General features: G+C 36.6%; 1 protein-coding gene across 1 annotated transcript; it reads left to right on the plus strand.

The window, feature by feature from the left end:
- Positions 1-4,958: 4,958 nt before the first annotated feature.
- LOC145676997 (synaptic vesicle glycoprotein 2C-like) lies at positions 4,959-46,440 on the plus strand. The gene is made up of 11 exons (XM_081747715.1): positions 4,959-4,965; positions 17,676-17,717; positions 20,832-20,993; positions 23,904-24,066; positions 26,876-26,997; positions 28,519-28,757; positions 30,071-30,255; positions 32,146-32,408; positions 40,353-40,512; positions 42,579-42,706; positions 46,086-46,440. Exons 1-11 carry the CDS (start codon positions 4,959-4,961, stop codon positions 46,139-46,141), a joined length of 1,527 nt encoding a protein of 508 aa, XP_081603841.1. The 3' UTR covers positions 46,142-46,440.
- Positions 46,441-72,089: the final 25,649 nt, after the last annotated feature.

Raw genomic sequence — 72,089 nt, forward strand, 5'->3', positions numbered from 1 at the left:
TTCCTATTATCATTTTGTATTATTATTTCTTTTCGAACTATTATGACAAGATTGTAAAATATTTTGTTCAGGTCTGCGGTAATTGGAAAATATATTTCGCAAACTCTGGCTTATTCACAGCCTAGGGACCGTTGGAAAACATTTGTACAAGTTACAATTTCGTATGTTTGAAAGTTTCAGGGATCTGATATATGAAGTAAAAAAGATCAATGTGAGTGTGCAAACGAAAGGAAAGACTGTCAGATCCTATTATTAACATTAACGTTTGAGCATTCGCCCGAAGAAACTGGGAAAAGAAACTCTGGTTAAACCTCTGCCAGAAAATCTAGCCTTCTGATCCGAACTAATGCTAACTAATAGATTATGCTTAATCGATTTGCAAAATCAAATTTAAAATGTTATCAAAGTAATAGATCTGAAATCAATTGACAATATTATGTTCACTGAATGTATGATTTCAACATATTTATTTTTGAAAAAGAAAATAACTTAAAATGCCAGTTTGAGACATTAAACCGAATTTATTTTTATCCATTGAAATGAATCTGTCCCAGCCATAGAAAACAACATGGTACTGTATTTTATATATAAATATATTTGAGTTTTTTTCCTGTGGTAAAGAATAACAATGAAAAGGATTTTTTTTTTCAAGGACGACAGTATATGGATATGTAGTTGGCCCCACTAGTTTCTGCGAATCGAAAAATTTTTACGCCAGGAATTAGTGCGGAATTAGTGCTAATTAGTGACTAATTCTCAGAATTGTCGCTGATCTCGATGAGGAGTTAGGGCACAACAAAAGTGGCTGGGCCAACTTCGCACTAGCCCAACCACTTCGAGGGCTAAAAGAACACTACGGAAAAAAGAAGAAAAATATAATATTTGAGCACATCGCACTAACAAATAATGTTTACGGCAAACACACAAAAGCACAACTGAGCTCCTCAGTTTGCTGTACAGGTGTGTATATTTGTTCGTAGCTCGAAATATTGTTCGTGAGCCTAAGAAAAAAAAAAATCACAAAACTTACTTGTAAACCGATTTGTTCGCGAGAAGAGGGGCTGTGAACCGTGGATCAGTCCACTGTACTGCAAGTACTATATAGTAGGCTACGAACTGGCTAACTTACGACCGACCAGTTGTACCCGAAGTCGATTATAAGTTAGGTCTGCTATATACTATAGATAAATCCTAGGAAATCTCTTACGATTTTTCCTAGTCAAAATCTCAACGTGCATGTCATTTCCTATGATCTGAATGATCCTACGAGATTTCTCTTGTTTAGAGCATGCTCTATTTCGGAAAGAGAATTAGTCCCAGAAGCGACAGTCCTATTAGCGACAGGAACTGTTTCTGTCCTATGAGCGACCGATTCATTTACATTGAGATGATGGAAGATGATATGATTCCATCTCGTAAAATATGTTTGCCTATGGTGTTATTAACGCCCGAACAACCTTAGTATGAAATATGTACGCGCCAGTGATACTGTTCGTCAAATATATATTTCCTCTACTGTGAGTGCAAATAAAACTTATTTTAATTTTGAGTTAGATTTGACATAAAACATATCAAATAACTTAACGAGACAACAGGGATATTTCCATGAAAAGTATATTCCTATGTAATTATTGAAAATCCAGTTGTAATATCCTCTTTCTTCAAAAGCTCTGTTTTCTGTTCTTAAATTGATTCAAATCTAATTACTCACTAGTAATATATTTTATTTTGAAAATCTTAAACGTGTAACAGTTTCGCCAACTATCTATCCTACTTTTTAGACTTCCTAAGACTCTATGAATAAAATTTTTAAAAAATGTCAATGATAAAAGATAGCTTTTGAGATCCCTTACATCTGATTGGCTATTCTCAACCAATCCCACCAATTACAATGCAGTTCACTCTAAACAATCCAAAAGATAAACAAACTCTTTAAACTACCTTCCCCCCTATTGTAAGCTACTAAAACGTAAACTAATTGCTTAATTTGCCTTCCTCCCTTGTTTTGACTTATACGTAAAAGCTTGTCGTGTAGCAATCTGAAATAATCCCTTATAACTAGACGAACTGTTAAGTCCTGCGAGAGATTTGTAACTTGTGTAATAATTTCTTCGAATACACCGTGTTTTTTAATATTTTTTTGATATCCTCAAATGGTGAACACCTTTTTTTCTATGGGCGCCCGATGGGAAGGCAAGGGTTGCCCCTCTGGCTCACAAAAATGTATACGTAATATAGCAAACTACGTATATTAAATAACAGATATACCAGACGAGATACAGCAACCATGGAAAAATGAAATGAAATCTTTGAGTGTTACGTCCCACGGTTATGCCGGTTAGGCTAAAGGAGACGGTGATGATGAGTAATGAATGAAATGGTGGAATGAAGAAAGTGGGAGGAAACGGGAGAACCCCGAGAAAACCCACGCACACGGTGTTTGTCCACCACAAAGTTCACTTGGCAGGGGCTGGGATCGAACCCGGAACCCCAAGCACCAGAGGTGAACGCTCTACCATGGAGCCACCGCGGTCCCCAGCAACCATGGAGATGCCCTTCCCTAGAAAATTTTCTTCGGGTGCCCCTACCTCTTTCTGATTTGTTTCTTATGCCATAAACATATTCAATCTAAACTTATCATTTTAACATTAAATTTTTGATTATATTAGAATCATAGACAAAAGCGGAGCTATTCTAAATATTTAGTTAGTTTTTTTCCTTGATAGAGTCAATGTATTTATAGAAATTAATTCAAAAATAAAATATTAGGAAAAACGTATAAAAGATTGTTAATGTAATGAGAGCATTCTCACGTATTAAATTCAGGTAGAGCGAAATTTTTCATAGTGCATTTTGTTAGGTTCTAAATCACATTAGCATAAAACAAGTTAAAGAAGAGAGAACCTTCTCTTCTTCCATTATCTTAGTATGAACGAATCGGTGACTCATAGGGCAGTTAACAGATCGAATCGGTCGCTCATAGGACAGTTAACAGTTCCTGTCGCTAATAGGACTGTTGCAAGTGGGAAGGCACCCGGAAAGAAAATTCGTAAGACTTCGATTTAAGCGACATCTGGTGAAAGAAAATGAAAACAATTTGCCCACGACACGAAGTGATCTGTGCACGATATTTAACGAGGAATCATGAGCTGGAGCAAAGATGATATTTGCGCATTTATTAGTGCGTACGAGAAGCATACATTTTTATATATTACTTAGTCAATGTTCTATCGCAACAAACATGCAAGGCAGAAGGCACTGGAAAATATTGCTGGCCGGGTATGAGTTGTGAGACCTGGCACCTCTTCGGAGGATCTGAAACAGGAAAAATCTTCACGTGTATGGCACAAAAGGGTCCGATTTCCTACAAGATATGCAGTAACATTTTTCGTAAGAAAAATCCTTAGATATTTCCTAGGATTTATCTCATAGTGTATAGTGGACCTTAGCGACTAACTGTACAGTCAGCGACAAAAGTTTTTTTTTTCGTTTAGTAAAATTTATTTTGTGAATAACGGTGAAACGCACACCGTTTCCCAGGCTGCAACGTACAGAGAATTACATTCTTTTTATTTTTACCAAAAACTATACTGAAAATTGTCCTTCCATTCAGAAGTTACTTACAAAACTAATTTTATCAAACAGAAAGAACTTTTGTCACTGATTTTCTTGGAACGAACTGACAGTTTCCGAAACGAGACTTCAGTTTCACAACACCTGTTCGAGACAAGAGAGCTTCAACTCTCTTGTCTTGTAGGGAACCATAATACACTTGATTGTGTAGAGAGCTCCCCTAATAGAGACAGGTACATTTTCCGAGATGAAACATCACTTTCTCGACACCTTTTAAAGACTAGACAATCTTAACTCTTGAGCGTAGGCAAGCTTAGCGCATTTTTGAGGAAACTAGTAACTTTTGACCTTTTATTGCTCACAGCAAAGAGTCCTTTGTCCAGTGTACCCCCGAAACACTACGTAAGTGTTAGATACACTACAGCAGGTTCCCATTAATTCCTAGTGTCTATTCTTGAATAAGTCTAGAAAATAAATATATTTTTTTAACCTTTTGGAATAATTTTCTTGTTCTTTTTCTTTAAATTACTTTTTAGTTATTTCCTACTTTCATTGTCACATTGCATCAAAAGTTCTGAGGCACACAGACATTGAATCTCGCGGCATACTAGCGTGCCACGGTATACCAGTTGAGAACCAGTCCAGTAGATCAATTTTTTTAGGGAGTGTGTCATTGGACAGTGAGGAGGATGGACAATCTTATACAATAGTAGTAGTAGATATTTCTTCACTTTTCTAAACGTAAGAACATAAAAGATTCTTCCATTTCTTTTTTAAACAACAAAACTATAAAGGAAAAGTTATTTCAGATATTTTCTCCATATGTTATTCAGTCTGTTCAAAGTGTTCGTAGTACGAAAATTCTAAATAGTTTGTAAACGTATTTACTTACCTTTAGCTGCTATTTGAGATAACTGAAAGCTAAGTACCTGGTAACTCCTGACAAACTCCTTTTGTGTACAGAAAAATAATTTGCGTCTATGAATACAAATTATTGCAATTTTAACTTGAAATTTCGAAATGTAGTTTTAAGGTTTTAATTATGAATACGTCACCAACACTGAATTGTTTTCAAAGTCAAAATATAGGGAAGGTTAAGTGTCGTTATGTAATAAACAGGTCTCTTCCAGAATGCCTCAAAAGTAGCAAGTTGCAAGAAAACGAAGAGTCTATATTATATGTCTTAAGTAAGGTTATCTCTGCTAATAACAGTGTTTAGAAGGCTGTGTTCAGTGTCAACTCCTACTACGTAAGACAATTATTCTTAGTTGGACTTGGAAGGTTGGTGGCTTTCGGAAATATCATTCAATTAGTGTCGTATATCGTCTCTTGACTACGAGTTGAGGAAGAACTGTAAAAATTCCTTTAAGAAAAGTGTTAGCGCCATGCAAGGTGAGTTAGTTACAAACACTAAGTAAAGGTAGAAAGAAAGAAGAAAGACGTTCCTAAAGTGGTTACGAATCACTGAACAAGAACTTCTTCGTGGCTAAGCGGTTAGCGTACCCGCCTTTGGCCTGAGAGACCCGGGTTCAATTCCCGGTGGGAACTCATGTTGTTCGGTTTCCACGTTAATCAGTAGTCCCGTCTCATATAGCCTCGCTGTTGAAAGGGACGTTAAACTCAAAATCAACTCAACTCAATTACTGGACCATTTCAGAAGACAATATTTTCAGTAATACTGAAGCGAAATACACGATTTTATTGTCATTGGAAAAAGGGAAGTTTGAAGTTTTGTTCTGACTTCAAATACACCCAATGTGGGTTCTAGTAGTATTACGGCAGGCTTCCAAGTGATGAACCCATTCCTGCCAAACCTTATCAAACGTGTCTGGTGTGATGTTCTTGATGTTTTCGATAAGGCATCCTCTCAATTATACTCGTAACAGTGTAGCTGGAAGTGCAGGGGAGCTCCTCCGTAGCTAAGCGGTTAGTGTACAAGTTGGCGTGGGAAACCCGGGTTCGATTCCCGAGGGGAGTTCATATGGTTCAGATTCCACGTTAATCTCTAGATCCATGTCTCATATAGCCTCGCTGCTGAACGAGACGTTAAACTCAACTCAACTGGAGACGGTCCGTGGTACACCACTTCACTCATTTCTCTTCATCATTGTCTCCTTTAGTCTAGCTGGAATAATCATGGGACGTAAAACTAAAACATTTCATTTTTTCAACTCAACTGGAAGTGCAAGATGTAAACATTGTCCTTTACGAAAATACACAAGAAGAAGTAACATACTGTGACGTCCGGTAAACGTGGCAGCCATATGAAGAATGTGTTATCTGCGGCCTTCGCACGATCAATCCATTTTCCTAATAGGTCATTTTACGGTAAGTATCCCCAGACATTCGTATGTTAATGTGGAGGCGCCCCGTCTTGTTGGAAAATGAAGCCCTTGCTAAATACCGTTTCCCTTGGGTGCTGGCTTCCGAAGGACTCCCTAAGAAAACAGCTGATAACAATTCTGTTCCAGGCTCATACCTTGTTCAGGCGCAGATTGACAATGTTGAAATATAACAAGTGATTTGGCATGAGTAATGTTGGTGCTTTTGAGACTCCGGTTGTATTATACTTACTTTCACGTATGCATGCGTACACATATACGTAATTGGCAGACCGACTGCTCGCAGGGATTCACACACGCATGAATGAAGATGATAATATTTCCTCAGGTGAATTCTTATTTATTAAACATGCATATACGTGGATACGGAGTGGGATAAGAAATATATATTAACAACACACAAAATTTTCACTTTATAGAGCTAAATGCTCAAACAGAAGAAGTTGCATTGCAATCAAATAAACGAAATAATGAAAAATAAAGCACTTAATGCTGCATGATAGATATGCGTACACTATATAAGAGCACTAGAAACGTAGCCCTTGTATTGATATCACTTGCACTATAAATTTACTATCCGCACTGAGATGAGACTTTCACTGCGTAATTATGACAAAGGCAATGGGGAGATACGGGAAGCACTGGTTGATGAAGTTTTTTGACTCCAAAAAATGCTACATGTCCAGAAGATATTCGTTCACTTGTTAACTTCACACGAAAGTCAAAATCTTCTTACATATTTTTAAGTTTTCGTCGCATTCGGTTATATTAATATGGTGACAAAATGTTCTTCCTGATTCTTCGTTCTTCCTCCTTCGACGTCCTGGGCTCACTCCTCGCTTCTACTCACGCTTGGGAACAACCCGTTCGCTATACTTCGGGTTGGTAGTGCATTGTACAAAATAATAAAGAAACGTTAAAGTTTTCTGCATTCATACACAATACCAATATGACGACGTTATAATGGAGGACACTGGCAACATTTGTTTTGGTCCCGTGGGAGCGAAACTTGGAAGTGATTGTTAAAAAAAAGTGTTGCGGTCTGAACTAGTAGATTCTTTCCATGGCTATTAGATTCTTATACACTACTGTTATACGTAAAACAGTTCAGTGGAAAGGAGCGAACGTATGTAATTGTGTGAATGAGTCATTTCACCTACGACTCCTGCGAGCCATGAACACTGTTCTCACGGTAGGAAGGATGACGTAATATGAGTATATGGGAACATGACAATCGACAAATTTCGTTCACACACAATATCAACTTCGTGTCCAAAAATATTCCCAATCTTAATAAATGTTATGAAGAAAATATATATGGAACAGTCATGGCAATGAAAACTATAAGTTGGTAACTATTTTTAGGGAAAGAAAAAAATGAGTCTGCTGTTACAAAGCACTTAGTCCAGACGATAAGCGTAGTATTAAAAAAAACAAGTTCTTTGTTCCATCGTGAGAAACGATAAGAGCGACTGAAGAACACCTGCAGACAAAGAAAGAGTTGAAGTTATCACCAAAAGAAAAATAGCTTTTCTTTTCTATGAGTAAAATAATAATTTCGTTGCATGAATAAAAATTAAAGAAGGAATACACTGTTCGTCCAAAAACGTAGTTTTGTGGCCGGACTGACGGTCACACCCTGTTCCTCCTGTTCCGTGAGGTGTTTTAATAACTAGCCTTCCAATATGTCAAGGTACACCTGTCCCGCGATAGTGTCTTCAAAAAATAAATAAATAAATCAATAAATAAAAATAAAAATAAAAAAAATAAATAAATAAAATAAAAAGCAAAACACACGTCTCTTAGAAACGGAACAAAATACATTCACTTCAAAATTGCCAATTCTACGTTAATGATATCGAGGTGATTCTTTGGTTCCTATATCTGGATATTGTACCTGTTGACTTTACCGTATAAATGAAACGCTACTTCATTATTCATGATAATTAGTTCCAACAAACTCTTATCCTCTTCGATTTTGGAAATCAACTTTTCACAAAACGCAAGACACTTTGATGGATTATCAAGCTTAAGGCTTTTTTTAAAGTTTCTAAAAAAGTTTAAAGTATATCTTGCAAACGTAAAATCTGCTGTCATTTATACAACAGTTTCGGTGTGACAATTAGGGATGCGCACGAGACAAGATTTGTGGCTGTCTCGTCTCGAAAATGTGCTGTAAAAGAGATGTCTCGACTCGAAAAATGTATATTTTACTATTGGAAGAGCCCTGTCTCGACTCGAATTTTGTCAGGAAAATCCTGTCTCGTCTCGTCTCGTGCGCATCCCTACTGACAATTCAAATCAAAATTTACTCCTTTCGTAGGTATCAGTCACCAAAAACTGATAGTGTTAATAGAAAAATTCAATTTTATCATAACACACACGAATAGTCCCAGCATAACTATCATTTTACCGTCTTATGTCAACAGCAAGGGTCCGGTATTACGGTTAACTCAAGCCCGGTATTACGGTTAGTACAAGCCCGGTATTACTTGTATTACATTTTACTTACTATGATCAAAGCTTTGCACCGTATATTTGACATTTATATCAAATAACGAACAACGAAATCAATTTAGTTTTTACCTTAACGTTCCACAGTTATACCCTTTAGGCTAAAGGAAACTAATGACTAATGAAAGTGAATAATTGTGAAATTAATTTTATTCGTGCTTTCCCAAACGGGAATCGAATCCAGGACAACGTACGTAACGAAACGTATTATGTTTTTGTAATCTTTCACGTAAATACTTTTCTTGGCATATGGATTTTCTTACAAAATTTATTAATGTGAAAGTGCTGCAATATTTTTTTGATTTCTTTAACACTTGATCCCGATGTATTTCAACCCAAAAATATCACATAAGATAGTTGCTTTCACCATTACTATTTTAACAGCACTTAACTCCCAGATCCGGATGAAATTGGAGTACCACCATGCATGTGTCAAAATTTAACAGAACTAGAGTAACGCAGAGCCCTTGTGTTGGTCGGCAAATCTCGGTAATAAGTGTCGCTATTTACACTAACCTGCCTGACGCAAATAGATGTCGCTACCGTGCAACACATTCACTGATTTAACTGTTGAATTTAAATATTTCAAAATAGAATAAGGATAGCAACCGAGATTGCAAATAGATTTGAGCATATTTCTACAATAATATTTAATAATATTTTATGGTTTTATTGTAAACTTAAAAGTATATTGTTTTAATTGAATTATTTCATAATGGATAATGATTATGATAAACATGAATGTGCTTATTTTGCTTATTATTAGGACGTAATCACATATTTAGAATTGAAATTTAATATTGGTGTATTGTTCTTTTAGCTAGATTAGTTTTAGAGAAAAATAAATGAAACAATAACTAACTAACAAACAAACAAACAAACTAACTAAATCTAAGGCCTATGGAACCCGGAGGTTCAATGCCGCGTTCACAAAATCTCTCCACTGATTTCTACCTTTAACCAACTGGATACAGTTTCTATTCTGTATTCCTATTTCTGCAAGATCCAGGAATTGTATTGTCCTCTCATCTGTGCCTAGGTCTTCCTAATGGCCGTTTTCCAATTGGACTTCCAGTTAAAACTTTGAAAGCGTTCCTACTTCTTTCCATTCTGGCTACATGATCTTCCCACCTGAGACTTCTAGACTTGATCACCCTAGCAATGTTTAGTAAATGGTATAAATTACGCAGTTTCTCGTTATGAAATTTCTGCTATTACCCATTCTCATCCCTATTGGGTCCGAATATTCGTCCTAGAATCTTGTTCTCAAATATTTTCAGTCTACGTTCGTCCCTTAAAGTAAGCGACCATGTTTCGCAACCATACAGAACAACGGTATGATTACCGTTTTATGTATTTTAAGCTTCAAATTCCTCGACAGAATTCTGGACAGCAAAATATTTTGAACTAAATAATAACACGAATTCCTGCTTTTAGTCGACATTTAATTTACCCCCCCCCCAAATTTTTGTTTCTTGTTTTTTCGAGATATTTTTCATTTTCGGAAAAAAAGTTGTTCGATAATTTTTCGGTTTTCGAAAATATATTTTTCGAAAAAAAAAATTGTGGCCATCTCTAATTTTGAGCATGCATGGAAGTGAATCGGTTTGGGTACAAAACCTCGCGGCCAGAACCTCGCGGCGACAACCTCGCGGACCAAAACCTCGCCTGGCCAAAACCTTGCCTCCCAAAACCTCGCGGCCCAAAATCTCGCCGGGCCGAAACCTCGCCTGGCCAAAACCTCGCCGCCCAGAACCTCGCGGGACAAAATCTTGCCTGGCCAAAATCCCGCCTGGCCAAAACCTCGCCGCCCAAAACGTCGCGGGCCAAAATCTCGCCGGGCCAAAACCTCGCCTTGCCAAAACCTCGCGCCCCAAAATATCGCCATACCCTAAATCTCGCCTGACCAAAATGTAAATGTTCCAACAGATGATAAGGATGACGGTATAAAAGACGCTGTTTCAAAAGAGGTATCACGGGTGTTTGACCAAGTCCCGCGATTCCATATGAAAATTCTATTTCTGTATTAGAGGATTTCAATGTGAAGGTAGGGCGACAGGATGTTTTAAAACTGGTTGTAGGGAAAGAAAAGTCTGCATAAGAAAAGTAATGACAACTAACGGGGTTAGTTTCGTGAACTTTGGAACATCCAAAAACTTAAAATTTTAATAAAAATCTAATAATATTTATGAAAGTATGAAATAATATATGAGTTTTTACGACGTCCCTTGATTATGTCCTGTAGGTTAAAGGAGACGTAGATGACCAGGATGAAGGAAATGATCGAATAAAGAAAGTGGGAGGAAACGGGAATAACCCGAGAAAGCCCACGCACACGATGTTTTGTATCTTCTTCTTCTTCTTCTTCTTCTTCTTATTATTATTATTATTATTATTATTATTATTTTTATCACTATTATTATTATTATTATTTGTAATGTGGAATTGCATATTAAGAAACTCGTTGGGTAAATTTTAAAGAAAAGTTTCATTCGCGGCGAGGTTTTGGCCACGCGATGTTTTGGGTGGCGAGGTTTTGGGCGGCTAGGTTTTGGGCGGCGAGGTTTTGGCCACGCGAGGTTTTGGGCGGCGAGGTTTTCGCCACGCGAGGTTTTGGCCGGCGAGAGTTTGGGCGGCGATGTTTCGGCCGCGTGAAGTTTTGGCCCGGCGAGATTTTGTCCCGCGAGGTTTTGGGCGGCGAGGTTTTGGCCACGCGAGGTTTTGGGCGGCGAGGTTTTCGCCACGCGAGGTTTTGGCCGGCGAGAGTTTGGGCGGCGGTGTTTCGGCCGCGAGATTTTGTCCTTATCCCCTGTGAATCAAGAAGCCCTTATCAGGGTGGACCAATTGTCTTCAAACAACCTTGTAAGTTTAAATTGATAGACGAAAAACATGCAAATATTGACAGGGGAATATTGTTCGACATACTAAGGAATATCAATATTAATTGTGTTGCCAACATAACATGCAGGGAGTGCTCAGAAAGTAAGGTTACAAAGCTTACAGTGAAACGTGTAAATATTATTTCATACAACCAATACAGCCAAAAGATTGTACATACATTAGGTTATTTTTCGACATAGTCTGCATATTGGTTAAGGTACCTGTCGCATCGTGGGATGAGTTTGAAGATTCCCTCCTGGTAAAAAGCCTGTCCTTGCGTGTTCAGTCACGTTGTCATGAAGTGTTTGAGCTCCTAGTCTGAAGCGAAGCTACGTGCTTCTAGGTGTTCCTTCAAGTTCGGGAATAGGCTTGGAGCGAGGTCCGGGCTCTAGGGAGGGTGGTCGATGATGTCCCAACGAAACTGCTTTAACAGCAGCTTCTGGACTGCGCTTCTCGTTGATGATGTTTTCTCTACCAGCCACAAACTTCCGCGACATGTTGACGAGACATTACAGTCTCTCGGTAAACCTCTATCAGCTGCCGGTGAATTTCAGTCGCGGTTACATGTTTCACCCACAAAAATCGAATTACTGAACAGACCAGTTTTCCAGTCGACATTTGTGTTTACCTACAACTAACGCCGTAGGTGGCGGATAGCTGAAACTGCACAGTTGCCAACTCCATGTATTAAAATTACCTCTCACTCCTCATTCCTCTATAACAGGAAATATCGGCCTTTAATCTTATTTTCTGATCCTTCCTCGTATATATATATATATATATATATATATATATATATATATATATATATATATATATATATATATATATATATATATTCACACGGTGTTGTTGTGGTGACTCCCAGGGCCCTCCTTCAACGGGGCCAACTTTAAATTTTCAAATGGGAACATGTATTGAATCATACCTCATTCGGTAGTCCTTAAAAAACGAAACAACTTTTGTAGGAAACAATTTTCGATTTGGGCCACCGTTTTAAAAATGGCCGCAAAAAGTGGGCCCTGTATCAAGTGCTTAAATAAGTATCACATCCAATCACATAGTGACCCCGTGTTACGATAGTCGATAACGTTCTCATCTTCGATGCGAGCCTGGGTTCGATTCCAGGTAGGGACACTTGGTCGAAGAGGTGCAACAGCTTTTTCAGGTAAGCAATTCTGGGAGATTTTCATGAGTTTTCTCATTCAAACCAGGTAAATACCAGGATGGTATCTAACACACAACTCCAAGGCCTTCTTTCTCCCTTCCCGAGCTTGCCGAGCAGCAGAGCAGATTTTGAGTTTAACGTACCTTTTCAGCAGCGAAGCTATATGAGACGTGGACCTACTGATTAACGTGGAATCCCAACCACATAAGCTCCCGCCGGGAGTCGGACCCGGGTCTTCCGTGCCAAAGGCGCGTACGCTAACCGCTTAGCCACGGAGGAGCTCTGAGCTTGCCGAGGAATGTCATCCCTCATACATCTCGGGGCTAAGGCCATACATGCCAGTAATGCACAGAAAAATGTATGTAATAAAATTAAATCACGTAAATGACTTTCAGTAGTTGTAAGAAACCTAATACTGCTTACATCAATTTGATATCGCAAACTATTCCAGAGATATGAAATGTATGTGTAAAATTGGCACTGTTGATTGAAATTTTCCCTTTTGTACGAAAGTTTGAAAAGTTATCAGCATCATAACTTCAAACTAAACATAACAGAAACAAAATACCAGTAATTTCCCTTAACTTCATCGTAGTAGTGTCATAAGTGCTACAAAAAATAAATAAATAAATAAATAAATAAAAATAAATAAATAAATAAATAAAATAAAATAAAATAAAATAAAAAATAAAAGGAAATGTGCTTTGAAAAAAAATGTAATGGGTTATCCAGTGGTTCGCAAACTTTCTTGACTGACGACACTGAAAGGCCACGACATCACGACACATTTGCTTCATTTTTATTAATAATAATTTAAATTATAAGGGTGTGACCTGCGTAAACTGTAGGTACAGTTTGCTTTAGAAAGGTGAGAACGCTACCTGGTACCAGAAACAGTTTTGGAGAACTGATGAAAATTCTTAAAATGTTGACTTTTAGAATTTCATATTTACTTACATAGCACTAGCAGAATGTCCGTTCTTCGCACGGGAAGGAAAAGTTTCATTTTAGACATAAAGGGCATAATTATTTTTATGTCACATCCTCCCTTAGGGGTACTAATGAGAGCTGAATGTGGATTTAAACGGCATCGGAAGTGTCATTGTTCATCTCTGCGACCCCGAAAACTAAGGATTCGACACTAATATCGGTCATTTTCAATCTATTATATATATCTCCTCCTCCCCTTAGTCACACCGTTGAAGTGAAATGATAAAAACTATCCCAGCTCGAACCTCATTTACTTTTTAAAATTTGACCGAGATCAGTCGGATGGTTCAAGAGTCATTTTCATATTTTAAAAATATATCTTCCGCTCCACTTCCTCTACGTTGCACCGTCAAAGTAAAATGATGAAAATCATCTTAGGCTCGAACCTCATCTACATTGAAAGTTTGATCAAAATGAGTCGGGTGGTTCAAGAGTTAAGTTTTATTTATTTTTATATGTATTTCCTCCCGTCCTCCTCCCTAAGTTCTACCGTCAAAATGAAATGATAAATAACTTCCCAGTTCTAAACCTCATGCTGAAAAATTGATTGAGATTAGTCGGGTGGTTCAAGAAGTTACGAAGTCACATAGTCACTTTCAATTTTATATATTAGATTAGCTTTTGGTTAGCTGGGGCTCCGCCCCCAGTCCCCAGAGTCTGCTCCGCCCCCAGACCCCTGAGTCTGCTCCGCCTACGGCCTCGCATTTCTTATTTATCGGTCTTTGCATCAACAGTGAATTTCGTGAACTTGCTCTTCATATTTCCTGAATATACCCTTCGCCCCCACACACTGTCTTTGCTCGGCCTACGGCCTCGCATATCTTGAACTCACAATTCTATCGTTTCTTTTCTTATTTCAACTATCCAAAGACAAGATTTTGTATCCCAAGAAAACGCCCGTTTAAATAGCATGGGAATTTCTTCATCCACCTTTAGACCCCTAGAAAATTAAAAATATTCATTTTTGGCAATTTTCCTATCCGTTAGTCCTCGAAGGCTACAATCATTCCAAATTTCATTATTCTAATCCTGCCGGAAGTGCCTAAACATTTTGGGGTGTAGAAGACATCCCATATAAATAACATGGGAAAGATTTTTCAGTTCCCTATAAAACCACTCCACGGTTGGAAATTTTTAATTCTGATGATTCACTTAGGTACTGCTAACGAAAACGTACAAGCATGCCAAATTTCAAGTTTTTATTCCTATTCTAAGTACCTAAAACATGAGATTATAAGTAAAAAAAAAAAAAAAAAAAAAAAACTCATTTAAAGAACATAGGGGAGTTCATCCACTCTTTAGACTCCCTAAAAATTAAAAATATTCACTTTTGCCAATTTTCCTGTAGATTTGTCCCGAAAAGCTACAATTATGCCAAATTTAATCATTGTAGCCCTACAGGAAGTGCTCAATAATTTGGGAGTGTAAAAGGTGTTCCATTTAAATAACATGGGAAAGACTTTTCAGTTCCCTATAAAACCACTGTAAAGTTGGATTTTTTATTTTTACTTATTTACTTAGGTAGTGCTAAGGAAAACGTACAAGCATACCGAATTTCAAGTTTTTATTTCAATTCTAAGTACCTAAAACATGAGATTATAGGTCCAAAAAAGGCTAATTTAAATAACATGGGAAAATCTTCATCCCCTCTCTAGACCCCCTAAAAATTAAAAATAATCACTTTTGGAAATTTTCCTGTGGGTTAGTTCCGGAAAGCAACAATCGTGCTAAATTTAATCATTGTAACCCTACAGGAAGTGCTCAATTATTTGTCAGCTCATGTAGTTTTATATATAGAATAGGATTAGGATTAGATTACTTAAAGAAAGCGATATGATACCTGGTGTCAGTAATCGAAGCCACTGTCTTCTGCTAATTAAACTTGAGAACTGAAGTTTTGTAACATTCTTTATGAAAAAAGACAAAAAGTGGATAGAAACAGGTATAAGACCTGTTCGACCATAATCGAACTAAAATACCTCATCTGTGTTTATCACGCTGTGAACATTAAACAGTTTTAAAAAAATAAAGCCTAAACTATGCTACTTTATACTTTCCATGTTTCATGACATAAGTATTTAAAGAATGTTGTGCAATTCCTGTTACTTGAACATTTTTTTACGTAGATAATGTAAAGTTCAATGAGTACGTCATGTATTCTTATTTTTCTTGATAACTACATACAAGATGTCAGCAAGTTTACAAGTCAGGAACACTGTCAATGTCATTATTAATTGTTATTATTGAAGAAAAAAATGTATGAGTCAATTATTATTGTCAACAGAGCAGATAACTTGATAACGAACATATATAAAACTTTAGAACCGTATTGTAATGTATTTTAGCATTCGTTATGAAATTATAAACAACTAACCCGGAGGTGCTTGTTCTTTTCATGAGAACACGAGGAGAATAAGGTGTAATAAATACCGGTATAAAACCGGAGATTTGAATATTGTAGAAATTGCCAGTTTCCAATTTCAGAAACGGAATTTTCAAGAAAAGCTGTTAAGAGTCCCTATCACTGCGAAATTAAAATACTGCTAATTTTACAGTAATTATGAGTTATCTTCAAATAGACAAAAGATAATCGAAAAGTGGATCAAGACCTCCCTAGACGATGTTATTTTGCATGAGGTACCGTTATCACGAGTCACCTAGTAGCTTTTCGTTTGCAGTTATTTAGAAACGCGAAAATAAATGCCGATTTTCTAAATGGCTGGAAATCGAAAGCAGATAAATGAGTCATGATAATGGTATCTCATGCAAAATAATATTGTCTATGGAGGTCTTGTTCCACTTTTCGATTATCTTTTATCTATTTGAAGATATCACATAATTATTGTAAACTTAGCGGTATTTTAATTTCGCAGTGATGAGGCCTCTTAACACCGAAGTGGCCATTTTTAATTAAGAAATTGTGTACCAAATTTCACACTTCCAACTTAAGCATTTCCTCTGATTCGTCTGTCTCTGAATAAAAGGGACACGGTGGCCCAGTGGTAGAGTGCTTACTTTTGGTGCGTTGAGTGTGGTTCGATCTCCGGCTAAGTAATTTTATGGTGGACAACGACGTGTCGGTGGGTTTTCTTGGGGTATTTCCATTTGTCTACCCACTTAAGAGTATATTCAAAGCATAGCGAACATTCCCCTACAATGAACGGGGACCAAATTTTAATGTTAATGACCAGATTATGTATTTTGCCCCACTGGTAAAAATGGAACAATTTAAAAAGCTTTGTTTTACAGTTAACACACTGCCTTGTAATTCCAATTTTATATTTTAAACAAGAAATAAACAATTTCTTTATCATTGAGTAGCCCCGCGTGGCGTAATCGCTAACACTCTCGCCTTTGGTGCGAGCGATCCGGAGTTCGATTCCCGGTAGGAATACTTGGTCGAAAAAGTGTAACAGCTTTTTCAGGCCAGTCATCCTGAGTAAGATTTTCCTGGGGTTTTCTCATTCACATCAGGCAAATGTCGGGATGGTACCTGATATAATGACCCCAGCCCGCTTGATTTAAAATACTTATAACAGTTTAATTATTTCAAAAGAACAGAAAAGTTACGCAGTAAAAAAATAGCTGTTGTAAAAGGTGATAGTTCCAAGCTTTTCCCTTACAGGCGCCACATAAAGGTCTCTAACCAGCACCAGAGTAAATGGAAGTTGTAGGAGTAATGACAATCTATTCTTCACTCGAGAATGGAACGGTCAATGAAGAATGCTGAAACAAGACGATTAGCCAACCAAGATGTCCCGTAACAATTCTCAGACACCCCGAAAATGGCTACTACGTCTTTACTAGTATAACATCCATTTACTCTGATCAGCACTGAACCACACTGCCATCTACTGAAGTAATGCTTAATTATCTGTTGTCGCGTCGTATATACGCAGTCTAAATAAGTTTCAAAAAAAAGTTATGTAATTTTGTACTAAAATGATAAGGTAGAGCAAAAATGTGTAAAAAAAAAATATATATATTGTAATATTTTCTAGCAGATGCAATTAGTATCGAAATGCCTGCATTTCGAGATTTGACTCAAACAGAAAAATAAAGTAATAAAACTGTTGTGATAGTGAAGACTATTTATTGGGTTACTGAAATTCTATTAAGGATTCAGCATATAGGAGTAGTGACTTTTATTTATGTTCTTGTAAAAATATTCTTGTAGAACCTAAAACTCATATTTTTATCTTTTTCAGAAGGAATCGGTGCTGATTTTGAAACTGCTATCAGCTCCACAGGTAAAATTATACTTACTTTTAACAATTCTCTAAACTGTAACTTGTTTACATGTTTTTGTTAACTTTTGGTTTCTCATGTCCTACTCAGAGAGATACAGTGGGTAAGTGGTAAAGCGCTTATCTCTTGTACGTGGGGTCCTTGGTTCGATCCCCCGTCAAGTAAGTTTGTAGTGGATAACATGGTGTCCGTGGGTCTTCTCAGGGTACTCCCGTTTCCTTCCACATTCTCACTCCACCATTGATTTCATCATCATTCGCTTACACTAATCAACTCTCGCTTAGCCTAAAGGGCTAAACGTGTTCGCCCTTATACGCTTTGAAAAAAATTGTGCTAGTTTTCTAACCTTATAACGAAGCGTACCATCATGGACAACCCAGATGTACAGTCCGCAGCAAAAAACCTGCAACATGAGCATGTACAGTAAGTTTATTGTAAAACTACGGCCAACAGCGCAAGGAATCAATATAACGTCTAAGTGGCCCAAATCAGGCCAGGAGAAACCTCGATGTCCTCTGCACACTTATTTTGGAGCAAATGACTTCGTCGTTTCACAATAAACTTACATGCTCATGTTGCAGTTTTTTTTTCTGCGGATTGTACAATGGCTGTTCGACAAACGGCTCAGGAAGTAAGTAGCTCTTATTTTCTACATTATACAGTGTGAAACGGGATTTCACACTTAAAATTTATCAAGTAAATATCAAGCTTTAGTTCAGAGTTACAGGTTAAATTTAGCGCCATTGAATCTAGCATAAACCAACACGATATAGCAAGCTCTATCGAATCTGTGGCGGGATATCCAAACTAATGAATAAGAAACTCGTTCGTTGAATGTAAAATGATTAGTTTTAAGTTTCAGTATCTTTTAATTTCTTTCTAGTTTTAAAGTTGCTTATATATTATTATTTCAAACTAATAATTTAGCTTGTGGAGTCCCATGATATTTAAAACCGTTCGATGTAAGCTCTAAGCTAGAAAAGGTTGACAACCAGGACTTCATATATTTCTACCATTGTGTTTCATAGTAAACATGAAATAGAACGAAATATTTAGTTTTACGTTTCATGTTTGGAGACCGATAATCAATGAAAATAAATTATTATGGAAATGGGAAAAGAGTAATCCAAGATAACACACAGGCAGGATATAGTCCAGTACAGACGCATATAGCCTGGAATCGTACTAGAGATCTCTTTCACCCCGGTTCGATCTCAAGGCATGTGAGTTTAAAGCGACCTACCACTGAATCTCAATACATCTATATATTTCTAACTTGGAAATCATTTAGAACAAATTATAAATGGGAATGCTCATAGAAACTCACGGTTTCACATGAACTTGCTTGTGGGTGTATGATTAGCATACACGCCTATATGGTTCGTATATCAGATTCAGCTGTAGGTTCACGTCTCATATAGCATATGTGCTGAATGGGACAATAAATTTTAAAAATTAAAAAAAAATCAATTACTGTTTCATATATCCATACATAAGATTCCAAATATAGTCTCCTCTAAATTCTTTTCGAAATGCTTCTCACTCCCCCCCCCCCGAAAAGCAATATCACTTTTAAACTTGTGGCCCCGCGTAGCGTAGTCGCTAACGCTCTCGCCTTCGGTGCGAGCGGTTCCGGGTTTGATTCCCTGTGGGATCACTCGGTAGGAAAAGTGTAACACGCTTTTTCAGGCCAACCACCCTGAATGAGGTTTTCTTGGGTTTTCCTCATTCACACCAGGCAAATGCCGGGGTGGTACCTAACTTATAGGTCCCAGGCCGCTTCCTTCCTTCCCTCATCCTTCTTCCTTTCCTTTCCCCGGATTGTGTGCTCGCCGAGGGACATCATCCCTCAAATCGTGAAGGGCTAAATGGCCTTAGATGCCGAAAGCCCAGAAATCTAAATCCTAAATCTTAAATCACTTTTAAACTTACCCTATGGTTCTAGTCTCCTATATCATCCGTTCTGAAAGCCTGGGCGCGGTATGACTTAAAACGTATTCCTCTTGTAGTATAAACTATAATTTTTATACAGTTTATTACTTTTAATCGGTTTGTATGTTATAACTAGTTATTTCGACTTCTTTTATTTATTTTTACCTTATTTCATCATAATCTTCCAGTGTTTGGCACCCTTGCCTTGAAAGATAAAGGATATCTCCTATTTGGAATAAGGACTGAGTAAAGGTAAGGGATCATACTTTTCAAACCTTCAGGCAACAGGAGATGATATACGGGGGTACATGCAAAAGTTTCCAGCCTTGACATTGAAATACGCGCCACTGGTAGTAAGCTGTTAATGGCATACGGTGCCATCTATGGAAGAAATAATGAATTAATTTCAATTGTTCGGCTGCGTCAGTTCGTTGGAGGCAGTCTTTTGAATCATTCGCTGTGTTTTGAGCTCGCTTCCTCCATAACAATGCTCCAGTCTACACAGCTGTTGTTGCCAAAGCTATAGTGCTAAACCTGAGCTGTAATGTGGGTGATGAATCTCCTCGAATCTTTGTAGTCTTGACAACAATAATAGCTGTGTGAACTGGAGCATTGTCATGCGGGATACAAGTTCAATGCACAGCGAATAACTTAAATGACTGCTTCCAAGGAATTGACGCAGCTAAACAGTTGAAACTGACACATTATTTCTCCCACTGTATACTATGAACAGCTTATTATCTGTGGCATAATATTTCAATGTCAGACCAGAAACATTTGGAAACACCCTCGTATTCAGCAATTGAGCATTACCCTCTCATGGCCTTTACCCATCCGGCCTCAGGTACACATTTTATAGATTCTGACTAACCCTTGAACCATATTGGAACTATGGTAGAATGTGAAAATAAATTACTGCTTCCCGTACACTGGGTGCAGAACAAATAGCTGCCCAACTGCCAAGTAAGTGCCTTACAGTCCACGCCACCATGGCTCTGTCATTCTTGCCGTACTTAATTTAATTAATAATTCGCATTACAAGTTCTACAAATATTACTTCGTAAGGAAAGATAAAGGTTAAGAGGTTATTCTCAAATCTTTCAGTTTTACACTATATTACAAGTTTAAACAATTGACATTTCATGTTTTTCCTTGCTTTTAAAAAAAACATAATTTCATTTCAGAATATGGAAAATTTCACTACTTGTTACTTCTGCTATGCGGAGCTGTGTACTTCAACAGTGCAATAGGAATCACTATTCTATCATTTGTATTGCCATCAGCACAATGCGACTTCCGGATGGCGTCAGAAGATAAAGGATGGCTAAATGCAGCACCTCTTTTAGGTGAGTTATGTAGTCTTCCTCATCTATAAATGCAATTATCTTTGGTTCTTAGTGTGATTTTTCTCTAAATAATTTCTGAGATATATATATATGTTCTTAGTCATAAGCGCCGGCGAAAATAAAATATTAGGGGGGGACGGAGTACTCAAGGTTGTCAACGAGACGAGACAAAACAGTGTTTTTTGAATACAGAGATGTATTTTCCAAGATTAGTCGGGGTATACTTTCGGGGTAGTCTTTCCTGAACCACTGTCTGCCCTCCCTCCGAACTAAAATAAAGTGCTATTACAATACATGTTGCTTAACCCAACGTACACCAAGGTGGGTTAAAAACTGCACACTTTTATTAGGATAAGAATTTTTATGGGTGTTTCTTTAGTATCATATCATAACTTAGGTTCTGTGTCGAAAAGAATATAAATTTTAATTTCGGGCATTCAATATTTATTTCTAGAAAATAACCCAAAATTAATATATACAGTAAAACCTGCCTTCAACGGACCCTTTATTAAACAGAAAACTGTGTTAAAGGGAAATATTTCATGGTCCCATGGATTTTGGAGTAAAAGACATGTAAAAGTCCCTTCATTAAGCGGAAACGGTGTTATGCGGAAAACGGAAAGCAAAATAAACCTTTAACGGAAAATTCTGAGTTTCAGACTACATCGTTTAGAAAATTTTTAAACATCCTGTGAGAGGGTAAACATATACTGTCTGCGATAAATACTTCGTTCTTTTGTTAAATCTTTATGGGCAGTGTTGACCTTCGTCAATCACTACTCATATTCAGCTCCCACAATTTTTCGCTAGTCCTACGTAGCATGTCAGCTGTCGTCTTCTTTGTAGGCGTACTTCTGTTCCGCTTGTGTAGCAACTAGCGACAGCCAACAAAAATGAGAAGAAAACTGACAAAACAAAGTTCTGGAAAAAAGGAATTGAGGTAAAGCAGAAGTTATATATCTCTATCACGTGTCGTGAAAACAAGGAGGAAAGAGTTCAGAGGACTTTCAAAATTCCAGAGAAAGCTTTTCTGTGTCTTGAAGTATACCGCAGCCAAGTAGTAGCAATGTATGCAAAAAATCCTGCTTGAGTGTTGGGAAAAATAAAGGAAAGTGTGCACAGCATATTTTGTGTTTATTTTAAGTTTTTTGGGTATTAATCCGTAGAAGGAAAAAGTACTGTAATTGAACAAGTTGTGTACATCAATATATTTTCTCATTATGACCGTTATAAGCATATATATTTTTTAACGGAAAGGTCTATCTCCATTAAGCGGAAACCTGTCTTTAACGGAAATTTTTGCGAGTCCCGCTCGATTCCGCTGAAGACAGGTTTCACTGTATATATAATGGACATAAAATACCCTCCCTTGGTGTAACGTGTTACCATCATGTGCATGAAGTTATATCCAGTTAAAGTTGAAGATTCTGATACTAGGCGTCGCTACGGGTACAGCTGACGCAAAGCGTCGTATCCTAAACGGAAAAGACATGCTGGTTTCAGAGTAATGATATTAAAAGAGGAATCCTACGTACAGCAAGGGTGTTACGCGTTACACCGCACACCAAGGAAGGATTAAAAAATGTCCACAACATAAATCATTATTTTCTGTCCCAGAAGATGTAATATTAGTCTCCATTATGTACTAACTATAAACTAAGATAGCTGAAGGCACAAAATACAGAAACATATTACATTTTCTGATTTATGTGGTGGACATTTTAAAACCGTCCCTTGGTGTGCAGTGTTACGAGTAATCCCTTGGTGTACGTAGGGTTAAGACGTAAATATGAAGAGAATGATCATCTATGCTATCCATCCATCCACCAAAGTACAGAATTTTCAATGTACTTTCATATGTATAAATATATAGATGAAAAGAGGGGATTATGGAAAAGCAGTGTAACTTCTCTGTTTTGTGCTGCATTCCTTCGATGATCACTGAAACTATTTGTATAAAGACAGTGCAAGACGACATAACGTTGAAAGTTTTTTTGTTAAAGCTGTAAAAGTGGTGAGGGAGAAAAGCTTAATTGTGTAGGTGTCAGAAACTTTTACGATTAGTACAGCAGCTGTTACTCTTACTTTCGTCTATTGTGCTGCCAAAATGTCTTGAGCCGTGGCAAAAATGTGAACTAAAGCTCACAACCCGACAAACCCACGCGTTGAGCCAATAAGGGTTCATAAGTTTCTAAGCGAGAGAGCCTTAGCGAAAGAGAGTGGAATTCCTTCAGCCGATAGCAGAGCCTGAAACGGAAGACTAGGTGTCAAGTAAATGTGGTATATCTATAGTGTTTCAGCCGCGGACATTTTTCTTTCTTTCTTTTTTTCTTCTTGCCATCCGTATTCATTCTACATTACGTTTCATTTCGTATACAGCTCGCTGAACCCTCTCCAACGTTATAATTGTCAATGCTGTAGTCCTAAAATTTTCAGAGGGTATATACGCTGTTTTGTGATCATCTATGATTGTCATAAAAGACATAGAAAGCATTTTTTTAAAATGAAAACGCATATATTAATTCAACTAAAATATAAAGGATACATTACTGTTTTATAGTCTAAAAGCACTTCATGGCATCTTCTTGATGACACTTCTTACACTACTTCTTCAATTATTATTATTATTATTATTATTATTATTATTATTATTATTATTATTATTATTATTATTATTATTATTATTATTATTAAATAAATGAATATTCAAAATTATTTAAAGTGATTAAGCTAAATCGAATCTTAAAAGTCAATATGACGTCCAGATTATTAGAAAAGATAAACAAATCCAATCTTCCTTTCGTTTTTAAATCTTAATTTTTCAATTCAATCAAATATTATTAGTTAAAGAAAAAGGAGAAATTAATAAATTTTCGTTCAACTTAATGTTTTTACTTTTTCTCCTTACAGGTATGGTTATGGGCTCGTATTTCTGGGGTTCCTTGGCTGACGTAAAAGGAAGGAAGTGGCTTCTTTTCGGAGCTCTAATGTTGGATGCAGTATGTGGCTTCGCATCAAGTATTTCCCAGTATTTTGGGTTATTCCTCATCTTCAGATTTTTCAATGGATTTGCGTAAGTCATTGTTAACATTATTTAAGGAGACAGACTACTAAATATTTTTCAAACGCTAACAATTTTTCTTTTGCCAGTTTTTCGTAAGTGAAAAGTGATATTGAAATGTAACTTACCACAGTAATAGATAATGTTATTCTACACCCGAAAATACGAATCGGAAGAATTTTCAGTGTTGCCATGCATAGAAATTACAGTGTGACCAGAATTTGAATTACCCAAAAATCTAGGTTATGGCAGCGATTAGAAAAATGAACTCAACGGCAATTGATGACTTATCATGCTGTCTGTGTTCCTTGTTAATTACTTTTTAAATAATATTTGTATTTTAATTCTACTGTTTATTAAAAAAATATTTATTTTGTACTCTTTATTAAGACAAATATTTATCTTGAAAAATATTTAGTAGTCTGCCCCCTTAATAAGAAACTTAACCATTTAGTAACTTTTAAGGAATGTGGTTTACCAAAGCTCAATTATGTATTTATAGTCTTCCCATGTATCCGTCCGTCCGAATGACAATGAATCTCAAGAAATACTTGGCGGATCACCATTAATTTTAGCTCCTATGTAGAGATTCAAAAGCTAAGAAGAGAATTCGTTTGAGAAGGTGATATTTAAACCGGAAGTGGTAGAAATAAACCATTTCCGGTTTTAGTGTTCATAATTATAGAGCAAGAACTGTGATAAATAGCGGGAAACTGTTTTCTGCAATCGATTAGGCGTCCTAAGAATAAATTTCGTCTCCATCTTTAGATTTCTAGATAAAAATTACCGAGCGAAGTAGCTCAAGTGGTAGGGCGTTGGCTTCGCATTCGACAGGTCATGGGTTTGATTCCCGCTGCCGAGCATCCTGACTGGGATTTTCCAGGTTATACCTCAGTCCTACTAGGCAAATGCAGGGATATTACCTACTAAACAGGCCCTGGCCCAAACTTACCCACATTCTTTCTATTGTTATTGTTGTTGTTAGATACCCAGTATAAAATGGCTTCTGATCTGTACTGTATCTGGTGATAGTTAAATAAATAAATACATCCGGGAATAATAGAGATCCACTACAACTGTTGGTTTCACATAGATCTACATATAGCCAAAGGGATAAGAGATAGCGAGAAGCGGTTTTTTGCTACCAATTTTAACGTTCAAAGAATGAGTACCAACTTCTCTCTTAGGTCTCAATTCAATCCGAAAGTCGCTGCAAAATCAGAAATCAACCATTTCCTATTTTAACGCTAATTGCTGTAGAGTAAAAACAGTAATCAGGACACGGATCTAGGACGAATTCTTGCAGGTGGTGGTGAAAGATTCTGTTTTCTGTCACCGGGCTTTTGCAGCACTGGTGGTTTTGCCGATGAATGACCCTTCTCCCTCCCCCTGGATCCGCCTATGATTGTAATAGATAGCGAGAAACGGTTTTCTGTAATCAATTAAGCCTTTTAAGAATAAATTCCATCCCCACTGTAGTCTCTCAACTAAAACCGGAAGTGGCACAAGTGTACTTCCGATATCAACGTTGATCGCTGCAGAGTAAAAACGGTAATTGATAGCGAGAATTGGTTTTCTGCAATCAGTTAAGCACCCAAAGAATAATCTTCACTCTGTCTCTACTAAAACCAGAAGTGGTAGAGATCTAGTATCACTTCTGATTTCAATATTAAGACAATGTCACGCCAAAGAAACCAAACACTTACACTTGTTGTACACGTGACACGGCTACTTTGTTTATTACTATTTGAATGACAATTAATGTTCTTAGTGCTGTTGTGAATTGTGAATACAATTACAAGTCAGCAGGTGTAACATTGATTCGTAGAAGCGACCACCAGAATCTGAGAGGACTTAATCGCAGCAAAGAAGTGTAAAAGCATTGTGAGTGGGTAGATGAGAAAGTTGGGTCATAATAATGGGTGCTTCAGCCAAGAACAAGAATGCCTACAGGATTTGGCAAGAATAAGCAAAATTTTCACCCTGTTTGCTGTAGATTTAGTTAACCCTCTAAAATTCCCCGATATTATAGTACATTTAACTCGTTAAAAGCTTTGTTGATGATTTAATTACTTAATTTTAAAATTACGTATATCAGTGATGACAAAATACGAGGGCCGTTTGGAAAGTAACTTCCGATTCGTAAAAAAAGAATCCATCTTCAGATCTTTCAACTCCTCATCCATCGCGCACAGTACTTCCTGTAACATAATCTCTGTGTCACTATGTCATATCACAGTCCTGTAAATTTATGAAAATTCATCGGAAAGCTCCGAGATTGTGAAATGTCGATTTTCACAAATTTTTTCCATCAATTTTCTGAATGAGTTCATCAGTGACTAACAAATGAACGAAGTCATTCATGAACAACTCCTTTATTCATTACAGTTGGTCCATACACCGCACAAAGTTCCCGATGAATAGCTGCTGCCAAACATCGTTTTACCGTAAGAAAACGTATAACAGCTCGCACCTCCCACTTGGCGGGGTTTTTATTGCAGCACACATTACGAGACGCTACAAAAGTAAAACTAGTGATCAGACAACCTTCACTCTACCACGACTGGTTGCAGACTGATCTACCGCACACGTCTGTGCAAAGATGGTGGCGCTGCTCCAACTACTTCACGCTCAGTGACCAATAAGAGGTTACTTTCCGAACTGCCTCGTACATACATGTCAATAAACGTTTGGACATTATGTTAATCTAGCTTCGTCTGACAATCAATGCGTTTATTTCTAAAATCATTCCTTAAAAACCAGTGTTAGAGAAATATCCATAGAATCCCCATTAATAATTATGTTTAATCTTATTTTTCAGCGTGTCAGGAGCCACAAGTATTGTATTTCCATATTTGGGAGAATTTCAACCTGCAAGGCTGAAAAGTACAGTTCTATGTTGGCTGCAGATGTTTTGGACTGCAGGAATTATAGCTTTACCAGGTATTTATAATTTATATAAAGACAATGTAAGATAAAGAACAAATCCTGAAATAACTGTAATGTTGTTCGAGAATCAAAGTGTATGGAAGATTCTGATTTTGACATTACTGTAATGATCATACAAATGGGAAATAGGAAATGAACTAGATAACTGGGCCTAACGAAGGATGTGATTTCAACCAAACACTACAGATCTCTCTACATGCAGATAGAAAGGATTTCTACGAAGGGCAGTAAAAAGTCCCCGGATGTAACTAATTATCACCACACTTTCAAAATAGGCTTCTTGAGAACACACACACTTGTTTCACCGCTACTGCCATTGCTAGAAACCACGCTGAAAGTTATGTTTTGGAATGTTCCGAACTTCAGCCGTCGCGTTGGTTTGGATGGCTTCTACGGTGACAAAACTGCCCTTTTTGATCCAGGGAAAAAGCCAGAAATCCACTGTTGTTAAATCCGGGATGTTCGTTTCTGCGAGCCCTTTTGCCATCGTTCTTCGGAACTTACCAAAACAGGGCTTTAAGGTGGATCACTAGGTGTTCTCTGTGCTATGCTAAACACTGCTTGAATTGTGCGGATTTGCCAGATAGTGTCGAGTGTTTACTGATTCTAGATAATAAAGGGAGTAATCATGGAATTCTGCTTAGATACTTACTGGAGAAATTATTTTTCGACCCTTACCGTAATTCCCTTTCTCAAACTGCAACCCTAAAATCCAGGAATTTTCTTATTGTCACTACTACAGTAAACGTACAAATTTGACATTCCCGCATTATGGCGCTCTGCGCAAATTTCGTGTCAAAATCTATTTCCTTAAGTGTAAATTAATATTTAAATAAAATATCAAACATAACACGAAAAACGGCCAAACAATATATCTATTTCGTAATAAGATCGTCATTTTAAAATACTTTACACATACAAATAAACATTTCGTATAACTGAGCATTTTTAATAAGATCTTACAGTAAGTGCCATCTTGTGTGCTCATTGTAAAACGAATTAAATATTTTCTTTTATTTGTTACATTTTTCGATATCAGGAGACACAACCAAATGAATCAGGGTCTTGTGTTGTAGCTGAAACATTACTCTATATTATAGTACAATATTTATAATATGTAACGTTTCATTGCGCAGTAGTTAAGGCAATGAGCTAAAATATGTACTGACTTCCGGGTGGTGATCCACCTTAAGCATTGTTTCCAGCAATGACAAGAACGGTGTAACAAGTGCGTGTGTTCTCAACAAGCCTATCTTGAAGATGATTAAGTGCATATATTCTTTTAATATAGTTACAACGAAATTCCGGGAACATTTTCATTGCCCTTCGTATTAACCACAGGGATAGGTTATTTCTGTCTGTATTTATTATAAAAACATGTTCAATGTATCTTTTAGGAGTTAAGTCATAGCTACATATTACGCTTATTTCGATTTGATAGTAATATTGAATTCATCAACCACTAGGGAGTATATGAAACTGTATCTACAACTTCTTTCATAACTATTTTTTCAGGACTTGCATGGCTTGTTATTCCTCAAGATTGGAGTTACCAATCTGCGATTTTTATGTTCAAATCCTGGAATGCGTTTGTAGCTGTTTGTGCTGTTCCATCATTGGTGATTGCCGTGTGTCTTGCGTTCCTCCCAGAGACACCAAAGTTTCTGATGGACAGTGGACAATATTCAGCAGCTCTTATGGTCTTCAAGAGGATCTACAGTATTAATACGGGAAATCCTGCAGATTGGTATCCAGTAAGTGTTCTTATTTTCCTTAAGATTATTTTCTTAGTACTTTGATACAGATAGTTTATTTAAAAAAAAAGAAAGAAATCCTTATTTTGTGCCTTGTGAACTTTGAATTAATAACTATATTAACGTATCTTTTTATAACATATTTATCACGTTAAAAATTTGTAGTCTACTTCAAATATCTTCACTTGCAAGTCTCAACTAAGTATCTGTAACGTATAGGAACTACCATCTAAAATGTAACGATTATTAACTTATTATTCTTACGCGTTACATTTAGCCCACAACTCGTGTAGATTTAAAAATATATCAACACGATTAAATTAGTCTAAATCAGTCACGTCACTTATATCTCTATTACCTTTTTATTATTCTTTTCAATAACTCACATTAATAATAATCTTCTTTTTCGGTCGTCATAGCAACCTTTAAACAACTATTTACTGTTACAGTAACTAGGAATATAGTTTATACATTTAAAACATAGATTTTCAGCTACTACGATTAAATCTTATTTCATTATATTTTAGAATCAACAACATATTATCTCTTTTCTTCTTCTTCTTCTACTCAACAGATTGTGTACTTTTACGCACCGTTGCCCAAAATCAAGATAAGAAAATTTGAAGTATTTTATTGCATAGATATACAATATCGTTGTATATCTAACCTCCTGGACGAAGTTCAAAGAGCTTACATCGTAATTTCAAACTTTAAGTTAAGATGTTCCACGAAACGGGACATCTTAAAAAGTGTGTTTTGTTTCTTTAAGTATCTCTACAATTTTCGTCACACGATATATGAACTATAAACTGTAAGCACCATATTGTTGTAACAAATTGTCACATATCCAAGCACTGGCAAAACAGTCCATTGCACAGACAAATTATACGGTACATTCACTAATGTTGATCACCTGCATCGCTGGATTGAAATAAAAACTTTAAATACACAACTCCTTACGTCATGTGTTTGGTAAAAATGACAGTAAAAATTAAATATCATTGTTGTGGGCTAATTTTGGATGTAAACGTCATCGGAACTACCACTCTTCATCTCTGCGACCCTTCTCCCTGATAATTGTTGAATATTATGAATATGGAGAATATAATAAAGATTCAAAGTATACGAGTATTTATGTGTTAGTTACTCCTTCGTTGAAGATTCTAGTGGTTGAACTATAAAACCGTATAAAATCTTTCGACATTACGTGACTTTATAGTTCTGAACATTTAAACTTAATACATTGTATTGACTAGTTGAGTGGGAACTGAGAAAAAGAGTAATTTATATTTTATTGTTTGTATTTATTTTAGATTAAAAATCTCCAGAAGGACGTACCAGTCGACAAAAATTCAAATTTTGGACATTGCAAAAAGCGTGAGAAGGCAGCATGTTCGTTGCTAGCAGATATTTGGACACAAAGCAAAGGGTTGTTCAAGTATCCAATGATAAAATGGACCGTACTTACATGCACAATACAATTTGGTTTGATGACAAGGTAAGATCATATAATTGAAATCTATTTATAAATAGTTTGAATTGTCCTAGAAATGGATTTTTTAAAATTAGATTACTCTTTGAAACACTACCTTTCGTTTCAAGAAATTTTGCCGCAATCGCTTACTCAGTTTCTATGATATGTATTTATAAACAGTAGAAAAAGTTTTGATCATTGAGTGGGATTCTCAGTAGTATAAGAGTACTTCCGTATCGCCTAAATGGCTCTACATCAGTTATTAAAATGGCGACCCTAACAGGATCATTTTCTGTCAGACCAAAGTCACTCTTACACTACTGTATTTACATTATAGGCAAGGTAGGTAACTCTCCATGACAATGTAGATGAAATTTTGTTTCGCTTTTTCAGCTGAAAGATAATTTCTTCGTAGAATGTTACTCTTCTGAAGTTATAATTTTTAAAACATTGTGGAAAGGTCTTTCAATAACAGATTATGAAGGTATTTTAGAGGAAATGTAAATATTACAAGTTTTAAAACTGATGGTCATATGCTACGCATTTGAGGTACAATATTTCAGTTCAAGAAGGTTGGTTGATTCGAATCAAAGTAAGCATCCCTTTTACTTGTATCTGTAAGACATCGATTTGTGATTAACTTGCAATCCACTCTCTTTAGACTTTCATAGAGAAACGAATCAGGATCTCCTGCACCAATAGTAAAGCTCTCACTTTAGGCGCAATTGTTTTACGAGTAGGTTCAAAATCAGCCCATGGAAACTACTGGTGGACGATATTTATAAGTTTTCTAAGAGATGTTTCTTATCCTTCCACATCAACTAATTTTATCAGTCATTATTCAACAGCACTTATCACCTATCTGTTTGTACGCTTATCCAGAGACGGAGTGGAGTCGTTGATCAAATGAGTCAAGATTTCTGAGTGGGTCAGTGGTACGTGAGTCAACAAGATGTGGCCCATTCTGACCCACTGAACTACTCTGCTCAGTGCATTGTAGACAGCATTTTCTGAACACTGGGGAATTTGTCTACGTTTTACTTGCAAGGCCTCAATTTTTCCTCCTTTTTCGTTTGTTGCTATTTAGTTACCTGAGCTGAGTCTTGTAAGTGAAAATAGGTCTTCAGGTACTTTTGGGTATTTATAATTATACTAATTACAGTAGGACTTAATACTTGACTTTCGAGACAGTCGAATTTTACATTGTTTTATTTTCCTTTACGTTATCCTATTTTACCTTGATTTGAGGCTTTCAAATTTCATCCTGTTTTCCAGTGAAAAGTAACTAATTCAATAAGGACATAATTATGATGATAATTAAATTGAAATCCATTGTAATATGTATGACGCATGACAAATACTTTATCATTTTATATCTAAAGGTAGATCCACCGGTATTGTAAGAGCGGTGCTTGAGCGATTGACCGTAGAAATGCTCAGTGGTAAAGCGCTTACGTCAGGCTATGCATATTTGTGATGTTCATCATAATGTTTGTGGGTTTATTCTGTGTTCTTTAGTTTACTTAAACATTATCATTCCATGAATTCTTTCATAATTATTCACTCTCATAAACTACCAATGTCCTTTAAACTAAAGCGTGTAATCGTCGAACATAAAATTGAATATTTCATTTTCATCTTTCCGAGTCTTGGCTTGGATCACATTTGAAGCTATAGCTTATACGCAGTCTTATCTCAGAACGTAAGCCTTCAACCAAGCAATTGATATATTCTACTATTTGCTAATGTATTTTGTTCGAAAAGAAAGTTCACATAAAACCGTGCGGAAAACTGATCTAATACTACAGGAGTGTAGAAACTTAAGACTTCTATGAGTTATGTCCAAAGCTGTTCCTAAGAAACCATAAGATTTAACAAAAGGCACTGTGTTTAACATTGCTCTTTTTTTTTCAGCTATTATACACTGATGTTGTGGTTTCCTGAACTGTTTAAGCGATTTGACGCATTCTATCAACAATATCCAAACAGAACGGCTTCCGTGTGTGAGGTGGCTTCCATTGTGTTGAAGAATACGACTGACATTCAGGAGATGTTCTGTGCTGACAGCATTGAAAATTCTGTTTATCGGAACACACTGATTGTAGGATTAGCTTCGATACCTCCCAGTATTTGGCTTCCTTTATGTGTCAATAAGCTTGGCATAAAATTCTTCTTAGGTATGTATATTACTTGTAGTAATTGTAATCATTAGTACCACCCTCTTTCTTCTCCTACTACTACTACTAGTACCAGTACTAAGTTTATTCAATCAATGGCAGGTCACTTGTTTCGAATTCAGAAGCATGTCCTCTTGGTTTTGATGTAAGAGTAATGCCCTTTGTCACACACCAATTACCTTCTTATTCTCCTTGTCTTTACTTCATTTGACACCCATATAAGCAATGCTAATTTCAGGATGCTGCGTTGGATGTGTGCAGTGACGCAGAAGGACAAAATTAAGAATGAAGTGACCCTTGGAACAGTAAAGGTGAAAGGTAAAGGTAGTAGAAACTGCAAGAAAGTAGACTGTGATCGTTTGAGTATGTAAGAAAACCTTTGGAAAATACGTAGTTCCAAGAATAGATGCTATAGAACTGAATGAAGAAACTAGCCTGATCCCAGCCAAAGTAGTGCATTAAGAACCATATGGTGCAGTGGGTGTTACAATGGATATGACACAAGATAGAAACAGGTGGAAGACATCGATCCAACATGTCGATCCCTGCTAATTGGGGAGAAAAGGCTTAGAAGAATTATTTCAGGAAATGTCTGGAAGAAGATTCTCCCTCTGCTGCTATAAAATTTCCCGAGAAGACATATCTCTGTTTCTCAATGTGGGTTTACTAGTATATTCTGACACACAAAGGGAACATAATTCTAATGCTACCTTCCATTGTCATTCCTGATGAGACGAGGTACAAAACCTTCTCCCAACTATTGATCACAAAAAGGGGAAAATTCTTTTTAAAAACTGGGAGAAAATCAATCACCCTCCTTCCTTCCCAGCCATAAGTTCAGATAACAACACGGGTATGTTCCGTTAGCATTGTAAATTTTCAGGTACTAAGACTGCGTTTCCATTTTACATGAATCTTGTAGCTGTCATGAGAAAAAGAAATCTTGCAACCAGATCTTTCTATTTACTGTTTACACATTACAACTTTCTGAAAGCAAGAAAGATATCTCTACCCATGCAGCACTACACTCTAGGGAACAAATAGTTAACCTTCTCATTAAAAACGTGTATTTTGGCACGCTTTCCCTTCCTGTCCAAAAAATTCCGTTGTTTCGGAAGCAGCGAAACTGTTTTTTTCTTTCTCCTTTCTCAGCGAGATGGCGATAGCAGATAGGAAGCAAGACGAGCCAGAAAGTTGAACATGGTTTAACTCCTTGCAAGATGAAAAAATGTATTTCCCTTTGAATACTATGTTTACATAGAGAAATATTATAGGGTTTCAAGATTTTTATGACAGCTACATGATTCATGTAAAATTGAAACACGGTCTAAAATTTGCTGTACTTTGAAAGCACAGAAATAAACAAACAACAACAACTACTACTACTACTACTACTACTACTACTACTACTACTACAACAACAACAACAACAACTACTACTACTACTACTCTCTTCTGATCGAAAACAAATGTGAATGAATAATAAGAGTGAAAAAATATTGGAAAAATTCGAACAAAATAGGCTTTAAGCAAACAACAGGCCTGCCTTTTGCTTAAAGTATCTGAATCGACACCACGATCACCTATTCTCAACTCAACAACATGAACTTGAAGAATTTTAAATTTGATATAGGTCTATACGTATTTTTAACATCATTTGTAAGAGATGCTCTTAACTACAACGGATGCTTTAGGACAGTGATTCTCAACCGGTGTGTCATACAGTAGAACGTTTGAGGTAAACATGACAATGAAAGTGAAAAATAAATGGAAATAATACAATATAGATTTTGAAAAAAGAGAGCATATAAAGATTCCAAAGGCCTAAAACTATTTATTTTCTAGTAATTAGTGAGAATCTGTCGTAGTCTTGCTAACACTTATATTAATGTTCCGCGGATACACTTAACAAAGGAGATTATACCATACCCTGGTCCTAAAAAATCAAGAGAGACTGCTTTAGGATCCTCATATATTAAACAGAACTACGTGAAAGAAAGATTTGAAATGATATATTCGGCTGAGTGAGAGTCCGAATTCAACGTTCTGTCAAATGTACCGCCAACAGCTAGGAAAGTGGAAGAACATGGATTAAAAAGAGAAGGAAACATACGATATTTGGTTTCGAATAGAATGAAGTTCCTCATAGCGTAATTATTGGTAAATGAATGACATGAAAATAGTAAAGAACGGAACACTAAAAAGAGCTAACGTCCACATTCATCATTCCGTCGAATGTACCCGTCAAAAGCTCAAAGGACTGAAAAAAAAATCTTGAATATATTTGTGCAGCCGAAGTGAAGCATAAAGTCCCGACCTCTGAAGATATAAAGCCTCGGTCGTGTATTTGAGGAATAACGGTGAGGTCGTGTTTTGATAAATGTTACATTAGGGAATTATAACTTACGTGTTATGCTCGGATTCTGGCAAAACTTGGCTCGATTCCGAATTTTAAATAGTACGATGGAGTACCGAAAATTCGGCCTAATGTATGTAGACCGAAGGGTGGCCGAGTTTGTGAAAATGCAGGGTTATGGGGAATGGGGTCAAAAAAAAAAAAGTATTTCCTCAGAAAATACAGTACTGTAGTGTCCAGCACCCACAAACTTGGAAACAACCCTGAACAATATAGTACAGTCACTCACATCGAGTTAGGCAACGCGGTTAAGAAATCGATTAATCTTGCCAAGGTTGCAGGTAGACTGAACGGCTGAGCGCGCGCTGGCGTCAGACATTGTGGTGAAGTGGGAGTGTGACGCGAATAATAATAATAATAATAATAATAATAATAATAATAATAATAATAATGGTGATGGTGATGATGATGATGATGATGATGATGATGATGGAGGAGGAGGAGGAGGAAGTGGAGACCCACGCACACGGGAAATGACCTTGAATGAGTCAGCGCGCGCTGTTTTTTCACCCTGACAGTGTGTGGCTGAGTCATCCAGAGTGCGAGGTTATAAAGTGCCGAGTTTTAGGAACTCTAGTGTATACTAATTCTATTAATAAATGCTACATACTATTACCTAGTACACAATATTATATTGTTAGTAGTAATAATAAATAGTCGAGAAATACTTCGAGAGTTGATCTCATATATTAAGTAAAGGAAAATGATTTTATAATAAACACGAGTCAAAAACTTCAGACGGCGGTTTGATTTTCCACGGAGGAGACATATAACATAAAATACAAATTTAAAGGTATTAAATATAGTCTTTAAATTCTGTTTTTTAAAGAATTACATTGTGGCGCTGAGCCAACTGACACATTTCAAACTTGAGTATTGCAATAACTTATTGGTTGGCGGGATGGAAACCGAAAGACGAAAGAACACGTTATATGGTCAGTCGTAATGGGACATTGGAGTAGGGGAAGGTAGTCGAATTCTGCGCGGTGGATAATTCTGCGCACACGTGTTTTTTCAACTTGGAGATTCTTTACGACACATTGGTTGCTGCTGCCATGAAGCGACCGTTACTAGTAACCAACATTAAAGGAGGGAAGCCATTATCTCAAATGTTTAGGCTGTAAGTGGCAGTTGAATTATTTCTTCCCTGTTGATGTTAAATTCTCTTCAAAAGAAATAAGAGGTGCGTTCTGTATTTTATATATTTCTAGATCGTTACTTTTATGTTCCATTTATATTGTAAATGGACATTATAATTACGGCAATTCGTAGTTCTAATCAAATTTTAATAGCTCGTAGTTTTGTGTTTTTTGTTAAATGGCGGAGTGGGGTTATTCTGCGCAAAATCGATGGGATATTCTGCGCAGTGCGCAGAATTGCACCTCAATAAGTTTTATGTTAATAACAAGCATACGTAATAAATCTGCAAAATATCGTCACTCTCTGATTCAAGATACAGGGAAGAATAGAAAGAGCAACTACGGGAGGTAGTTATGCAGAGGAACAACTAAGAGGAGCTATCAGTGCTCTTAAAAGTGAGTGTGCGATTCGAGAACTTGGAAGATTGTATAGAATAGCAGAATCTACTATTTTTCTACGGATGAAAACTGGAAATATGGAACATGCTACTCTCGGAAGTGTTCTCGCGAGAACAAAACAGAATTTGTGGACTATGTGATAAGCGTTGCAAATTTATTTTTTGGTATCACACGTATAGATCATCGGCGTATGGCATACGAATTTGCTGAAGCAAGTCGAATTGCCCATAATTTTGATGGAACTACCAAATTGCTGGAAATGACTGGTTGAGACTATTTCTTTAAAGAAATCCAAGAATAAGCCTAAGGAAACCTGAGGGAGTAAGTTTGAATAGGATAAATTGATTCAATGAAGAAGCGGTGACACTATTCTTCAATAACTTGGAAACAGTAATGAAAAAGCACCATTTTCCCCTAAGTAGAATGTTCAACGTGGACGAAAGGGGTATTTCGAACGTACAAAAACTTGTGAGAATTTTAGCACCTAAAGGTCAGAAACAAGTAGGAACTGCTATGTTGTGCGAGCGTGGAAAGACAGTCACTGTTGTGTATGCTTGTAGTGCATTTGGAATCTTCGTCCCTCCCATGTTTATATTCCCACGGCGTCACATGTACTATCTTGCCAGTATTTTCGATGAAGCATACGTCGAAGTTACAACTATGGAGAAAGCCATAGCTGGATTTAGAGCTGTGGCAATAATACCATAAACCCTGACAAATTTTCAGAATCAGACTTTCACAATGTCACTATGGAGGCACCTAACATAGTATTACTGCTGGAGATGATGAGGACAGGTTGGTACAAAACGTCGAGGAAACTAGTCGTGATTGTGGAATTCATACTTCAACAGAACATAGTTTTGGTGTCACATCACAGAATGACATTGTTCTTCCTTATCATAGCACGCTTATGATTTCAATACACTCAAAAATATGTAATATTTTTGTTCAGTTATAAAACAAGTAGAGAATAAAGTATATAGTAAAACTTGTAGCCCACCTTGTCGTTCTTTTTCTGAACCCATTCCATCTATATATTTAAGTATGTTATATGTTATGAAAATGTTTTCTTGCTTTAAACATATAGATTTGCTTCGCGCAGAATTACCCCCATATTACGCGCAGAATTACCCACCTAGTTGGGTAGTTCTGCGCAAATGTATAGTTCAGGAATTTTGTCTATTATCGAGTACTGGTGTGAGCTTTTATTCAAACTACGTCTTTATCTTGTCTACTACACAACAAACAATGGCTGTGCAAAGTTATGTAGTTATACTTACAAAAACAGCGGAGAAATAACGATTTTTCCTTAAGTGCGCAGAATTCGACCACTTTCCCCTACAGAACATTGTGTTACCTCAGATCGTAGTTATTACGAAACTGTCTGTGCCAGAAGTGCAACTTTTTTTTTTTTTCAGAGGAAACTTTAATGTTGGTCTCGGCACGTTCTAATTCCCTCCACATTCTTTGAAGTTCGCACTGTTCTTGGAGCTCTGTTTCGCATCCAATGCACTACCACTCACGAACTGAGGTAACCCAATGTTCTGTGCTCCAATGCTCCATTGTGACTGACCATATAACATTCTTTTCTCATTCGGTTCCTACCCCGCCAACCAATGTAAGTTATTAACGCTTGCGCAAGTTCGAAATGTATCAGACGGCTGGGCGCCATCCTGTAAATGTATATGAATTTGTGTGCAGTGGCATACAAACCAAAATAAAAACTAACAATAAGACTTATAATCAAAAATGTTATTACAGACTATAAGACAAATAACCAACTTAATAGTACAACATATTTACTATAAAAATTTATTATTACAACATATTTACTGAATTTAATAGTAATCCACGGATGTTTCCTATCACCTGGAAGACTCAATTAGCACTAGATTGTTATAATTTAAACAGTTGTATCTAGGGGTAAAAGTGGATCTGAAAAGGTAGGAGGATGGTAGGTAGCGGCATGGCGTCATGCCGTTCCCCCTGCCTATTTTTGCCCATTGTAATTTTTTAGGAACTTGGGGGACGCCATATATATTTTTTTTGAGGCGGGAGACGGAGTCCCCCCGCGTTGCCCCTCACTTTTACCCCTGGTTGTATCTGTTTAAGCTAAGTAAAGCCATTTATCTGTTTAAATTAGGTAAATTGATTTAACTTAAGTCATGAAAGGTCTGATGCTGTTTGCTTTCGATGTGTTGTGTGTACTTAATTGTCTGAGGTGCTATTGTTGGCGCTACTTAACTATTGCTCTTAATTATTGTGAAGAATTACATAATTATAAGCATTATAATTATGAATGAAAATAATTATTTATACTTTTCGATTTTAATCTATCTTGTTGATAACGCTGCTAAATCTAAGTTCCATGCCCAAATAATATTTCATACGCTAAAGTTTAACCAAAATAACTACGAAAAACCCTCTTCCAAAATTTGAGAAATTCTAATTTAACTAGCTTGATTTTACATCCAATGTGTTCCAAAAATAAGGAACGGTTACTAAGGGGAAACATTGAAATAACTGATCGGTATATATATATCGGTGTATGAACTATGATAATTACAATCACAACTACACCATTTGGGTCTTCGTTCCAATGGTTATAACATTACATGTTCCCTTCAGCATGTGTCCCATCAATGGTCTTTGCCTGATTTCTACTTATCTACGGTTACACGGAATGCTTCTCCCAGAAGTGGAAGCATGACCACTGACACTGCTTGACAAATTCTATCTTTGAGGTTCACAAAGGTATTGATGTACGTACCGCTATATGCGATATGTTGTAGACGTATACTTGGAAAATTCTTCTCACAAAAATGAGGTAAAGTTGAGTGACCTCACTGCTCATTATTTCTCAAGCTGTCCAGCAATTTGAAAACACTTAGTTGAAATAATCCCGTACAGTGTAATGAAGAGGAGCACCATCCTGCTGAAACAACCGTGTTAAGGATATCATGTTCAAGTCCAGGTTACATGAATTCGGTTAGAATATCCAGATAACCAGTTTCTTGACCAATGGTCCATAGACTTTTCTCTGTGTGGTACCCACTTTAAGTTGACTTCGGAAATATCTCATACGCGTTCAATAAAGTCCGCGTAAAGTTTGTCACTCCAAATGCAATAATTTTGCTGGTTGACGTGTCTATTTAAATGGAGGATAGATTTATCGCCAAAAAGCACATGTCTTATTAATTCGTCGGTCAACAGGGTTTCTAACGGATCAATGCATATTCACACACATTCCTCACAACACTCGTCGTACAGGTGATGTACGTTACTCACTATGGATTTGTAGATGACTAATTTTCGCGCGAGAGAACGTACAGATTTAAAATTGCATTCAGTTGATTCACGTGCTACTTCCACATCTGCTTCGGATTTCTCGTTGCTCATCAGTAACTATACCAGTCCATTCGAACTTACTAGTTTCCATATCGTCTTATTCTTAGATCTGGTATTACTTGACAGGAAATTACGTTGCAGCTCCACGTACAAAACACATGTAGGCAGACATTGCTGAGGGGCATCACATTAAGCAGTGGTTAACATTGCGCGTAGTGATCGCCCTGCAACAAAGGAAAAAGACCTACAGAAAATAGCACGTTCAGCAGAGCACATTGTGACTGATGACAACTTTCAGAAAACACAAAGATAGTTCTTCACACAGCCCGTGAATAAAAGTCCAATTACTTAGTGAAACACACAATATATCCATTATTACATAGTATATTTGGCTCATGCTTCTCCTTCTGGTGGATAGGACGTGGACTCTGGCCAGTACAGTCATTTGACTTAAACTATTATATTTCTTAAGGAAGAGGTTTTCGAGGTATAGTAGGTAACATGCTATCGAATGATACTCCAATCGTATTCTAACATTTTTTAAATATTTGGTACACACTTATAAATAACTCGAGAGAAGATGGCCTTATTTGTTTTTAATATACTAAGACTGTGCTGATTATTTTTTTGTTTGTTTTCCAGTATTAAGTTATATTATATCTGGTGCTTGTGCCTTTGGAATGTATTTCGTCGAAAATGCCGACCAAAATCTTGTTCTCTCCTGCATATTTGGAGCATTTACCAATCTCGCTTCCAGTGCCATTTACTGTATTATGGTCGACATATTTCCAACAAGTCTCAGGTAAGGACATATTTTTCATTTATTAGCTATTGTTACAAGTAGCGTATGTGGGTAACTGTTATAATTGTGTGTCATTGTTAGGAGTATCTGTGTCACTTGTAGGAGTATCTGTGTCACTTGTAGGAGTATATGTGTCACTTGTAGGAGTATCTGTGTCACTTGTAGAAGTATCTGTCACAGTTAGAAGCATCTGTGTCACCGTAAGAAAGTGCTAGACAGACAATAATACAATCTGCTAGTGTATCTTTTTCACGAATTATAAATGTTTTGCGTTTTCAGATCCAGCAAAATGGTCAATGACAATCGATAGTGATATGTAAAATTGAGTCTCTGTGAATAGATAGTAAAGCAAGTTCATTCAACACATTTTATCTTCTTCTGTTTTTCAAATATGTTTTAATTAGTCTCAGCTTCGAAAAGGTTCTTCCAACCGAAGCTGTAGAGACAGGAAGCACAGCCAGTATTTCAAGTAGTATTTTTATATTTAGAAGGGAATAGTGTTGTGACGAGACGAGAATTCTGGTTGTCTCGTTTCGCCTCGTGCAAAGCATGTCTCGTCTCATCTCAAATAGTTCTGTCTCGTCTTGTGTAAACCATGTCTCATCTCGTGTTTTGTCTTGAAAATATTTGCTCGTCTCATCTTGTGTCTTATCTCGAATGCTTCTGTCAGTCTCGTGGTAACATTAAGTTTTGATTCTATTTGGATGTTTCCGCACTTTTGGACCACCCTGTATACTGAGCATTATAAAATATATCGTATATTAATAAAATATGTTATATTAATGGTTAGGATCATTATTTTGAGTTTATTTAATATTTGAATACTCTTAGCCCTAATGTCTTAATGGACTCTACGCTCCTGTTGTCTCCCTAGCCTCGGTGCATAATTGTGGGAAGTTACTAATATATATATATATTAGAAACACGCTTGTCCTAAAAGGAAATGAAATTGCGTGCTTGAACCGTAACTTTTGACGAAATTCTACGTAATGACTAGCTTAGTTCTAATTTAGGGACTATATTATGCTTGGCATGAAATAATTACATATTCATTTTATATAAATAAGGAGACATGGTGGTTGTTCAATGGTAGAGCGTTCACGTATGGTGCTTGGGGTCAATGGTTCGATCCTAGCTTCCGCCAAGTGGGCTTTGTGATGGACAAACACCGTGTTCTGGGTATTCTCGGGATTTCCCCGTTTCGTTCTACTTTCTTCATTCCACCATTTCATTCATTTCTCATCATTACGGTCTTCTTTAGCTTAGCCGGCATAACTGTGAGACGTAAAACTGAAAGATTTCATTTCGTTTCATATGTAAGTAATTACAAACTTATTTTCATTTAAGTGAGTGTTAGTGGTGCTTCATGTAGATTAGCGATAAAGCGGTATATAGAGGGTGGTTCGGAAATGGAATTACCCCCTTTAGTTTCAACAGTATAGTGTTATTTATGGTAGAATGTTATGATAGAACAAGTTACCTTGAAGTCTTATGAGTCATAAACATAGGTACAATCACCATCCATGTCGTAACACAGCTGAATTCTGCGCCAAGTTCTCGCAGATGTTTTACGTAGATACTCCGAAGTCACGAGGGGGAAGGCGTGTTCCACAGCTACTCATAATTCCTGCGTTGTGTAATATTGAGCGTTTTTTACTTGTTGCTTTATGAAACCCCAGAGAGCATTGTTTTGTGTCGTCAGATCGGAACTTCTTGGAGGCCAGGCAAAGGTAACTGTTGAAGATGCACAACCTCTTCCAATCCAGCGGCCAGGAAACGTCTGATTCAGGTAATTGCGCACGTGAATCGCGAAGTGTGCGCTGGTGCTCCATCCTGCTGTATCACAACAGTGTCTTTGATACCATTTTCTTCCAGTTGAGGCACCAATCACCACTAAGCATCTCCAGGAAAGAATGCCCATTAACATTGTCTTCGAAGAAATGCAATTAGGGGTACGCTGTTTATACACAAACATCTGATATTACAGGAACTTGAGAGCCTGACGAATTTCTGAGTACGCTACTACTAGTATATACGTACTATGTTCATATTGCACTTTGTTTCAGGGTAATGGCAGTGGCACTCTCTCTGATCTTTGGACGAGGTGGAGCGTTACTAGGGAACGTGGTATTTGGTTTCCTTATTGACTTAAATTGCATCGTCCCTATGTTTTTATTTGGAGCCATGCTTATAGGTAAGTTGAATAAAACCAATTCATGATATTAATGCAACCAAGCTTCTTGTAATTAATAATTGTCAAATTTATAAAATATGCAGAGGGACACAAGACTGAAGACAAAATATTTTGAAAAACATATTAAGCAAAAGAAACAAATTCAAAAAGGAAGATATGAGGAATTCCTTTATCCATATGATATCCAGGCAGGGGCGTACGGTGGCACAGTAATAGTCTGGTGTGTGAAGTCCCTCGTTCGATTCTCGGCCAACTAAGTTTGTGGTGGACAGCATCGTGACCGTGGGTTTTCTCGAGCTACTCTCGTGTCCTCCACTTTCTCATTCCACCAATTCTTCCATCATCATTAGCTTGTCTTTATCATTGTTTACCTTAGTCTAAAGGGCATAAAATCGTCGGACGTCAAACTGAGAGATTTCATTTCATTTTTTAAATCCAGGCAATATCATTGTCCATATGCCATACTTCCACTGGGAGATCCTGTGATCAGTCCATAGTGTATCAGTACCATTATTATTTGGCTTTTTAGACATCAGTTCACTACCTTTAACTGCTTCTTCAATTCTCTCAATTCTGGTCTTCACCAAAACGCAAATTTGGGTTTGCACTAAAAGCATATCAGCTAGGTTTTCTTTTCCTATTGACAATTTTGTTGGATAAATAAAACAGACATCAAAATCGAGAAGTGGTGAAGAGTAAGAAAAATACCAGAATGTTTTTTTTTTAAATAATCATAATAACGTACTAAACTTGATGATCATAACTGTAAACATTTTTTCCAAGCCTAAACTACACTTTCAAACGAAGTAATCGAAAGAAAAAAAAAAGACCTCTGTGGGCTCATTTCAAATCAGTTTGTCAATGCAACGAAAGTTGTGTTTTAGTTTGCAATATTTGATATCACATACACAGCCTATTGATTGTTTTAGATGAAATCAGTGACGCAAATTTCCATTTTAGAATTATCTATCCTCCACATTTTTTTTCCTTGACAGACTCATCACTAATCGTTACCCATGAACACTTTGCGAAGACTGGTTTGAAATGAGGCCTGATATAAAAGTACTCACGCAACAATTTTTATAGAGCGAATTTCACTAAGGACATATAATTTGAAGTGCTCACCAACTACCTTTGTAAAACCTGTTGCAGAAGTACCGCAAGATTCTGAAACATGGATATTTGGATAGGGCACATACTAGTTCTTAAATGAAGTCTTGACCCGACTAGGGTAGGTCCTATAGTATTGGAGCTATTTACCTTTAAAAGTTCATTTTTTCACGTTTTCGGCAGCCTATAACTCCGAAAGGAAGCATTTGTGCATCCAGGTTCGTCTATACTTTTTGTTTTATTTTGGTGTCAGGAATCACCTCCCAAACGTTGTCGGTGTTGTTTTGAAACACCCTGTATACACGGTATATACAGTAAATTTTGAGACGAAATGGCGTTAGTAGACCAAATCCCAAATTTTAGGTTATGAGTCGCAGCAAGTTAGACAACATTTGACAGCTGAAGCTCTCCCGTGTGTTGCGTCCGAATTAAGAATCAAAAAATGTCAGTTAACAAATCTTCATCACCAGGACAATAATTCGTACGCGCTGATGCTCCGCCAAAGAAGTGTCACAATACACCTGTAGTTATACGGAAAGAGCCAAAAATAGAATTACACTTTTTATAATTGTGCAGTGCATGACACATTTATAGATATTTGTTACAGCCATATTTGTTGAGTACTGTCTATGTATATTCACTTAATACTTTACTTTTTTTTTTTAATACAGTGTAATCTCCTAAGTGCTCAAATTGACCTTCAACATTGCAGCATACTTTGAACATTTCCACAATATTATGGTATAGGCCTACAATACGTCACAAAATCGTATCTGCATCAGTTTCAATATATGTTTCTGAGATATTTTTTAAAAAAATCATCCACTGTATGGGGATTTCTCTCGTAAAAGTTGTTTCTTCCTAAACCCCTCAAAAGAAATCCATTGGTGTTAGGTAAAGTGAACGTAGTGCCCATTTGATGCAGCTACTTCCGAACCAACGCTGTAGAAAGATCTGGTTAAGGTAGATTTTTTTTTATTGCTAAAGCATAATGGAGAGATGCTCTGTCTTGGTGAAAAGAACAGTTCGGAGAAGTTAACTCTTGTACTGAGTTATGGCACTGCTTCGTCACGAAACATTTGTAGACAATTTGCCCAATCCATAGTTTCATCAAAGAAAACTGATTCGACAACGCCTTCACTGGACATCGCACACCACACTATGATGTTAGGCTGGTTCACTTAGGAAATGATGGTAACACAAGGATTATTAACTGCACAGCACACGCACTTGTGCCTGTTCACGTGGCCTGACAATTTGAAGCACGTACGATCTTATCAAAAAGTTCTTGCTCCAAACTTGGTCACGCATCAGTTCGCAGAATTGCAAACGGCAATTAGGATCGCCTTTGAAGGGATCATGTACAGCAGCCGTAAGCGATAGCAGGACGTGGGTATATATGTTTTTGAACTGTTGACAAACGTTAGTCACTTTCATCTGATAATCTCCAGTCATAGAAGTCTTACGAAGACCAGATATCGGGGGTAAAGTAACTACCGAACCTGTGCTTTCAAATTTATTACTTATGTGATAGGCGTAAAGTTAGGAGCAGAATACTTAAAGCTCCTTGCCATGCTGTGGATACTTGCTTCATATTTTCACATTTCTAATATTGCTTTACGACCCACCTTCCTCGCTCTTAATTTAAATTATTTGCAATTTCTGTAATTAATAGGTCTAATAATAAAAATCTAAACCGACATATGAGGAAATAGCTTGTAACATTTCTAAAACGTAGATCAACGTTATAGAATACCTATTTGGAATTACTGTTTGAAAAAAAAATCTAAAATGTGAACTAATGCTGAAACAACTATGAGGCTACGTTAGACTCACTTAGTACCTATATAAGTACCAGGCCCGCAACCAGACACAGAAGTTTGGGGGGCCATGAATAAGATAGGGGGGCCAAGTCATTAAAAATTCTCTTATAAATATCTAAAATGATATTTTTGTATTAATAATAGCATTTTGTATTGAGGTCTGGAGGGGCCATGAAAAGTTTAGAGGGGCCAGGCCCCCCTCTAGTTGCGGGCCTGATAAGTACTAATTATACACTATAGGCTCAGTAATATGCGTACATAGTGTAAATTACAGTTGGCAAACTCCCATCGACTATGAAACATAAAACGTATCATTGATTGTTATGTCAATTAAGGAACCAAAAAAATTATGTTCACATTGTAAATGTTACTCATTTACAAAAAAGAATATTGTTTTACCATCAAGAGAATAACTAACATATATACTTTGTTTTCCATCTTTACAGGAAGTGGTATTCTGTGCTTGGTATTCCCAAATTCAAAAAATTATTCGGCAAGTTGACAACAACGAATTTGAAACGTACAAATAAACTCTGTGATAAGACTAATATATATAAATATGTATGCTCGAGCAAAGTAGCTCGACAAAGAACGAAACAAAAATGTGGAATTAAAAATCCACATGCAAAATATATATATATTTTAAAAGACTATATGTATACATTATACAAGAGTGCTTATGTATGAACAATTAATCCTAGTAATATATGTGTCTTATGTATATATATATTTTTACATAAACTACTACGATAGAGTGTAAAATGCTGTTTTTGATTGTTTTTATGTTGTCAGCATTATTATTATTATTAGGTCTGTAACTGTACCGTATCTAATAAGGAAAAAATAAAACCTGAAAACTGTACTGCTTTATTTATTTAGTGAATGGATGAATTATGAACAATTTCAAATTCATAAAGTGAGGGATGTGATTGAAAAAGTATATAAATCTATAGGAACGAAATTGTTGGATGAAAGCAGGGGTGCCCACAGGCCGTTTTAGGCAGGGGGGGATCCAGGACAGACTTCTGTGGGAGGCGGTGGATTGTAATATTGCTAGTTAGAGCTACTTTTAAGGGCTCCAAACTCTAGGATGGGTTTCATTTATATATAAATAAGGAAGTTTCCTCTTCTAGCGGGGGGCGATCGCCCCCGTGGATCCGCCCCTGGTTTCAGGGCACAGGTTGTGAGCATGGGATTTTTGGAGTGATATACTGTAACTGTTTCATTGGAAATGGCACAATCCAACTTTAATAATATCTAATGATATTTTGAACAATTTTTTACAAAAAGTTCCGAAATTCAATAAAATTTAATTTAAAAAGCAAGTTCTCTTGTCTGTCACAACGAACTCCGGACTCCTCTACTATTTCTTTTGAGCGAGGGATGCGCTGGGTTTTCTCAGGATACTCCCGTTTCCTCCAAGATTCTCATTCCACCAAGTCTTCCATCATTCATTTGCCTTTGTCGTCGTCTCCCTTAGCCTAAAGGGCACAGTCATGTGAGGTTCAACCGAAAGATTTCATTTCATTTTATTTTTGAAAACTCAGCATGAGTTCTTACAACTCATCATTTTCTTCATTTTATTCAATTCGATTAGATCTATTATCAATTGGTATATATCGCTGGACACTTTTCGTTAAACTCTAATTGAGTTGATTTTGAGTTTATCGTCCCGTTCAGCAGCGAGGCTATATGAGACGTGGACCTACTGATTAACGTGGAATCCGAACCACATGAGCTCCCGCCGGGTCGTTAAACTCTAATTATATGGAAGAATATATATAATATTAGGTGTACAACTTTGCTTCCGCCGTTTTTTTTTTTTTTTTCGACATTCGAGGTTTTATTTAAAGAAATTGCTTACACATTTACGATTTAAAATATTGTCCATCGCTGCCCACTACTTTCTTCCACCTTTCGGGCAACGTACGAATCCCGCGTCGTAAAAACTGCTCATCCTTTGAGGCGAACCAGATATCGATCCAAGTTTTGACTTCTTTATAAGAACGAAAGTGCTGGTCAGCCAGGCTGTGTCCCATTGATCGAAACAAGTGATAGTCAGATGGTGCAATGTTTAGAGAGACTTCGGTGGGTAAGACAGAACTTTCGATTTCAACGTTTTCAATTATGGTTCGATCGACTTTGCAATATGTGGTCGAGCATTGTCATGGTGCACAATCACTTTATCGTGTCTCTCGTATTACAGCCGTTTGTCTTTCAATGCTTGGCATTGCCTGTGATTGTTTCAGTCGGTTTCAGAATCTCATTATACACTACACCGACCTGGTTTAGCCGTCGACGCGGAAGCAAGGCTAGGACGTCCCAATGATTTTCTGCTCTTGGGGTTATCGTAATGAACTTTTTTGTCCCCAGACACAATGCATTGCAGAAATTCCTTTCGTCTTTGCCTTTCAATTTCAAGCAGCTGTTCGCAAGGAAACAAACGCCGTTCAACATATCTCGACTTCAACTCATACGGCACCCATTTTTTTTTCTTCTGAATCATTCCTATGGCTTTTGGAGGTGTTTTGAATTTCTTTGTGAGTCACTTATGATTCTGCCAATTCTTCCTGCCCGAGAATTTCAAGACAGTGACCATAAAATTTTCAGCTGAAAACGGGACAGGTTCCGGCTTTTTAAAAATCATGACAAATGAGAAACAGGTCAGTGCGTAAATTAGTCATTGTTTACCTTAGCAGTACCTAATACATTTATATTGTATTATACTGACTTTTGCGGTGTTGCCAACACCCTCCCTTGCCAAGTGCCAAATTGCCAGCATCTCTCGCCATGCCCTAAGAAATTTAGCGTTAAAAAAAATCGCAATTAAATTTTATCTACCTACATACAATTTACTTATAGTGACTATATTTTTAGACACGTAAGAATGAATATGAAAATTGACTATAAAGTGGCTAGAGGTGAAAAGAATGTGGATAGGATTGCAACTGGTCCTAAACTAGCAACCCTGAACTTTTAGGCATACTTTTGCTCTTATCAGCGTCCTGGTATCAAAGCTTTTCTCCCCTCGTTTCTCTCTCTCTCTCTTTGCTACAGGGCGCGGTCAAATAATTTGATACTTACGAAAAAGGACAGACTTTGAAATTTGTTCAACAAACAAGTAACTGCTAAAACCTCTGCTGCCTTTCGAGCAGTACTGCGAACTATAGATCATGTTGAATGTAGGGAGTTTCAGTTCAATTCTTGCCTCCTTGTTATTATTAATACCTTTACAAGGAGAAGAGGTACTGGGCCTTATGCAGAGTCGTTTTGACGTATGATTAGCGTCATACTAAAGGCCTGACTACTGCAGGAAAATATGTAAGTCGAACTCTTTAGTATGGCACTAATCACGCGTTAGAACAATTCCGCATAATGCCCAGTGGGTTTATTTACTACTTTCACTTGCATAAAACGGGACAAATAAGACACTTTTCCCATCTACTGACGGAGCGGCCGGGACACACCGCTAAAACTGGACGCATGTTCGCCCTACTTCAAGAAGTAATGCCTCCAATTTTACATTTTTGAAAACCTCTCTTCCACCACCATGCCGGTCTTCGATGTCAAAATTACTGTTCTTGAAATGTTGGAACTACTCACTAAACGTTCTTTCACTAATAACGGTCTCGCCATAAGTACCGGAGAGCATTTGATGAGTCTCAACCGTAAATTTTTTCATAATGAAGAAATCCCGCAAATAACGAGAATTTGGCTCGTAAACTGAAATTTTCAATCCAGAATACCTTTACAATGCGGATACAAATCGACTAATGTTTCGATGTAGTTATGTTCAGGGGTAAAAAGTGAGGGGGAACGCCGAGGTATGCCGTTACCCCACTTCCAAAAATATCTATGGCGTCCCTCGAGCGAAGATAGGCACCGGGAACGACGTGACGTCATGCATCCCCTTCCTTTTGAGATCTACTTTTATCCCTGGTTATGTTGACAAATTCCCAAGCTTATTGTATAACGTCTTCATCTGTTTCTTTTCATTATCATTACCACTAAAGCCATCTATTGGAAAACGGTGGAAGTAAAGTTGTACTGCTAGCGACCGGTACGTTCATAGAGAACATTCCAATTACAATAATTGTCATAAGTACAGTACATGTTGTATTTTAGTAGCTACTCGAATAACAAATTATTTTAAATGCACAAGAAATGACATACAAGAAATAAGTACTCGTACTTTGAGGAAATAATTATAAACATATTAATTATTTGTTAGAACGAGTAATGAAGTCGTACCTCAAAATGAATATCAGCAGACGCAGGTCGTGAAGAAAGCCACAATAATAAAAATTTAATTTTTGTAGCTTGAAACTGAGGTTATGTAATGTATTAATTATTGCATACAATGCTTTGTACACTTTTTCAAACTACTTTTTTTTTTTTTTTTTTTTTTTTAATGTTTACCGGCGTAATTCTCTATGAGCCGCCTGTGTGTGTAAGTTAAAAATGTGAACATATCTAATCAGTGGCGTATTTAAGGGGGCTTCTGGGCTTAAGCCCCTCGAAATTTTATTTATTATATTAAAGTAAATGAAATATCTTGCATAATTTTCACATTTATAGGAATAAAGTTTGTAACCCCCTCTGAAACAAAATCGTAAATACGCCACTGTCTGTAATAAACTCACAGCCCTTTAGCAACAGACAGTCGTATAACAGTGAATGGGGCTACGATGTGAATTTTTGATGATGAAACACAGTCAGTGTGTCAATAGATAGCCAGAATTAGCAATCGTATTTCGCCTAAAATGGCGAATGTGATTTTTATCTGTGAATAATAGCTAATAGTGTTAAGCAAAATGACTAGTAAATCCTAAAGGCCTACAGTAAATTGAGCTATTTTACTTTTTTTAAAAACTTTTTAGGACTTTCAAAATATATGTGTAAATATGGGAAATCAAAAAAATGATTACATTCATCCGTCTGTAGGTCTACAAGTAGCATTCCGAAAATGGTAAGGAACATGGGGAAATGGTGTGGTGGCTCAGTGATAGAGTGGTTATCTACCTCTTGGTGGATAGGGTCCCTGGTTCGATCCCCGACCAAGTATGTATGTGGTGAGCAACATTGTGTCCATGGGTCTTCTCGTGGTATCAACGTTGCCTCCAACTTTATCATTCCACCAATTCTTCCATCATCATTCAGTTGCTTTAATCGTCGTCTCTCTTATACTAAAGGACACGATCGTGGGACATTCAACTGAAATGTTTTCATTTTTGCAACAGAGGCCTCGGTGGCTCAGTGGTAGAGCGTTCGCCTCTGGTGTTTGGATTCCCGGGTTCGATCCTAGCCCCCGCCAAGTGAACTTTGTGGTGGACAAACACCGTGTGCGTGGGTTTTGTCGGGGTTCTCCCGTTTCCTCCCACTTTCTTCATTCCACTATTTTATTCATTACTCATCATCACCGTCTCCTTTAGGCTAACCGGCATAACCGTGGGACGTAAAACTCAAAGATTCCATTTCATTTTTGCAGCAGCGGTAAGGAATATACACAAAGGTTTCCTCATGCAGATTCAGTGATCCAAAAACTTAATCACAATCGCAGCAACTATTCATGTATTGAAACTATAAGTAATGTATAGAAAGCAATGAATTATCATAGGATTACGCCAGTGGTCCCGTTTGAAAAATGGTTCCTATTTTAATCAAGAGATTCCATCTGACAACGTTTCCGTGGCTTTTCCCCACCATGACAATTCCCTCTTCTCTCTCTCTTCTTTAATTTCGTGGCTTTCCTCCTGCAAGAAAATTATCGTAGCTTTTGCCCTAAAAGAACTAATCTTACTTTAGGCACAAAATGAATCACGGATGAATATAATAGATACAGTTTCTAACACAAAACGTTACATGTTTACCTCTGGTGCATGGAGTCCCTGGTTCGATTCCAGCTTGCGCCAGGGGCGGATCCAGGACCGACTTCTGGGGGGGCGATGGGTTGTCATACTACTACTTTTAAGGGCTCCAAACTTTGGGATTGGTTTTATTTATATATATAAATAAGAAAGTTTCCCCTTCTGGGGGGGGGGCGATCCGCCCCTGCCTCGCGCCAAGTGAACTTTGTGGTGGACAAACACCGTGTGTGTGGGTTCCCTCGCGGTTCTCCCGTTTCCTTCCACTTTCTTCATTCCACCATTTCATTCATTCCTCATCATCACAGTCTCCTTTAACCTAGCCAGCAAAATTGTGGGACGTAAAACTCAAAGATTTCAGTGAAGCGTGAATAATTTGACAAAATCATTCATTACGATCCACAGTTGGGCATGAGCATTAACAAATTTTAGATAATTTTTGTGTTGCGAGAAAACACGGAATGTGAAGTCTTCACAACGTTGTAATTTGCTCCTCCTTTCTCAGCCTCAATCGAAAACTTCATTACGATATTTTCAAATTTGCTTCCAATTGTCATATTTTGTGCAGTTTTACCTGTGAGTACTGCTTCATGTGAGAGAGACTTCAGCAGCCTCAACAGAGTTAAGACTGCCTACAAGAATTCACTGAAGACTGACACATTGGATGACCATCAAGGGGCCTTCACTTAAGGACTTTGATCCGAAAACTGCAATCGACAACTGGTAATTCAGTGCAGAGAGAGAGAGAGAGAGAGAGAGAGAGAGAGAGAGAGAGAGAGAGAGAGAGAGAGAGAGAGTGTGTTACCAAAACGTGAGGTCCTAAGGTAAGATATTTTTTACAGGTATGTGGATTATCCAATTTAAAATTGATAATCCTGAATCTAATTGTCTGGTTTTGAAATTTTATGCCCTGATGTAATCTCTTTGTTTGTCAAGCCAAAGGTTTTGTGTGGACGGAGGTAGGAGGAACTCTCATAACTTGTACGTGAGAGATACTGGTGACTATCATTTTTGGATTGGCGAGTGCGTCTAACTTTGAAATTTTGCGTCCTGTATATAATATACAGGGCCGTGCCGCGGGGGGGGGGAGAAAAAATCGGGAGAAAACGGGGCAAAAGAAAGGAAAAAATACTTGGAATATATGTATGGGGGCGCCGTCGTATACTCTCGCCCCGGGCGCTGATTTTCCACGGCACGGCCCTATATATATATATATATATATATATATATATATGTGTGTGTGTGTGTGTATAATATTTTCAAGCATAAGGAGCATGCAAGTAGGATATAAACATCATGCTAAAGTATAAAATGCATCTTGTTATACAGAATATTAATTAGATTACAGAATGTATAGAAAAGTAATTATAGAAACAGCAATCATGCAGTATTTGTTACAAACTAAAAAAAAAAAAAAAATAAGCATGCACGTAGGAAATAAAAAAAAAAACAACATAATCATTCACAATACTATTGAAGAAGTTTACAAAATATTAAAGTAAAAGTAATCAATTTTTGACATATAGTTTCTGCTACGAAATGAAATAAATAGTTCTGACAAAAACATATTGAGTAAAAATAAACTCAGTCACAAGATTCAAGTTACAAAGAAAGACAGAATTTCATTTAAAACCAAATAAACCAAACAATTCAAAAATATAACTTCAGTTCTAAATCTAAAGTAAAAGACGAAGAAAATGGAAAAGAGAAATGAAAAAAGGAGACGTTACTAACATTGTAAAAGAAAAACACAAAACAGATTAAAACAGGTAAATGACACCAAGCTGAGAGAATACTTAGAAAAAAGTACCGAGTGAAGAAAAGTATTAATTTTTAAAGCATTTTTAAAAGAATTGAAAACGAACCTTATCGAAGTTCTACTGAAACAAGTCTGATACAAAATAAAATGTATTTCCATCACAATACTATTACAAATGGTAGATTTTGTAAATAAATTCTTGGTAATGAAAAGAACATTTTTAGTTTTTTTTTTAAATAAAAGGAACACTTATTAATTGAAAATTTTCTAAAACAAAATCTCCATAAAGAATTTTGTAAAAACAAAAATTTTAGGAATGACTAAAAACAAAGCACCAAAAGATTGAGATCTTGACCAATAATTATTTTTTTGAATCAGTGGCCACAAAAGTTTCGAACGGCCCCTATATCGAGTTTTCGTATTTTCTACGGAATAAACATATCATACTGAGTGAAGTGATAGTTTTGGTTTGGCTACACTATATGTAGTTCTCCAGATATAAGGCGCACAAGAAAATATTTGATTGAAATATATTGGATCTTTTGATCCAAAAAGTCAGAGAACGCCTATCCGACAAAACTCTAAGTTTCAAATCCTTCCTCATATTCTCTCCTAATTCTTTAAATTTCCATAGTAGCCGAAATAAGAAAGCATTTTGATTTAATTCCATAAAGCCACTAAAATATCCAGTTTCACTATTCCAGACAACTTGTGCAATATTCCAAATGTGATCACATTACACACATAAAGGATTTTACAAGTGTTGATATTTTTAACATTTCTACAGAGCCATTTCAACATAGCTAGGGGAGACCGGGGCTGGTTGTCACAGTTTTTTGGTTTTTGGAATGTAACTCCGCAGGAAAGAAAATTATGAAAGTATCGATTGTTCTGTGTTAACTTTGGTATCTCTTTCACACAATATCATGGTTTTCATTGATAAATATTATTACGAAAGAGGCATTTTTGATGTTTGAAAAATGTCTTCCGTATATGACAACCTGCCCCGTCTCTGGGTTGGTTGTCTCAGTAAACAGGGTCGGTTGTTCCAGCTATTTTAAATAGAAAATACAGTAAATTTTAACTTCAACAAACATGATTTATTTCAAAAGTGCAGCAAAGAAAACTCAGAAAATTGTTCATCCGTAAGAAATTTTAAACTATAAAACATAATACAAAAGACATACTTTGTGCAAGGGCAGTTGTTTCAGGTATTAGAGATCTTAAAATTGAGCTTAACCTTTATTAGGACAATATATGCTTCAAGAAACCAGCAAATTGTATGCCTACAATAATAATAAATGTGAATTAGACATAATACAGCTCGTAAAAGGACAAATAACGCGTATTAGAATTTAAAGACAAAATAACTTGTGTTACTTGACTCATAGGCCTACTAACGTAACTTCAATAAGAATAAAAGGCTGTGATTTAGCTCATTAGTCAGATCCTGCGCAAGAAATAGAGGACTCATAGTTATGGCAAACATAAGAACTAGATCTTTGATCATGGACACATTGGTCGTGCGATATTCTTTACATTCAATACATTGCACCCAACCCTAACAGCACAATTACATAGCAGGCATATGCCTATCATGTTCCCTCAGGTACAAGGGAATGTGTCCAGTATGTGCCTTATATACTTATGAGAAAGAAATCACATGGATGGCAAGTGATAGTCACAGTCTGTGTCCGCCCCTAGGCACATGTCTGACACATATTCTAGCCTAGAACGTGCCTAGAATATTCTACGTATGTTCCCCATGCCATAAGTGTCAATGAACCACAAAATTACTCCCCCCAAAAATGTTAAAACGCTTGTATGAGTAATGTGTTTACATTAAGGTGAGTATAAACAACACTTTAAACAAGTAAAAAAAAATATCCCAGGGTAGGCACGAATCACCAACCTTTGGATTACCAGCCGCGTGCTCTTCCGACTTGGCCACGGAGGCGATGGAGAGAACGTTGCTTGCAGAGGAATAAATTGTTGAGGTCTTTTGAATTTGGCTAATCAGAGTGCTCCGTTAAGCGCGTATATTCGACGATAAGCGTTTGGGATAAGATAAAATCTACCCGCTATATAATTTTGTAACAAATTGACGAGTGTCCATTTACTTTATTTCATGGTTCTTCCATATTCACTTTCAAATGATCGGCGACAGTTGCCATCTAATAAAGTTTATGCGTTTGTTGCTTCTAGTTGCTTCTACAATCGCTTAGAAAAAGAAGCAACAAATGCATCAAATGTGGGAGATGAATTTAGAACACCTAAATGGCGAATGCTTAGCACATCTTGTGCTGTTAGGGAACCTTCTCTGGGGAAACTTATGATTCTACCTACGTAGGTAGAAAACTAAATAATAACATTCTCCTTCGTCACTTTCAGAGTCAATGTCATTGTCATGTACGGATTTTGTCCTTCTAGGCCTACCTCGTCTGCCTGAATTGGCTGCAGATTTATATATGAACTTTCATTTTCAGAAAATATTTTTTTTCTCTTGAAAGTTGTGAAGTTTTAGCCATTCTCTCTTTGGATTTTTGTCCTTGTTCATTGGAAGTGTTGTCTGATTTCAATCCTTTCCTTTTAGTTTTGTGCTCTCTTTTCTTCTGTTCATCTTCCAATTTTCTTTTCACTGGAGTGTCTGTCAAGATAGCGATTTCTCTTCTGCGAGTGTTTTTATTATTATTTGTACTACGCTGTTCTGCATTTTGTAGTGGTTGGCTTACTACATCATTAGAGCTTCCAACTGGACTGGTTATCTTCGGCCAAATTACCTCATTCTGGGTAGGCCTATGTATTTCAGAGTTGTTCGTAGGTTGAGGTTGATCGGTAGGATATGTCTGGATGTCAGGGTTGTCATCAGTTGAAAATTCAGGATTAGATCCAACGTCAGAATCAATTTGGTTGTAAATATTATGAAGTAACTCCATTTGTGATTCTGGTCGATCAGTTACATACAATGGAAGGAAGTCGGCTTCAGAAAAAATATGTTCATTATAAGGGTAAATATCAGTGCACTGAAAACCAGATTGAACGTTTGCTGATGTCATAGCAAGGGGATAAGAAGTAGCCATTATCTTAGGGATGTCATAAATAGTCATCGTCTTGTTGAGCATCCCCAAGAGTCACATGCAGACTTAATATTCATTTTAGTGGTCCAAACAAAGTTCGGTACAAAAGCTGTAGGCGGTGGGAACAATGTGGCTCGAACAATAACATCATTGCACCGTGTTTCTTTGCGAAGTCAAGACCTTCTATTCTTAGGCAGGTGGTTATCCAGGAGCAACAAAACTGGTTTTTCATATCAGCATCGAATTACAGAAACTAAGTGTTGGATAAATGTAACAAAATGTGATTCCGTCATTCATCCAGACGGGTTAGCACATCTCTTGAGGCCTGGAAGCCCACGTGCAATAAAATGATCATTGAAGTAAATATGCGGAAAGACGAAGAAGGGTAGTATATGATTTCCCACTGCTGAAACTGCTCTAGGTAAAGTTACTAAGTTTCCCCTTTCGGCCGAAACCATGGCTCCCACATGCTTGAATCCTCTTCGAGCGTTTACTTTGTCTGGTCTCTGCACTTGTTACTCCTCTTTCATCCATATTCCAAATGTCTTGCGGCAGAAACTTCTGCCTCTTCAAGACGTCAGAAAGATTGCGAAAAAATCATTCTATATTTGTGGGGTTGAACCGTTGAACGCTGCAGTACTTGCTAAACTAGTTGTCTCTGGTACACGAGGAGCTAGTTTAGGACGCATCTTCAAAAAAGCAGTCAACCAATCTGTACCAGCCATTTTATTTTCATGCCAATTAGACGGCATTTTAGGGTTACTTGCTTCAGCAGCTTGAAATGCCCATTTACGAACAACTCCTGTACTCAATCTAAAGTATATATCGTCGGCACGAAGCAAGTACGGAGTTATTTGTTGTTCTGCGGCATCTGGAAAAACTTGATGGTTTTTATTTGTCCAACGGATATTGTTGGAGACGATAGATTCTTATCACTAAGATCACTGTCGGGGATTTTCTGTACGTATTGAGCTAAAGACCTATAATTCACATTAAAGTCTCTGGCAGCCTGTTAAATTGAACGTCCTTCCAATTTAACACTTTTAGCTGTTGGTAACGTAACATCGGGCGGGACTTCTCCTTTGTTGGTTGATATTTTGAAATTCCGAGTCATTGTGCTCTGAAAAAAGTCACATGAAACAGCCAACCCTATTCAGAACGTGACAACCAACCCCACACGCCATGTTTATTTTTTGTACGCCTCCACGGAACATAGAACGAGATACAAAAAATATAAATTATTAAAATTATAGCATTATAAACAAACATTTATAATACCATATTGAAACTTCCAAGCTTCCTAGGTGAAAAGCAAAACACGACGCACAATCTAAGCCTCAAAAATTACTTGAACACTGACAAAACACTTTTTATTGTCTCATACAAACACTTCTGGCGTCTTCCTCCTGCAACTAACTCACAATGTACTCTGTATAATTACACGTCACCGAAGAGAGTCACAGATCCATGCGTCGTCTATAAACTGAATAATTGCTGTTGTGACAACCAGCCCCGGTCTTCCCTAAATTCTTTCTGGCTTTAGATATTGCTACTTGAAGATGTTTCTGATAAAGTAAATTGCCATCCAATATCACAACTAAATCTTTAAATCCTTAACAAACTGAATAACAATACGAACTATTATGATGATGACAATAATAGAAACTGAAATTATACTTTCTGAAAGATTAGTAAAAATCTCAATGTAAGAAGTGCACTCATGGAAGAAGGAAACAGGAAGAGAAAACTGAAAGAACAAGTCATATTTCCATTCATACTCCACACATAGTTAATTTACAATATTCAAATATGTGGAAACAAACAAAACATTGTGCATATGTTTGAAAGAAATTAACACATCAGGCAGTGGAGTAGGGAAGGGGGAGGGGCAGAGGGGCCGGGCCCCCCCAAAGAGGTCCGACAATGTACTTTGGTACTTTGATGTTTGTAATTTTTTATATATTTTTATGTTTATATATTTTTTCTTTGTAATTTTTCTATATGTACCTATAACAGCACTTGCCCCCCCCCCAAACACACATCATGGCTACGCTACTGACATCAGGTATGAATGTCATATAAACAACACGAAAACAAATTGTGTTTGACCAAGGGAAGCAATAAAAATTGTTATTTTTCCCTCATGACCAGCCTACGCCTGAACCTCGCCTCATGAATAAATACACTTTCAGTACAATGGAATTCAGTATCAAATATTCAGTATATCTAAATTATATAGCTCTTTATCTAAGATATAATATATACAACATTTTTTCGACTTAGAGTATCGCTTTGTTTTCAGTTGAAGATTACGAGAAAGGATTTTTTTTTTAATGAAAAAAATTCGAATCTTTTCATTTTGTTAGTTTGGTTGTTTTTGCTTTCGATTCAGATAGAGCAAAGGAGTTAATCACTTTCAGATTCTGACTCATGATTCTAGAGTAGTCTGAGCTACCGTACTGTTTTTAAATCCTACTGTGAGTTACCAACCAAAATTTTACTACCAAATTTTTACTTTAAAAAAATCTTACATTTGTTTATTGCCTATCAGGTGGAGGAATCAACGTTAGCCAACCGAAGCGTTAACGCAATCTACCGAAAACGTCCCCGCAAGCTTTTAGTAGCTCGCGATCACTGCTCTAGAGGAATAAGTATCAGCGGAAAATTAATAAACAATTTGCCCACGATACGATATGATCTGTGCACCATATTTAACAAGGAATCATGAGCTGGGGCAAAGATGCTATTTGCGCACTTATTAGTGCGTACGAGGAACATACATTTTTATATATTACAAAGTCAATGCTCTATCGCAACAAACATGCAAGGCAGAAGGCACTGGAAAATATTGCTGGCCGAGTATGTGTTATGAGACCTAACACTTCTTCGGAGGATCTGAAACAGGAAAGATCTTCACGTATGTGACACAAAAGGGTAGGTTTTCCTACGAGATATGCAGTAACATTTTTCGTAATATAAATCATAAGATATTTCTTAGGATTTATCTCATAGTGTATAGTCTACCTTAGCGACTAACTGTACAGTCAGCGACAAAAGTTTTTTTTTTCGTTTAGTAAAATTTATTTTGGGAATAACGGTGATACGCACACCGTTTCCCAAGCTGCAACGTACAGAGAATTACATTCTTCTTATTTTACCAAAAACTGTACTCAAATTGTCCTTCCATTCAGAAGTTACTTACAAAACTAATTTTATCAAACGGAAAGAAGTTTTGTCACTGACTTTCTTGGAAAGAACTGGCACTTTCCAAAACAAGACTTTACTTTCACAACAGCTGTTCGAGACAAGACAGTTTCGACTCTCCTTGTCTTGTAGGAAACCATAATACACTTGAGTGTGGACAGAGCTCTTCCAAGAGAAAAGAAATACGTACACTTTCCGAGCCGAGACATCGCTTTCACGAATCTTTTCGAGACGAGACAACCTTAAGTCTTGTGGCGTAGGCAAGCTTAGCGCGCATTGAAGTAAACTTGGGATTTTTGACCTTTTATTGGTCACAGCACAGTCTCCTTTGTTCAGTGTACCCCCGAAACACTACGTAAGTGTTAGATACACTACAGCAGATACCCATTAATTCCTAGTGTCTATTCTTGAATATCTCTAGAAAATAAATATTTTTAGCCTTTTGGAATAATTTTCTTGTTCTTTTTGTTTAAATTACTTTTTAGTTATTTCCTACTTTCATTGTCACATTGCATCAAAGGTTCTGAGGCACACAGACATTGAATCTCGCGGCATACTAGCGTGCCACGGTATACCAGTTGAGAACCAGTCCAGTAGATCAATTTTTTTAGGGAGTGTGCCATTGGACAGTAAGGAGAATGGACAATCTTATACAATAGTAGTAGTAGATATTTCTTCACTTTTCTAAACGTAAGAACATAAAAGATTCTTCCATTTCTTTTTTAACCAACAAAACTATAAAGGAAATGTTATTTTCTTGTCAATTTACTCAAAAACAGAAAAAATAAAATAATATTAACAGTTATGTTTTCAAAACAATTTAAGTGTTAATTATGATGAAATTGGTTTTCAACCACTTATTAACTAGCTCATTTCAGATATTTTCTCCATATGTTATTCAGTTTACTCAAAGTGTTCGTAGTACGAAAATTCTAAATAGTTTGTAAACGTATTTACTTACCTTTATCTGCTATTTGAGATAATTGAAAGCTAAGTACCTGGTAACTCCTAAAGAACTCCTTTTGTCTACAGAAAAAAGAATTTGCGTATATGATTACAAATTATTGTAATTTTAACTTGAAATTTCGACATGTAAAGTTTTGAGGTTTTAATTATGAATACGTCACCAACATTGAATTGTTTTCAAAGTCAAAGTATAGGGAAGGTTAAGTGTCGTTATGTAATAAACAGGTCTCTTCCAGAATGCCTCAAAAGTAGCAAGTTGCAAGATAACGAAGAGTCTATATTATATGTGTTAAGTAAGATTATCTCTGCTAATAACCGTGTTTATAAGGCTTTGTTCATTATCAACTCCTACTACGTAAGACAATTATTCTTAGTTGGACTTAACTGAAAAGTTGGTAGCTTTCGGAAATATCATTCAAGTTGTGTCGCAGATCGTCTCTTGACTACGAGTTGAGGAAGAACTGTAAAAATTCCTTTAAGAAAAGTGTTAGCGCCATGCAAGGTGAGTTAGTTACAAACACTAAGTAAAGGTAGAAAGAAAGAAGAAAGACGTTCCTAAAGTGGTTACGAATTACTGGACAAGACCTTCTTCGTGGCTAAGCGGTTAGCGTACCGCCTTTGGGCTGAAGGACCCGGCGGGAACTCATGTTGTTCGGATTCCACGTTAATCACTAGTCCCGTCTCATATACCCTCGCTGTTGAAAGGGACGTTAAACTCAAAATCAACTCAACTCAATTACTGGACAATTTCTGAAGACAATATTTTCAGTAATATTGAAGTGAAATACACGATCTTATTGTCATTGGAAAAAGGGAAGTCTGAAGTTTTATTCTGACTTCAAATGCACCCAATGCGGGCTCTACTAGTAATACGGCAAGCCTCCAAGTGATGAACCCATTCCTGTCAAACAGTGGCGGCGATTGGACGTTAAAAGTGGGGGGGGGGCAAGACATGATCTGAATATTTGTATATCAATGTTAATATACGAATTTACTTGGTTGAAACTATATACATTAATAGGCCATTTCAGAAAAGTGGGGGGGCAACTGCCCCCCTTTGCCCCCCTAATCGTCGCCCATGCTGCCAAACCTTATCAAGCGTGTCTGGTATGATGTTCTTGATGCTTTCGATAAGGCATCCTCTCAATTATACTCGTAACAGTGTAGCTGGAAGTGCAGGGGAGCTCCCCCGTAGCTAAGCGGTTGGTATACAAGTTGGCGTGGAAGACCGCGTTCAATTCCCAGGAGGAGTTCGTGTGGTTCACATTACGGTACGTTACTCTCAACTCAACTCAACTGAAGACTGTCCGTGGTAGCTCAGTGATGGAGTTTTCACCTCTGGTGCATGGGGTCTTGGTTCGATCCCAGCTTGTGCCAAGTGAACTTAATGGTGGATAAACACTGTGTGTGTGGGTTTTCTCGGAGTTATCTCGTTTCCTTACACTTTTTTCATTCCACCACTTCACTCATTTCTCATCATCATCGTCTCCTTTAGCCTAGCCGGAATAATCGTGGGACGTAAAACTTAAGAGATTTCATTTCATTTTTTCAACTCAACTGGAAGTGCAAGATGTAAACATTGTCCTTCACGAAAATACACAACAAGAAGTAACATACTGTGACGTCCGGTAAACGTGGCAGCCATATACAAAATGTGTTATCTGCGGCCTTCGCACGACCAATCCATTTTCCTAATAGGTCATTTTAGGTAACCCCACACATTCGTATGCTAATGTGGAGGGGCCCTGTCTTGTTGGAAAATGAAGCCCTGTTCCTCCTGTTCCGTGAGGTGTTTTATTAACTAGCCTTTCAATATGTCAAGGTACACCTGTCCCGCGATAAATCGACCTACCACTGAGACATTTCAATCCATAAATATCACCTAAGATAGTTGCTTTCACCACTACCATTTTAACATCACTTAACTCCAAGATCCGGATGGAATTGGAGTACCACCATGCATGTGTCAAAATTTAAAAGAACTAGAGTAACGCAGAGCCCTTCTCTTGGTCGGCAAATCTCGGTAATAAGTGTCGCTATTTACACTAACCTGCCAGACGCAAATAGATGTCGCTAGCGTGCAACAGATTCACTGATTTAACTGTTCAATTTAAATATTTCAAAATAGAATAAGGGTAGTAACCGTGATTGCAAATAGATTTGAGCATATTTCTACAATAATATTTTATGGTTTTATTGCAAACTTAAAAGTGTATTGTTTCAATTGAATTATTTCATAATGGATGATGATTATGATAAACATGAATGTACTTCTTTTGCTTATTATTAAGACGTAATCACATATTTAGATTCGAAATTTAATATTGGCATGTTCTTTGGCTAGATTAGTTTTAGAGAAAGATAAATTAAACAATAACTAACTAACTCTATGGCCTATGGAACACGGAGGTTCAATGCCGCGTGCACAAAAGTTCTCCACTGACTTCTACCTTTAACCAACTGGATACAGTTTCTATTTTGTATTCCTATTTTTGCAAGATCCATCCTAATATTGTCCTCCCATCTGCGCCTAGGTCTTCCTAATGGTCGTTTTTCGATTGGACTTCCAGTTAAAACTTTGAAAGCGTTCCTACTTTTTTCCATTCGGGCTACATAATCTTCCCACCTGAGACTTCTAGACTTGATCACCCTAGCAATGTTTAGTAAATGGTATAAATTACGCATTTCCTCGTTATGAAGTTTCCACTATTACCCATTCTCATCCCTATTGGGTCCGAATATTCGTCTTAGAATCTTATTCTCAAATACTTTCAGTCTACGTTCTTTCCTTAAAGTAAGCGACCATGTTTCGCAACCATACAGAACAATAGGCATGATTATCCTTTTATATATTTTAAGCTTCAAATTCTTTGACAGAATTCGCGACGACAAGAGATTTTGAACTGAATAATAACACGAATTCCCTGCTCTTAGTCGACATTTAATTTCTTCGTGAATATGATTTTCCTCTGTTAGATATTTGAAAGTATCCACTTTATCAAAAGTATTATTGAATATTTTAACGGATCCATAATTTGAAGTATTACGATCTCGACGCACTTCCATGTATTCAGTTTTCTCTACATTTACTTCTAAACCCATGTCCCTGCAAGCATTTAATAAGATCTTTTCATTTCTTTATATTGTTCTTCTATCATCCCCTATTAAATTTAAGTATTAGCGTACGCCATAACCTGGTGAATACTATTCAGCTCTAGAGCTTGGTTGCAATCTTTGATTTTCTTTATAGCGTACTTCAAGACAAAATTAATAATAATGGCGACAACGCATCTCCTTGTTTCAGGCCATTCTCGAAGTGAAAGCTCGTGGAAAAGAATTTTCCTATCCGGACTTTACTTTGGGATTCATTTAAACATATCGGAGACCCGGGTTCGATTCCCGGCGGGAGCTCATGTGGTTCGGATTCCACATTAATCGTTATGTCCACGACTCATATAGCCTCGCTGCTGAACGGGACGTTAAACTCAAAATCAACTCAACTCATTTAAACATATCGTAATAAATGCTTAAATGTAAACAATTTAATTTTAAAATAAATAGATAATAAAAGTTTTAATTATGTTAGCACAGTGACCCAAAATTTCTGGATTTATGATATTGTTCGACTCACACAGCTTTCCCCGTATGCTTGGTTAAGCAATTCAAATGTCTCTGTAAAACTTCACACACATACGTTGATGATTAAACGATACATAATGACCAAACTCATTTTTAATACAAATAAAATACGGAAAACTTATGAAAAAATGTAGCGTATTTTTTTTTCAATAATTTACTCATTATATTTGTCGTCATATTTCAGAAAACAAAATCGCCACAAGCCCAGATTTCGATGAAGCTCTAGATTGTACATGTAAGGAATTCCAGCATAATACTTGTAGATATGCTAATTACAATAATATTTTAGATCCATAAATTACTTACAGTGATATCTTAGATTAGTATGCTGTTTAAGAGTGACACCTTACTGTTAGAGTTATATGTTACTTAGAGTGGTATCCCAGAATGACATGTTAATTAAGTGACATCTTACAGTCATACTTCATCAGAGTGACATCTTAGAGTGATACGTAACTGTAAATCATTTCTGCTCGTAGCTTCGTTTCATATCGCACTGAGAAAAAAAATGTAGGTGGCGTACTTAAAAAGATAGGTTAAATGCGTAATTCCTGTAGTTTTTGGACTTAACGTACAGCAGACGTAAAACTGAAAACGCATATTTTATAATACTTTCTGTATAAGTCTTCCATCTATACGTACTTTAAGTGTGAAATAATGTAGGCGGTCAGGATCTCAAATACAAATGGACGTATACATTAGGGCGGAGCGAAAAATCACTTTTTTATATATCGAAAACGCAATAGTGCGGAAAAGTTGTCAACTGATGTTGATAAAATACTGTAAAAATTTCGTCGCTGAAATCGAATATCTTCGGGTGGCGAATCGCCAAAAAAGATTTTGTGTATTTATAGGGTATGCAAACCCGCCGTACACACCACTTTTTTGTGTTTCTATGGTAAATGAACAAAAGTATTACCTATATTTCTTATCTTAAGCAGTCTGTAAAATTAAAGAAATAATTTCTGGATGATTTAGGCAGATTTGGAACCATAAAATAGCCCCTTTTAGCAAAACAAATTATTCTATACCATACATTGTACTTGTGGTCCCATATAAAATTTAAGGTTCCAGCATTGCATTAATACTCCGATAAATGTGTTCATTGTCCATTACAACTTTTCCTTTAACACTCCTTTTCCTTTAAAAAACAATTATCGTACTGTTTTATACAGCTTACTGTGCTTCCCTGCGTAAGAATGTAATTTGGACTAGTCCAATTCATAGTAGCAGTATTAAAAAGAAACAACATTAGTAGTCGATAACTTTGTTCGAGTGTGGAAGACGATCTTTTCAAGATATTTTGCGGTATTAACATTGCGTTTTGGTGTTTACTTCGTTGTACGTAGTTGATAAGTATATAAACAGTTTGTTTGTGTACTGTAAATTAAACTTTATGTAATTGTGAGATTCGTACTTTGCATCAATATTGAAACTCTAACCATGCCAAAGATAAGAACAAGATTAAGAACGACTTACCCCGTATTTGAACATTCAGCTGAGCTTTCAGGTGTACAGTTACCCACAAAATCAGATGTAATAAAACATTATTTTTAATTGGTAGAGCTTGAAAAGTGTGAGAAAGGGTATGATCGATCTGTAAAGATTGTGGCGAGAGACGTTGCTCAGTGTGTGAAATCTGTTTAGGACAAGGCTTTCATCCCTACTGTGTCTTTAGAACGTATAGTTCAGCTTCTACTTCGCTTGTACGGAAAGTATACAAGAAGTTTGGTAAATCTGAGAAGAAAACGAAAGCTTCTGCAAATTTTAGGAAAAAATGGATATATTTAAACAAGATTACACTAAGTTCTTTGATATATGTTCCTGTAAATGTCATGAACTTTCCATGTGCTCATGTGAATTGGGAAAGTAAGTACCTAAGTGGAAGGAGTGGACATTTCTGCAAGATCAGAGAACAACATGAGTAGGCAGAATAGAGGGAGTTGACTACGAGGAACCTTTAAAACTAATCGTACGCACTAAAAGGAAATCAGGAGAGACCATTCTCCAACAGTCTTCTCACATATCACAAACGAGTACTTCTAATGAACTCCATACATCATCTTCTGATGGCGATCAGTCAAATGTTGATGATTACTTTGCGAAATAATAGGATATTAGAGAAAAAAGAAGCAAGGAGTAACAACATGTCCCTAGACCTCTTGTTGTGCTGGTAGACCGATTTAGAATATCTGATCGTGCAACTGCTTTGATAGCAACAGCTGCAATGCAAAGTTTTGGAATGATTGATCCAAAGGTGATAGGCCGCTCAAAAATCCGGCGAGAAAGGGAAAAGATACGACAAAAGGAAGTGCTAATGGCTAAAGGAAACTTTCTTAGAGGCTTATACTTAAATGGTCTTAAAGATCAAACTCTATGCAGGAAAGAGACTGGAGGTCGCTGGTTTTTAGTAGAAAGATACCCTACTTGTAAAGATGGAGCTAAACACTTGTAACTAATGAGAACTTCAAGATACATACCACAAAAGGAGCGGCAATTGGTTCAAAGTAATTCAAAATAACTGTTATTTCGCTAATCCGGAGAATATATTGCTTTCTATGTTTGACAATGAAAGACTTCAAGTCAGAAAAAACGCATGGAGAAAGATAGTCAGCGCAAGATGAAAGGCTAGGAACGAGAAGAGTAGAGATAATGATAGTAGCAACAGTAGGAAGACGAAACGAGGAAGACCTTCTAAAGTAGACAATGAGTCATATGTAAATAAGAAATATGCTACCAACGCGCAATTTCAATGCAAACGATTACACTAACTTTATTAACTGAGAATCAGTTGAAGTGACGCATGAAGTTGAAGCGGCGCTGTCTTGTTTTCCAATAGAGAAATCTACAGTAATAACTACGAACATCCATTCATAAAAAGAGCTTTGAAATATTTCTGACACATTCAAAATACAGAACTCTACGTGAAATTTGTAACAGAATCATCTGCATCAGTTTGTGGCAGAGTTAGTTTTATTAGACTTAAACTAAAATCCCAATCTGTAAACCGAAAAGTAGAAGCAAAGGCAAACTATGCTCTCCAAAGAACCAAAGATCTAATTTTGAACACACGTGTATGAATGGTAGGGTGGGCATGGGAGGGACCCGACCTGCACCCCCGTTCTTGTCGTGGGTCCTGGGTCGTTTCACTGAAACAAGCAGATGGATATAGAAAAACATGTGTATTTTGTATTAAGTAGATTGTTATTTTGATCACATTGGCTATTGTGTGATTCCAAATCTGCCTAAATCATGCACAAAATATTTCTTAAATTTCACATATTACTTAAGTTAAGAAATATAGGTAATACTTTTGTTCATTTACCGTAGAAACACAAAAGAGTTATATGTACAGCGGGTTTGCATACCCTATAAATACACAAAATCTTTTTTGGCAATTCGCCACCCGAAGATATTCGATTTCAGCGACGAAATTTTTACAGTATTTTATCAACATCACTTGACAACTTTTCCGCACTATTGCGTTTTCGATATATAAAAAAGTGATTTTTCGCTCCGCCCTAGTATACATATAACATATAGCTGAAGAAGGTAACATAAGTATATGCATGTGATATACGGAAAACTGTTAGATGTCAGACATCCTGCAACGGCATGATGTAACATCTAAGGGCAGTGCCTATGCAGCATACGGATAACGTCTGATCCGTACTGATTTACAAGCAAGAGGATACCGTATATTTGTACAGTAAGAGACACTTCTGGATGGTATGGTACAAGCATATCGAATTTCAAGTTTTTATTCCAATTCTAAGTACCTAAAACATCAGATTATAGGTTAAAAAAATACTCTTTAAATAACATATGGAAATTCTTTATCCCCTCTATAGACCCCCTAAAAATTAAAAATATTCACTTTTGGCAATTTTCCCCTGGGTTAGTTTCGGAAAGCTACAATCGTGCCAAATTTAATCATTGTAACCCTACATGAAGTGCTCAATTATTTGTCAGCTCATGTAGTTTTATATAGGCCTATAGATAGGATTAGGATTAGATTACTTAAAGAAAGCGATATGAAACCTGGTGTCAGTAATCGAATCCACTGTCTTCTGGTAATTAAACTTGAGAACTGAAAGTTTTGTAATATTTTTTTATGAAAAAAGACAAAAAGTGGATAGAAACAGATATAAGACCTGTTCGACCATAATCGAACTAAAATACCTCATCTGTGGATAAAACGTTGTGAACATTAAACAGTTTTTTTTAAAAAAATGAAAAACTAAACTATGCTACTGTATACTTTCCATGTTTCATGACATAAGTATTTAAAGAATGTTGAGCAATTCCTGTTACTTGAACATTTTTTTTTTACGTAGATAATGTTCAGTTCAATGAGTACGTCATATATTCTTACTTTTATTGATAACTACATACAAGATTTCAGCAAGTTTACAATTCAGGAACACTGTCAATGTCGTTACTACTTATTATTATTGAAGAAAAAAATGTATGAGTCAATTATGCCAACAGAGCCGATAACTTGATAACGAACATAAACGTATATAAAGTTTAGAACCGTATTGTAATGTATTTTTAGCATTCTTTATGAAATTCTAAACAACTATCCCGGAGGTGCTAGTTCTTTTCATGGGAACACGAGGAGAATAAGGTGTAATAAATACGTATAAAACCGGAGATTTGAATATTGTAGAAATTGCTAGTTTCCAATTTCAGAAGCGGAATTTTCAAGAAAAGCTGTTAACATCGAAGTGGCCATTTTTAATGAAGAAATTGTGTACCAAATTTCACACTTCCAACTTAAGCATTTCCTCAGATCCGTCTGTTTCTGAATAAAAGGGACAGGGTGGCCCAGTGGTAGAGTGCTTACTTTTGGTGCGTAGAGAGTCTGGTTCGATCTCTGGCCGAGTTTTTTATGGTGGACGTCATGTCTGTGGGTTTTCTTGGGCTATTTCCATTTATCCACTCGTTTCAAAGCATAGCGGACATTTCCCTACAATGAACTGGGACCAAATTTTAATGTCAATGGTCAGATTATGTATTTTGCCCCACCGGTAAAATTGGAACAATTTAAGAAGCTTTCTTTACAATTAACACACTGTCTTATATTTTATAACGACTCACCAAGGGTAGTCGTCAACCTGGTTCGGCGAAGTAAGATATATAAATCTTGAGTGGTAGTATTTGTTTGCATGTAAAAATTATCTTTAATAATTATATACTATTATTCTCACCTTTTCTATTAGAATGATAACGTCGATGAACGTTGCTAAAATGGTTTATTAGTTGATATACTTTATAATATATTTTCCTTCAAACTGTCAAGCACACAAACTTGCTGACGAGGTATCCATAAACATTTACATAGCCACAACTATCCCATAATAATAATTTACATATCTTAAAAAAACATTCTTCTTCTGTTATTATTAAATTAACATTCTATTAAGTATAGTGCACATGTATGAGCACTTTCTGCCCAAGGTACAGGTAATTATTACTCTATCCAAAGTATTTTGTTATATAAAAATGTCGCCCGACAATTGGACTGAATATAAAAGTCATAAGCGAGTTTGGCTTTTATCTTCAAGAACCACTGGTCCGTTTACAATAGTGTTCTTACATTACATATGTTCTTTATATTTTGATCACACCTCGTATATATTCCATTACATTTCACATATATATATAGATACATTCATAACAAATCTTTCATTTCGTTAATACTTATCTTCTATTACATTAATTATATTTATTTCATTATTATCGAAAACATCGTCGCTTATTAATATAATTAACGAGGGTGCGAATTCAAAATCGTAAGGGACAAACATGAGTTACAAATAGCCAGGGCGCATTATATGATAATCATTTTAGGTGATATTTTAAAATAAACATTGGATTCCTAAGACATCAAAACATAGAAGAATCTCATTCAAGACAGCCGTTGAATAATTAGTTTTATAGAAATGGATCTTATTCTTAACATAATCTTTGACAATTAAGTTTTCAACGCAAGTCAATCTAATATAAATAACCTTTGCTTTCAATCATTTATGAATCGAATTATAATTCTTACATATATTAAAACATTTGAGAATTATCATTGATTAATGAGAATTAAAGAAAATTAAATTGAATAAAAATAAAATAAATGTTCATGAAAATCTATAGCTGATATGAATTTAACCTAATTTCATTAACGGTAATCAGGTTACGTTCGTACTTGCATACGATTCTAATAAAGTACATTGTACTGCACAATAATGATTAGGTTCTACAATATGTTGTACAGGAATTTCATCGTGATTCTGATTTTGATATGAAGTGCCATCTCTTGACCTCCAATTACGTCTATCCACGTAGTTCGTTGTATTCCTGGAATTTCGCCATACATTCCGTCTATTTTTAAACCTTTTTTTGATTATATGGTCTAACATATGGATTGCTACGATTAATTAGGTTAGGCGGATTCCCTACATAACTTTGCCTATTTTGCTCGTTTTGATTGCTAGAATATACTCGGCTTAGGTTATGTTCCGTATTATTCACACTTCGGATATTTAAATTTCGAACAGGCACCAAATGATCTGAATTATTCTTATTTTTACCCATTCCTGTTTGTTGATTCATAGCATGGTATTGAGTTTCATAGCATTGGACCAGCATTAATAAATGGTTGAAACTCATACACTGTGTGGAAAATAACATCTGTTGTAACTTAAATGGAAGCAAATTTCGAATCGATGCTATTATTCTCGATTCCGATTGCAATGGATTAACGACCTTTAATTCGTTGTATGTATTTACAACAAACTCTACAACAGATTTATGCAATCGAGGATTGAAGTGTTGATTTCTAATGGTAGCATCTCTATTTGCAAGCAAAAAGTCATTTTCATAATTGGCGATCAGTGCCGCTTTGAATTCTTCATATGTACTGATGTGATCACGTACTGCTTTAAACCATAATGAACAAGGTGGGAGTAATACATGAGGGATTAATTTCATATATTGTGATCTATCTATACACATTATATTGCATTCGTCCTGGAATTTCTCTAAGAAAGAAGTAGCATTCTCGTTACACTTACCACTGAATTTGCTCATAGCTCGTATTTCACTCATCTTAACACTTAATTTTACCTTCCTTTTATCATTCCGTGTACTTATTGGGTGATAGTTCCTATCCATGACGTGATGTGTCGTTACACCATCTATGTTTCGCCCATCTGTACCTTTCGGATAACTTTCTTCCAATATAATATCCTCATCAGACACCGGCAAAGGCGATGCCATCTCTGGTGAGTGGGGAAACTCCAAGCGATCACTACCCATGTTATTACGGTATGTGTTGTCCTTAACCTGTAGCATTCTAATTTCTTCCTGTAACGTAGCTATCAATTGCGTATTTGCACGTATATTGTTAGAATTATTGATGACCTGGATCTTTTGTTGTTGAACAGAAGATTCGGTTACTTCTAAATCCTTTTTTATGTCGCTGATTTCTTGACTCAGGTGGTTGTGATTATCCTGGCATTCCTCCGATATTCCTTTTAACTTTTCCTCGAACTGCGAGGTGATATCGCTCATCGTCTGGATAATTAATTGTTTCGTTTCATCCGACTTCTGTTCCATCCGTCTACTTAATTCTTCATATTGCTTGTTAGATTCGTCAAACTTCTGTTCTATCTTCTGTTCTATGGTCTGCTTTATCTCGGTAGACATCTGACTCAATTGTCGCTGTAAGGCTAACAAGATTCGATATTCTGATGATGTCATTCCTGGTGCTACATTATGTTCACCGTTGTCACTATTATTGGATTCATGCTCCATTGTTTCATTGTCCATTTTTCTTACAATTATTCTACCACTTCTCAGTATGGTCAAATTTGTATTCATTAACTTAATTGTAAAAGTAAATTCACCCTTACTTTGCTTCGGGGTAAGAATTTATGAAAA

Source organism: Thermobia domestica, unplaced genomic scaffold (genome assembly GCF_964235325.1).
Source record: "Thermobia domestica unplaced genomic scaffold, izTheDome1.hap1.1 HAP1_SCAFFOLD_514, whole genome shotgun sequence".
NCBI classification, from domain to species: domain Eukaryota; kingdom Metazoa; phylum Arthropoda; class Insecta; order Zygentoma; family Lepismatidae; genus Thermobia; species Thermobia domestica.

Excerpts from the sequence above, each read along its gene's own strand:
- LOC145676997 (XM_081747715.1), top strand. Across the intron at positions 30,256-32,145 it reads CAATTTGGTTTGATGACAAG|CTATTATACACTGATGTTGT; the intron begins GTAAGATCATAT and ends TTTTTTTTTCAG. Across the intron at positions 32,409-40,352 it reads TGGCATAAAATTCTTCTTAG|TATTAAGTTATATTATATCT; the intron begins GTATGTATATTA and ends TTTGTTTTCCAG.